Raw genomic sequence first — 69,882 nt, forward strand, 5'->3', positions numbered from 1 at the left:
CGCTCATATACTATTAAAGAAAGACAAAACTATATATATATATATATATATATATATATATATATATATATATATAGTAGCAGGCGTCGTATCATGACTTTCACAGTAACACCCTAGATTCGGTCATTGTGCCATACTATGTAATCCAACCATTTTTTGATGTTTTTCCTTAGGTAATTGAGGTATTAACCCTTCACTACACAACTAAGCTGACCCCGGCATCAAGCATATTCCAAGATTTTCACGAAACAGGGTACGAGGTTTTCATCAATCATTTGAATAGCGAGGAGGAGAGATGAAGAGAAAATACGGCAACTCGTTCAAAATTAAAATATCCATCACAGTTTCACATTTGTAGTAAAAATCATAAGCAATTGTAAAATGAGAAATAAACGATGACAAAAACACTCAGAAGCTACAATGTTTCAATATTAAGGATTACACTAAAAAACCTAGAACGCAAGGGTCGTCCATCCAACTTAAAATCCGAGCTTGGTGCGGCGCCAGTGCCTGCGCTTTGCATTATACCTTAAAACACAAACAAAAATAAAAAGACAAGAATGGCAGGGTGTGAATACACGAAATCAAGAAACATAATCCTGAAAATCCTAGGAAGTTTTTGGAAACTGACCTGATAGTGTTGTCAGTCCTCATGCGGATCCAGTAAGGGATGGGCCTGTTCTGCCTCATCTTCTTGGCAAGCTTCTTCTTGATCCTGAACGTCTTGTGGGAAGGCTACACATCAAATCAATAGCTTCACGTCACAATCGAAAAACTTCAAACAATTCACAAAACAAACGACCATGGATTCCACTCTTACCATTTTCGCTGCGGACGATCCAACGCAAAAACAAGCCGCTGCACTTCTCTAGAAACTAAAGAAAACCCTAGCCAGTTCCAGTCTTTTACAGAGTCACCACACGGTCCTGTGGATTGGGCCGGTTCTGTCCTTTTAGTACTTATGGGCTCTGGCCCATCTGTCAAACTCTTACGCCCATCAACCTCGTTAATTTAGTTTATTTTCTCCTGTGCATGCATGAATTTTTTTTTCTCTCCAAAATATTTTTTAATTGCTCTAAAAATACTTTTTCAAATTCTTCTAGATAGTAAAAGTTATTTAAATTTTATTATAAATTATTATCTATGATATCTTTATTAATTTTTATAATGATTCTTATATAAATTATAGTGATTGACATTGTAACGACAAATAATACTCGTATTTTCATTTCTTTAAAATGAAAATAACCTTGTAAGTATTTTTTTATATATAGTAAAGTTCAACTATTTGTGGGAATGGCATGTTGGTTCATTTTGTATTTGGCTTGAAAAATTGAATACCTTCTTAACATGTGGTTTGTAAACTTATTGGACAATTTGCATAAGAAAAATCTTAATAGAAAAACTAAATATAAACATTGAAATAATAGTCTTTGTTTAATGTTTTACATTTTTTTACACTCAATAAGTTTACAATTAATCCTAAAAATGAAATAAGTTATATAAACATAAAATTAACAACTTCATGAAATAAATGTATAATTAATTAGAAAAATATTATTCTCTGGTCTACTGAAAAAATATTGTAATTAATCATCATGTTGTCTTGACTTTAAAAACATTATTGTTATTTTTCTATTATAATAACATTGGATTCAATATTATATAAATTTGAACAGTAAGAATTAATGAAATAAAAATAAAAATAGTACAATAAAAATATGATAACTTAAAAGTGTTTTATTATTCTAGAAAAATTATACTTCCAAATAAAAGTCTAAAGTACATATGAGTGTTTGCACATTTCCAAACAAAAGAAAAATTATTATACTTGTCATTTATGTGTGAATTAATATTAAACGTAACAAAATTAACTAAAAAATATAAGTATGAAGTATGAAGTGAAATACTAACAAAAGTAAAATAAAAATAATAATGAAAGAGGACAATTAACTTATTTTACGCACAATATAGTCGGTTCTTTGTTTTTATTCTCAATAAGTGAGAATTAATCTTACACAATATCAAATAAATATAAATATTTTTTTTTCTAAACGGTAACTTAGAACAGAAAGTTCATATGAATCAGTTAAAAGGTTCCCCATAGAAAAATAAAATTTGGTGTGCAAATTGAATAAATTAATATATGGATGGAAACAAACTTTTTGTATCCAAAATTTAATAATACATAACTTCATATAGTTTTGTAAAGAACATGATTGACCGATGTATATACATAAAAGCAAGTTATCTTTAATTTTTTTTATGTTGAGTGCATTATTCTTTCTGTTAATAATTTTGGTAAGTTACATTATGTAAATAAGTTTCTTTCTAGTAACTTTGAAATGAAGTATATGAGTGAGATATCTTATATGGTAGGAATAAAAATATTTTGTGATAAATCACAAAGATTGTTAAGTTTATTTCAAAAAGGCCAAATTAATAAAGTGTTAAAGAGATTAATAATGAAAAAATGTTCTCCGGAGTAGTTTCAATTAAGAAATAAGACAAGTTTAATCAAATGCAATGTCCCAATAATAATTTGGAATGAAAGGTCATGGACCTCGTTCTTTATCCATTAGTGGTTGGGAGTTTTATGTATACTCAAACTTGTACTAAGCCAAACATTAGTTTTACTGTTGGAATGTTAGGCCGATATAAAAGCAATCTCTTAACGACACTAGAAATCTACAATGAAAGTTCTTAGGTATTTACAAGGAACCAAACACCACATGTTGACCTATAGACAGTTAAATCATCTTAAAATGATTGGCTACTTGAATTCAAACTATGTTGGATGTGTGAGTTCAAGAAAATCTACTTTGAGACCACTGTTCATGCACTATGGATAAGTCAATATTAACACGATGATGCTATATATCTACACATATATAACTATAACTATAACTATATATATATATATATATATATATATATAGTTATATGCTTGTATTGTTAGAATTGATTAAAGTTATTTTGAGTTTGTTTTATTATATGATATATGGAAGGAATCTTACCGGTCATAACTTTTGCTGGCCATGATCCAATCACTCTGTATATTGTTCCACCTGTTATCGGACTTTAAGAAGTGAACTTTAAACCTAATTGAATTCCACAAAACAAACTTGTAAGGTGAGGTTTATATTCACTTATATACTCTAAATTGATTTTATCTCTAATCCGAAACTTCCAACAATTCTATTATAATATAAATATATTAAAAGTTATAAGATTATTTTAGACTTATTACATTCAAAAAAAATCCTTCGATATTTTATTAAAGTTTATAAAATATTATAATATAAATATATCATAAAAAAAAAAACATTGATTAAAATAACTTTGCGGGTCCCCTTTTTTTCTTTCATAATTATATATAAAAATTTGTAAGAACTATTAAATTCAATATCTTCAGAAATTAAAATATGAAAATTGCTTACATGTTAATGTAATTATGTTATTTTCATTTCCATGTTCCTAACTCATCTACCAACTCATTCACCTCCCTTTAATTTCTTCCAACTCTGGTATCAATTTTTTATAACCAAAACAACAAATTGAAATTAAATAAACAAAGTCCAAAATAAAAGACCATTTTCCCTGTAAGATACTTGCCATACAAATTAAATTCAAGATACAAAGCATTTTTTATGATAATCACTACAAAAGTTATGACAAAGTGATTTCAATTAACTCACAATCTAATAATTAAGTTCATACAATTAATTCCCAAAGGGAAAAAAAAGATTGATGGAAGGAGCACTAATTCCAAAGCTATAAAACCTTGTTAAACCTTGAATCTGTGCTGGTTTCTCTTCGTCATCATCCTCCGTGAATAGGGTTTACTTTCTTGAATTTCTTTCGAATCGATTCCATTGTGTCTCTCAAAGATTTGACAGTGTTTGGTTGCACAATCTGTGAAGATGCCTCGTCCCAAAAGAAAAGCGGCCCCACCAATCACTTCTTCTGATGTTGATTCTTCTCTTCGTCCCGGTACTTCTATTTCTCGTTTCCGATTGGTTCTACCCCGCGAAAATCGAATCACAATATTCACTAAAAGAACAATGAATATTGAAAAATTTAATTATTTAAATTTTTTTTTTGTTTTCTTGTGGGGCAATGAGTTTTTCTGTGGCGAAGTATCAAAGTTGGCAAATTTAATCGATCTATGTGCTGATCGAGGTCAAATATCTGTAATTGGACCATGTCTTGCTTTTGTAATGTTCTGGATACGATATTCGATTTAAACGCTTCAAAGTTCAATGCATGAATACACAAGATTTTGGTGTTGTGGTTTTATAGTTCGGACACGATTTGATCAGATTCAGTGCGGCATATTTGATTATTTGCCTTCATTTTTTACGGGTTAATTTGGAGGGAGAGGGTGGTGGTGGTGCTAGGTGTCTATCTTGTTTTTGCGATGCTTCCCATCAATTACTCATTTAGCCTGGGTTTTTCGGCTGTTTATGAATCATTTACATGTAATGTTAATTGTGTAATACTGATGCAATTTGTTATTAGAATGCTCGTGCCCAATTATGATCTAAATTATTTTCAATGGGCAGTTTACCTTGTTTATTTTTAGTGTGCATCCGGTTACCTTCTGTTCTGCAAGCTCATAATTTGAACGGTGCTTGTCAGGCACATAACTTGAATGGCACCTGTATCTTACATGGTGGTATATATAAATTGGAAAAACACATCTGTGCTTATAAGACAATGTCTGTTTCGTATTAAATAGTTAATGATGTCATAGTGTTTTAAAATCCAGAGTACATATCTTCTGGGAGGCAGCTTTTCTGCTATCTGTTGCAGCTTACTAGAACAGTATGATGCCACTTATGAAGACAGCCTGCATGTTTATAGCCAATACAATCTGAGAGCAATTTTAGCTTAATACTTCTACAGTTCATGAGGGTTGATTGATCTATTTATGGGGGAAACATTTAAAATGCTACGAGGTAAAAGCACTACCATTGTGGTGAGACTGAAGATGTTATTAAGAAGGCAACTGCATTCCCGTAGACAAAATAATTAGTGTCCTTTTGGTTAGATTTGTGGAAAAAAATTGTAACTATTTGCATTCCAAATGAATCATTTGGTTTTTGCTGAGCTATTTTTTCGAATAGTATCAGCATGAAAGAGGTCTCTGGAAGTACGATGAAATATTTCACTATGTGTATTGTCCTGAACCGTAAGCCTTAATTATGCATGACTGCTTCTAGTTTTTCAAATTAATGTCGAAATATTTCGTTTTATCTTCACCTTTTCCATCTAATGCTGACTCGAATTTGCTGAGTTCTTGATAGTACTTATTTCATTTCGTGTTATTATTTCAGAACCAAAGAAAGCAACCACAAAGCAATTAGATCGAATAGATAACATATTCGAATCGTATGCAAATAAGTCACTGGGTTTGATTGAGTAAGTATGTGCATGTTGAAATTATTGTGGCATGCTTTAATTGTTGTTTGATCTTGTTTAGGATTAGAATATTTCATGCTTTAGTTAAATTGATTTGCTTGGAACTTAGCTTATGTTTAAGTAGCATACGGTGGTTTATTTATTTTTTCAATGCATTTTTTAAGTAAGGAATTAGACAGGGCTTAGGTCTGTTTATATATATATATATATATATATATATATATATATATATATATATATATATATATATATATATATAAATTTAGTTAACAAACACGTGTTCAGCAATATTATGCGTGTTGAGATTCAATGCTTCTCTTTTATGTTTTTAAGACTGTTTCCCTTCTTCGTTAAAGTTTATGTGACTCGTCTTGATGCATTCTCTATACTTTTTGTTTGGTTGGTCAGCCCAGACGGGATTGTGGCATTTTGTAAAGATGTGCATGTGGATCATACAGATGTTAGAATGCTGATACTTGCTTGGTAAGTAATGGACTGGATTAATCTTTCCTTTTCCTGTATATAACTGGTTTTTTGATATTGTGGCATATAAATATATGTTTTTATCTTGTCAGGAAAATGAAAGCTGAAAAACAAGGGTATTTTTCCAAGGTTGGTAGAGAGTATTGCTTTACAATCTTAGTTTAGTTACATACTGCTGAAATTAGTGAATGACATTTCAACACTCATTTATTGACCATGGTGCTCTTGATGTAACCCTTCATTTAATACTTATGTATTGATGTATTTTTACATTTCAATGTTTTGATGTATATACTTGCATTTATCCTTTCTCTCTCTATATAGATATGTGTGTGTGTGTGAGCTCACAATGATGAAGAAAGGTTCAACCTCTCATTGAGAAAAAAAGGAACTTCTCACTTAAAGAAAACTCTGATTTGTTTATTTAATTTGTGTGTAGCTAATAATGGAATCGATACTAGTGAAATAGATAGGATGGCACTGTAAATTTCAAGTATGCTCTGTTGCTGGTCTTTTCTTCGTCTATTCTCTGCCCTTTAATCCGGAGTAGGCTTTTTACTTCAATAACAGATAAAGGGAGTTAATGGTATGGTATGGCTCTTTAGCTAAACTTTTTTGTATTGTGAGCTCATGATATAAGAAATATTATTGACAACAGTGGTGTGGAAATTTTGTTGGGGGGCAAGCAGAGGGCGGGATTGCAGCAGGATTGATGGATTTTGGTGTATGTGGTGGCAAGTAGCCTCTTGATGTCCCATGAAATATATATTACCTGATGAAATTCTGTCTCTAAGGAAATTGTTCAATTTGTGAGGATGTATATATGTGAACTACACAAATGGTCTTGTAGGCCCATGTTTGATTGGAAGTTAGATCATTTTGTTTGTGGAGGTTTCTTTTGGTCTTTCTTTTACCTTATCTGTACTTTATCTTCTTTTTTTTGGTACAATGGAGGTTTGAACACCTTGGTTGAGGAACGAAGCTGAGCTTTATGTTTGAGGTTGATGTTTCTTGTGGTGCATTTTCATTGGTCTGGTGAAGGACTGGACCTCTGACAACATCATTACATTCAAATCTTCTAGACTTGGGCCCATCCAGTTGGGCTTATCAGCTCGTAGACAAGGACTTCTCTGGTCTATCTGTTATATTCATGTGGATTACTGAAATACTAAATTCTCCCCAGTAAATGGAATTTTCTTTTATACAAAAGTTGGCTGAATCATGGTCTGAGATATGATTCTTTTTGAGCGTCATTCTGAATATAGTTAATAACTTTTCGTTTGTTAAATGTTGAAAACCCTGTCACATTTGGGTATATTGCATCTGTGTCAGAGAGAGAGAGAGAGCAAAACACTGTGTGATGGCATCTAAGGTCATCAAACCAAAATCTTCGTATATTGGTGCTATGCATTCTTGTCATCATTAGTAAAGGTGGCTTGAATTTCTTCACCACAATGTTAGTTTTTGGACATGTTATCATCATCAGTTTTTTCCTATCTTGATAGGATGAGTGGCGAAAAGGGCTCAAATGTTTAGGGGCCGACACACTCCCAAAGTTAAGAAAGGTCATTGGTGGACTGCAGAAAGAGGTATTTTATTTTTCTGTTTTAAGTTACTTAGTGAAGTTTTCTTGTGTTCTTATTAAGATTAACCACTAAGGTTGTCATTCAAAAAGAATTTTGGTGTAATTATTTCTTGTGTCTTGTTTAGGTGATGGTACAAGAGTGCTTTGAAGATTTTTATTCCTATGCATTTCACTACTGCCTGACGGGTAAAACCAGTATTACTGGGATTTCACTCTTATTTTAGACTACTTGTTCTACATCACTGCTTTCGAGTTCTTATATGTAACTAACGTAAATAATAATACTTTCAGAAGATAAGCAAAGGAGTGTAGATATTGAGACCATCTGTGAGCTGTTGAATGTCGTTCTGAGATCTGATTTCCCTACTCAAGTTAATTTATTAACTGAGTATCTAAAGGTAGTGTAGGTTTTATATAATAATAATATGCTTGTCTGCCCTTTGCTTAAACTTTTTCAGTTGCATGTAATGACTCTTAATGACAACTTTCAGTAATGTCCAGCAAATATGCTAGATTGTGAAGGATATTATACTTTTTTTTCTTGTACTTAATTATTGTTCCACATTAAAACTATAGCTATTTGATCATATAAATTTGTTTTCTTGTACTTTCATGATCTAAAAGTAGTGTAAATTCTTGAAATATTTTCCCATGGAGTTAAAACGATGGTAATTTCCCTTGGTTATTCCTTGTATATGATACACACTAAAGTTGTGTTGTTTAGGTGGAAGATGTTGAAAAGACTTTTAATGTCCATACACATTAAATTGTTTTCTGATAGTTGAAATGCTTATTTGACAGGTTCAAAATGACTACAGGGCACTAAACATAGATCACTGGAGAAATTTTTATCGGTTTTTTAAGGAGGTAATGCTGTTTTTATTCTTTTTCTTACTTTGCCTTTAGGATTTTATATCATACGCATTTTTCACTTCTGGTTGAGTTTACTATCTCTTTGTAAGGTTAATTTGATTATTTTATAAATATTACGAAGCCCTTAGTAAGTTGTAAAAAATAAAAATAGTCAGTTAACGCTCGAGAGGAAAATATCTCTTGGAATATTAGTTTACATTTTCTTTCTATTTGATATTTACTTTTATGGTGATAGCTAGGATTTTATGGATCGGTTACTTTCTTCTATCAGTGAACATAACATACACCATTAGAAATCCAGTCGCAAAATTCACAAGTCTCTTGATTTTTGAATTGGGTTTACTTCATGCTACTCATCCTTTTCCCCTTTTAATTGTTAAACAAACACAAGTTCGTCTTGTTTATACTCATTACTGGTGTAAACGAGTCAGAGTTAAACCAAATTCGTAGTTGACTTGATTTAAACAATTCACAGTTAAAGCTTCTTAATTTAAACAGTTCACAGTTAAAGATTAGGGTTGACTAGTTCAAAATATGTCGTTTGCTTACCTATTTTATACCTTGATTATCTTCTTATCCATTGATCAATTCAAAGATCTTATTTTAATTTGGAAAATGATTCTTTGACACACCTAAATATTTTACATTCATTTGACACTATCCTTATTTACTGTTTACTCTCTTTTTTTTTTTAAAAAAATATAAAACTTTACACCTTTATGATCATTTTATCAAATGAATGTAAAAGTGTCTCATAGTACATTACTCTTTTGATTTTTAATTTGGTATATAATAGGCATTTCCACTTTCAGAATAAGGAAGAGAAAGAGTGCAAAAAAAATTTGAACATAGAAATCAGGTATTATAACTGGTCTTGCTAACCAGTGAACTAAGGAAGGCAGGGCATTGATTAAAAAACTTTTATAAATCAAATAGAAGGATAACAAACTTTTATTAGAAATGACATTGGTTCAAACGAGGTGTGCCAATTGCTTTAACGAGTTTAATTCAAATCATTCAAGAAAAACTCAACCCATCCGTTTGCATGTGGTCAACGGCTGTAGGGATAACGTCTAATTATCCATGTGTATGAATTGTACGCTAGTACATTTGATGGGTAAAATTTGGTGTACTTCATATTTAAAACTCGCAAGCAGAAAAATATGTCTGACGTTTTGTTGGTGGCAGGTAAGTCTCAGTGATCTTCTAAGTTATGATTCCAGTCAAGCATGGCCCGTGATCCTCGACAATTTTGTTGAATGGTTAAAAGAAAAACAAGAGAAAATATAGTTCTCACCTTTCTCAAGTTTATGTTCATTTTTAATCTGCCGACTCCGAACGAGAATACTGTTTTGAAGCGGATATACAATTGTATATGGCTGATCTGAGTAATCAGTTCGCAGTTTTTCTGCATGTAACAACAACTTCATACATTGTCAACTGTCAAAGTTATATTCACTTTTCTTCATCTGGATATACTGTTTTAAGCAAATTTTGTTTCAGTTGCCAAAGTTCCTGAATCTTTTATCCATTTAACGTTTATATGTGGCTCAACTGAGTAGGATAAAACCAATTTTGGAAAACAATCTGAAGATTTAAAAGGGTTAATTCAAAGCTTTCCACAAGAGGAAATGATTCTTTTACATAGGAATTTAAATTTTAATGTTAACAGTGTAGTAAAACAATTTACAAAAGCTCATGAATCTTACAGTGGTTTGGATTATGAAAAACCAAACGAGGAAGGATAATTCATTCTTGATTTTAAGATTCTTAACATTTGCTTTAGGTGGGATAAATATGTAATCTTTTCTAAATGAGAAAGGCTAATCTAGTATTGGTTTTAGGATGGTGAGCAATTGTTTTAAGAGTGGAAACCCAAGTTTTGAATTTTGAGTTTTTATAGCAAGAAGCCTTGATGAAAGAGTTTGTGACAATTGAAATATTATAACTGGACAATTTTACTATATAAAACGGGGTTATTGATTTCATTGTTTGTTTTAGGAGTCCAAAACAATTGCTCACCATCCTAAAACCAAAACTAGATTAGCCTTTCTCATTTAGAAAAGATTACATATGTATCCCACCTTTTAGGAGTCCAAAACACTAAGTTAAGTTATACATTCGAAGATCAAGTAGGAAGGCAAACGTTTTATTTTTTGTAGCACTATTTTATATATAATATAGTAAAATTAACATATTTTTCAAAGTGGTTTATGCTGTCTTTTTGAGTAAAAGAAGAAATTAATATTATACAGCAAAATCAAAATGTTGAATAAAGATAATCGAAAGGTGCATTTAAGGAGTGAAGAGAGAGATTCAAAAGTTTCCTTGGCGCACCTAGACTCCATTATTCAAGTAAGACAAATCCTACCAACTAAGTTACACGAGCATACTCTTTTATAAGATGAAGTGACTCACAGATTTTCAAAGTCTTTTAACGGCTGGATTTTGAAAATGTCTACATGAACTAATGGACATACTTCTCAAATTGTCAATTCACAGACAAGGCAAAACCATTTTCAGTCTTATGCTATCTGTACTTAAAACTTGAGATTTATAAGTTGTATTAGACTAATTAAGGATGAGATTTAACTTTTGTTTTTTAAAGGAATTATTATTGGTGTATTTTTTGGGAGAATTAAAACATGAAGAGACTATTACCTAAATAGTATTAAAGATAGATCACTTAAAAATCTGTGTATCACTCTAAGTTTTGTTTTGTTAAAAAAAAAAACTCTTTTGGACTGAAATAAGAAATCTTGATGTTCAAGACAATGCAAGAAAAAGAATAGAGTTCTAAAATTGTGAATGAGGTATGAACTAAAGTTCTTAAAAGATATATATATATATATATATATATATATATATATATATATATATATATATATATATATATATATATATATATATATAATTATATAAAAGCTTAAAAAATATAGAGATAAAACTAGATATATAAATGGAATGAAATGTGTCTAGAATAAAGGGAGAGTTTTGGTGTCAAATGAAGATGTTAAACGAGAGTTGAAAAAAAAAAAAACTTTTATGAGTTTTTTCGTGATGGATAATGTCTGGCTTTTAATATGAGATTAGGAGTGAAAAGAATGAAAAAAAAATTGATTTACTATTGAACTCAAATATTATCGCTAATCGTACATTTGTTACGAATTAAATAATTTTTATCACTGAATTCAAATGATTATTCTTATATGTTTAATTAAGATTTGGGTGGACATTCTTGAGATATACGTGTTTATGTGTAACTAACACTCCAAGTGTCTAAATTAATCATTTGATATATTTGAATACAGTGGAAGAAAAAAATTAATAAAGATTTTACAAATTGGATATAAGTTAGGTGGTTAAAAACAAATGACCATTCTCCTCCCAAATACTTAAAAGTACTTAATAGGATTTGTATGTACTAATAAATGTCCATTTATATATTTTATGGAAGTCAATAATGAAATTCAAATGGTTAATCAAAGAAAAATTGAAGTCAATGACATAATCCATATAGATAATATAAACTAATTAGGTAAAATTCTGTAATCCTATTATAAGTTTCAAGAAGTCTTTTACTTTTCTTCTTTTTTATGCCTCTTTTTGCTTAATTCGGCATATATGCTAATTTTTACAAATTTCTAAAGTTATTTCTCATTTTGAGGTTTTTGCATGGAGCATAGATCAACAAAACTTTAATTTAGCCAAATTTTATGACTGTGAAGATATAAGATAAAGATATACAACTACTGTATTATATAGTGTAAACAATTGGCACCATTAATTACTTAGAAATCAACTGAGACATCTCTTACTGTTTTACACAATCCATAAATAGCAAATGTTTTAAATAAAATAGGGAAAATTTTCCCTTTCATGTTATGTTGTAAATGGGATTTAGGTGAAAAATAATTCATTTGCTGAATGAAGGCAATTCAATTACTTGATGTTGAAAGATAAGATACAAAATGATAGCAGAAACACGAAGCGACGGGCTCAAGTTTCAGTTCACTCTTCCCCTCTCATTTATGCAAAGCATCCATGAATTTAGAGCTGCATTAATGGCAATAGTTAGATAGCTAATATTGAAATTTATCCCATAACATATGATCATTTATAAATCAATCATAATATAAATGAGGTTATTGCTTCCTGTACACTACATTTATTGACTGCATTCTTATAATAATCCAGAAATCACTTTTATAGAGGATAAAATATGATTTTGAAAATTTGGGGTTGCGAGAAGAAATTGAAGAGGTGCATAAAGTAAAATCCTATGAAAGAATGTAATCTTGAAGCAATTTCCTTTACCTTGTGTTGAGATTTTCCAATCGTTGGTATCGAGGCCTGCAGCCCAAAAGAAATATCCACCAAGATAAAGAGATTGAGCAAACTCAACCTTAGCCGCCACCGTTACCGGGTCATCGTACCCGACCCAGTTACTACCACTGTAAGAATAAACCGACGCCGTTTCCTCGTCATACACCACATTTGCACCCGTTTCGTTATTAAACTCCAACACCTGAAACAGCGCCATCGCACCATCCATCCCGATACCCGCCCCTACAGCCGGAGCTCCGATTCCATGAACACTCGGGTCAAGTAACTGCCATGTCCTCCCATAAAGCGGCAAACCCATAACCACCTTCTTCGGAATAACCCCACCCCGGATCCAGGACCGTAACCCGTAGGCCACACTAGCATTACTTTTCGGGTCAAAGAGCCCAGCAGGAGGCCCAGTGCGGTTACTCCAAGGCCCATTAAGATCGTAACTCATGACATTGATCCAATCTAAATTCTCGTTAATGGAACGCACGGGGTATAGCAAAGACGTCGTTGTGGAAAGAAAGTAATCGACGGAGAAGTACACGGCGGCGGTGAGGAGGAGCGGTTTCTGGGAAGTGGCGGAGGCCTCGGAGACGATGGCGGCGCGCAATTCTTTGAAGAGCTGGCCGAGGTCCTTCATTTCGTTCGCGCTGCGAGGGAACTCCCAATCAATGTCAACGCCGTGGAAGCCGAAGGCCCGCGCGACAGCGATGGTGGAGTTGATGAAGGAGGCGCGCACGGCGGCGTTGGAGGCGATGGCGGCAAAGAGGTCGGCTTTGAAGTTGGCGCCGCCGATGGAAACGAGAGTGGTGACGGAGGGACGGAGGGTGGCGGTGAACGTGGCGAGGGTAGCGGCGGTGGAGTCTGGAATGTCGAGTTGGTAGGTAGCGTTGTTGGGTGCAAGGAAAGCATAGTAAACGTGAGTGAAGAGTGATGTGTTTATGGCTGAAGGAGGGAAAAGCGGTTGTTGAAGCCAGTATATAGCTTTGATGTCGGAAGTGGAACTCTTAACGGTTATGACAAAGAACATTGGTAAAAACAGAAAACGTAGCATGTTGGTGCATGCCGTGAAGAAACTTTGGTTATTGAAATTTTTGAAGAATAGAAAGTATGCAATTTGATTATTGTTTCTTTAGGTTTAATGCATATTTATAATTGGAATTCGGTAATGGAAAAGTTTGAGAAAATGTGAGGATCTTGGAGAAAAGATTGTGAGCACATGGCCGTCCATGGTTGGAAAGAATGTTAATGGATTCTCTTGCCGTCGAAACAAGTACAACAACGTGTTTCTGCACTCCATGCTTCAATGTCAACTTCAGCAATGGCATAAACCTTTGTCAACACTTACTCCAATTAATTTATGCCAAAAAGTTCTAATAGAGAATGTAACAACGTTCATTCACGTAAAAATAAAAATTGTTTCAGTTGCCCAGCGTCCTTTGTAATGTCGGAGAAGGTGAATATAAATATTTTATATTTGTTATATTTGACTTTATAAAATTAATCATACAATACATAATATGGTACATACATGTAACCTAGAATATAAAATGAAAAAAAAAAACTGAAATATTTCTCCTTAGCTGGCTTACATGTGAATTCTGGTAAACCAATTGGGTAGAGAGCAAACATAAACTTTAAAAAATTGACGATTGAGTCCAACGTATGAAGGCAGACATTCGTGACGACACAATGTGATATATATATATATAAACGTTCATCATCATTATAAATAGTTTGAATTCACAATCAAAACTGCATTTAAAATCTTCTATAAATATAAGTTAGGAAAATATAACAATATTAAGCCATTATTACCTGATTTAGAAATAGATATAATCAATTCATATGAAATCTAAAAACGAATCAAATTCATTTTAAGACATTTTACTTTATTTTTATTATTATTATTATTATTGAAAAAAAAAACTTTCTAAGTTAAATTCATAAAAGGAGAAACACAAAATATGAAAAATGAAATAAACGAGTTTTATGTATAAAGGAGAATAGAAACTTAAATATTAAGTTTTTTACTTTCCAACTTCTAAAAAAATTATACGATTGCACTGATTAACATTAGAAAAATGATTTATGGACACTGAAACGTACATATAGAAAGAGAATAAAAATGATTAGTTTATAAAAAGAGAGATAGAAAGAAAAAAACAAGTATACAAAAATTAAGGTGTATTTGTATCATTACTCTTAAAATTATACCTATGTTGGAATATAATGTTAGAGTGAAATAAAAATGACTTGTTTGGTAAGTACTAGAATGTCCTGCTTCATCATCTTGGTGCCAGTTGAGAAATTGTAACATCATTGATTGAATAAAAATTGACTCCGGTATGAGATGTTTCTTTCTCATCTTCACGTTTCTGAACTGAAAAGGCAGGAACTTTGGGAGTACCAATAACTGCACTTTCATTCTTCAGCAGTGAATCAACTTCCAACATGGAAGGTCTATCCACAGAGTTTTCCTGAACACACAGTAGAGCTACCTGCATGCATCTCATGATTTTACAAGGAGATGCTCTATCATCCAATGAAGGCTCAACAAACTCCACACCTCTTCCTTCCCTCCACAGTTCATATGCCTGAATTAATACTTATTTCAACCTCAACCAAACCAAGAAGAAATCATAAATAGAATAGTCATAGGAGAAAAAAATGAGATAACTTACATATTCCAAAAGGGTCATATCTTCATCCATGCCATAATAACATGAAGTCCTCTTTCCACTTATGATTTGCAAGAGAAGAACTCCAAAACTGTAAACATCGTACTTCGTTGAGTATATGCCTTTTCTCACGTACTCAGGAGGTACATACCCACTGAAAAGACAACAGGAAGTGATTAGAGAGAGAAAAGAAATAACCATATATAACTCATGACTGTTGAAAATTCACTTACTATGTTCCAACTATCCTTTCTGTGTTTGCTTCAAGGTCATATTTTCTGAAAATTCTAGCCATGCCAAAATCGGATATCTTTGGATTCATATTGTCATCTAGTAAAACATTACTGGCTTTAAGATCTCGGTGGATTATAGTAAAATTTGAGTACTCTTGGAGATAAAGAAGGCCTTGAGTAACGCCTTCAATGATATTGACACGCTTGTTCCAGTCTAAAAGAATTGATTTCGTTGGATCTGCATCAAGTTCAACCCTGGATTATTAGTCACAGGACATTCTGGAATGATTGCTAATTTGAAGTTTAAGTGAGCTTAGCAGTAGTAGGTTAAGAAGCTTAGAAGAAATGTAACAACTTCAATGAGAGACAAGTGATGTAGCAACTGACCAAAGAGGAAATTATCTAAGCTTTTGTTTTGCAGGTATTCATAGATCAGAATTTTCTCGTCCCTTTTTGTGCAGTATCCCAGAAGTCTAACTAAATTCACATGCTGTAGTCTTGCTGTAAGTGTGATTTCATTCTTGAACTCTTCAGGGCCTTGATTTGAGGTTTCTGAGAGTCTTTTCACTGCTCTTTCCTGACCCTTCCGTAATTTTCCCTGACAGAATCTAGTCTTAATTACCAATTTTATATGGACGAAAAACACTGTTATCTATCCCTAAATTTATTGTATCAAATGTTAAAAAACTGTTGTCATTACAGCTAAAAGGAGTGTTGCCTAACCAGAGACTGAAATATATGAATAATTTAATACCTACAAAAGCTTGTAAGCAATACATTATCACTATCTTACCACAGAAATAATGGCGCTAGCTTTCAGTTCAGATATTCTAATTGCACGAAGCATGTTTCATTAACAGATGAGTTTCCAAATCTTACCTTGTACACTGTGCCAAATCCACCCTCTCCAAGCCTATTATCTTTTGAGAAGTTATTTGTTGCCGCTTTAATAGTGAGATAGCTGAATACTGTCAAATCAGAGCCGTTTGCATCCATATCCTTTTCTGCTTCTGGTAAATATCTCAGTTTATACAATAGTTTGGTAACAGTGGCTACGGCCCCTGCAAAAAAAGTGGGACATAAATTAAAGCAAAGATGTATATTCTTTATAGATAACTCAATTTTTTCATCTTTTTTACATCCTTACCTGGGTTGTAGTAGCAAAATACTATTCCCAACAGAAGGGCCAAAGTCAGAGTAGCAAGCAGAACAATTATCAGCAACCTCATCTTGTGATGATCTTCAAATTCTTCATCTACAGCTTGAGCTGAAGGATTATTTTGTAAAGTGACGCATATGATATATGTTATTTCAAAAACTAAGACGAATATTTGATGCATAACAATATATACTTACATAAATATAGTCCACATCAACCAATTGTTCTGTAACTCACCTGCCCCTATTGAAAGTTCCCAATTTTCGTCATTGCCTACTTGGAACACGTTGTAACCAAGTAGCCCATTTTCCCTTGCATAAGAAACTTTGGCCCTGATGACTTCCACATCATCAAAATTAACCCAAGTGGTGGACGCAACGGTGAACTGGTTCACCACAAAACTTGCATTGTAACGTGAAACAACTCCATTTCCAAAGCTTTTGATGTAACTCTTTATGAACTTGTAACCCATGGAACCATCCATTGTAATGGCAGGTCCTGAAGCTGGTGTTCCCACGCCACTGTTTGCAGCAGGAGTCACAAGTTTCCACGCATATCCATGATAAGGCAACCCAATCAACAGCTTCTTAGACGAAAACCCCCTCCTCCTCCACTCTCTGATTCCAGAATCAGTATTATCCCAATCAGATGAACCATACAAAGCCGCATGAAAAGCCGTGGAATTGGCCACCTTAGGGAGATAGTAATCATAAGCCACAAAATGCACCCAATCCAAATTCTCCTGCATTGAATCGAAGGGGTAACTCAAGGAGTCCGAAGCCTTAAGGTAGTAACCTGCCATCACTAACAACAACTCTGGCTTGGTAGAGTTTCTTGCCTCGGAAGTTATTGCAGCACGCCACTCCTTCAAAAGGGTTCCAAAATTGGCAACCTCGGAACTTGGCCCCGCCCCAGTAAGGTCTATGCCATGAAAGCCATAGAACCTCGCTGTTCTGATGGAAGAATCAATGAAAAGTTTCCTGTAAGAAGATCTATTTAGCATTGAGGTGAAGACCAAAGAGTCCTCCCTGCCAGCCCAGATGGATAAAAGCGTTGAAACAGATGGGTTTTGGAGCTTCACCGTGTTGGTGAAGGTGGAGAACTTGTGCTCCTCGGAAGAGTTGATGAAGATGTTGTAGGTGGTGGGGTTTATGAAGGCAAAAGCACATAAAAGGTGAGTGAAAAGCGTGGCTTTGATGTCTGAAGCAGAAATTTCATTGCCGGAATAGTAATACCCGGCTTTCACCCATGAAGGGTTATCTGCAAAGGACTGAGATTTGAAAGAGAATAAGGTGAGAAAGAAAGTGCAGAAAACGATGAGATTAGAAGGCATCTTGATAATGATGAGAATTGAAGAGTGTTGAAGAAAATATTGATTTGTTAGTGTTGCCATGTGTTGAGACTTGCATCGCTCTCTTTTCTTATTTTTTTGTTAATGTTGATCTCACCATCATCATCACCGTCATCTCACCATTTCCAACAACAGTACTGTTACTAACTAACTTTTTCACATGGGAGAAAACTACAGGACTCCATTGTTGCGTGAAAAGAACAAAAAACGATGGTTCTAGAGTGCACTATAATCAGTTACATACTTAGTTCCTAACCCTTTATATTCAAGGAAGACTATAAAACAATTTCATCTTCTCTTCTTTCTTTTCTCTGCTTCCACCACTGTTCACAAAATTCTCCAGTGAATCCATCTCCATGATATCAATTTGGGTATCTCATCACTGCTACCCTGTGTTTGCTAGTTTCTTCAATTAGTTAATGTTTTGAAAGCTCTTCTATTTAACATTAGAAAAAAAAAGAAACAATAACATATGTATCAGTAATAAAAAAGAAAATTCTTTGACGATAACCAAGAAAATTTATAAATATATTTTTATTTTTATTTTATCTAACTTTTTACTATATAACAATAAGATGATTAGATATATTATTTATAATATATTATATTAAAATTATGTTGTAACAAAAATAATAGTTTTATGGAATTTAGAAATATAAATAATTATAGATTTATTGAGTATAGAATACGAGGAGTTATTTTTTTAGAATTAGGTGGAAGCATTTTCACGTTACTTGTTATTTTTTTTTCCTCCACTATGTTTTAGTTCTTTTAATATTAATATCTTTTATTGTAAACATTATATTATAATTTTAAAACATAATCATAAATAAAATTAATTTTTATATCATAACTTTAAAAAATAATTACGAACAAATAGAAATAATTTGTATGAACTAAATGAAGATCGTATTATATATTGTTATAGATAATATATATCTTAAATATCTTACTTTTTTAAAAGAGATTTTGAACGTACGAAACAAACAAAACTATATTTAGTAGAAAGCTATTCAACTTATTGAAAGGTCTAAAATGTTTTTATATACTACTTTTCAGAAAAAAATAAAAAGAGTATTATATTATATCACGGTCTAACAGGTTTAGAAAATTTGAGTGGTACAAGTAATTAGTTGTTAAAGGAAAAATTGGCTATGTTCATAAATGCGTAAATTGTTGTCTTTCTTATAACTTTTAAGAGACTCTCTTCATCTCATCTGGTGCAATGGTGAAATTTTTTCAAGTCTTCTCCTATTATTGAGAGGGTACAATTAATAATTTTGGGGATGTAGATGTACGGAGGTTCAACGTACACATATACATATAGATCTTCATACTGATAAGATATTGTCAGCTTTAGGTACAACTCCAAAAGGGATGCTCTCTCCACCTTTCATGATTCATCTGGCTATCTGCCACTAGTCACTTGTCAGGGCTTCACCTGAACATGGATGGACGTACTCGACTGAGCCCAGTCACCAAACCTGAACCATGAGCTAATACCATTTGTAAGGAATAGTTCGACACACACACATAGATCTCCACATGGTAAGATATTGTCCGCTTTGGGCTGAATCCTCTCGGATTTGTTTTTGGTATCACTTGAAAAGACCTCTTACCAATGGAAGTATCTTATATGTATATAAACACATGCCCATATGTTATTTTATCTAATATGAAACTTTGTTTGTACCCAACCGTAGCAAGCATTAGTCTTCTTTATATATTAAGCTACTCACCCTTGCTGACAAATATTTTGTTTGGGTTCACTCGTCATTTGATTTTCTTAGTATTGTTTAATTGAAGATTATAATAACTAGTTTAGTATAGTAAAAAAAGTTATAATTTATAAATAAAAAATAATCTGCTTACTTTTTTTTGAACTCATATAAAAAAAATAAATTAATCAATATCAATAAAACTTTAATATAAGAATTTCTTACATTTTGGAATTTCACTCACATATTTATTTGGAATTTCACTCACATATTTATTTAAAACAAGATGAATTATTAACTCTGGTACTATTAATAATTTTTCGAAAGGAAATCATCAAACCAAACCCAAGATTATAGTTCTTTTTTTCTTATTATATTCAAAACAAAGTATATTAATACTTATATATACTAACCTAACAATTTACTCATTTTCAAATAATTATTTTATTGTTCGTAATGACTTCCAGTATCTTATAAATATTATAGAACAAGTATTATATGTATTATATGTAAATATGTAACTCGACTCTCTGTCTTAAAACTAAGAACTTAATTTGGGGATATAATTATATTTTTTTTTCTTTTTATAAATAATCAAGTAATGTTTTGAAAGATTAACTGTCAACGAAAATGATATGTAATATGCCCGGCCTGATGCAACATTGTAATAACACAGATTATGTAATAAAGGAGTCCATATTCTTTACCAGATTTTTAAATGTCTTTTTTTGTTGAACATTAACAATACATTGATATTGGTATTATAAAAATCTTTTTAACATATTTTAAAACATCAAAATTAATATCAATCAATTTATTTTAAATACACAATAAATCAAATCAGCAACACAGATTAAAGGGAATAGTGCCCTAGTAATTCATAATACGTCATGGTGTATTTTGAGCTGTTTTGATTATCTACCATTTGTTCTTATAATAGCTAAATACATCATAACTAAACATTGTAATTTATATATAAATAGATATAAAAAAATGTAGTATTCTTTTCATTTTATCGCTTTATTCCTATAATATTATATTATTATACTTTTATATCTCTCTGTCTATATAAATTATTTTCCATTTGTGATAATTTTTTTCCATAGTTATTTATAATTTTCTATAATCTATACCATCACTTGTTATATGTACCACTTTTTCTACTTTTTTGTTTATTTTTGTTTTTATAGGATAAATAATTTATTAATTAATTACTTACGTTCAGAATAAAGTTATAATTTAGGTGAATAAAATAGATTGGAAGAAAATCAAACTTCTGTAAATCTAAACAAACCTTTTTGTTAATATATATCTTTGTAAAAGTAGTCTGTTTTTTCTTTTTAAAAATAGATTAAACAATAGATACAATTTGTATACCATAAAAATAATAGCCATGAGGACATTACACCAATACTTTATAAATATTTATTCAACATCTTAAACGCTTCTATAATTATTATCAGTGATTTTTCAAAAGTATATTAGACAAAACTTCTAATTGTTAAGAAAAATATTTAGATTAAAACAAACAAAAAAAAAATGCACCATAAGTGTTTGTTTAATGGTATGATGGACTTGGCAAACAGATTAAAAGAGATAAATATTATTAGCAACCTTTGAATATGACATTATTATATTGAAGATATTACAAACATCACATAAAAATTATATAATAACCACCGAAGAACACAAATACATATATTTATTTATCTTTGTAATAAGAGGACATGGCACCTGAGATTTATTCATGAAGTCAAAGCATGACTTTTTACATTTGAACTCTTGGTATAATAGTACCTACATCTTCCACGTATTGTAAGCTGCAATGCAATACAACAAAACCTACCCATTAGAGCAGAGAAAACATTGGATTCAAAACAATATGCTTGCAGAAATCATGATACTGATATAATAATAGAAATGTGTTGAAAACAAAATAAGACCATTATTACTAAATATTAACAGATCTAACAAGCAAATTTTTGACAGTCACCTGTTCGAGAAAGATTCCAATTGTTGTCAGCACCGACCTGCCAAACAAAATGGCCAAACAAACCCTTACTCTTGCAATAATTAACCTTAGCAGTTACACTCTGAACATCATCGTAGCCAATCCATGTTGTCCCAGAAGAGCAATAATCTGTGACCACGGTTGAGTTGTACACACACCGAGCTCCATTCTGGCTCACAAATGCCCTAATCTGGTTGTACCCCATGGACCCATCTCCACCAAAGGCAGAACCATTAGCCGGAGCATACAATCTATTGTTACTAGCATTTCTCAAACGCCATGCATAGCCATAATAGGGTATACCCATTGATATTTTTCGTGGAGAAACACCGGCTGCAATCCAAGAACTGATTCCTTGATCTCCGCCGACTTGGTAGGCTCCAGAATTTGGCTGAAAATACAACGCAGCCGGTGGTGCCGTTCTATTGGGGAACCAATTTGGACCGTGGAAATCATAAGTCATTACATTTATAAAGTCAAAACTATCATTGATTGCTTTAGCAGGCAAATCCAATGAGTAGTAGTTTGAAGAGCGAAATAAGGCAGCACTAAGGAGCAAAGCTGACTTCCCTGAGTCTCTAGCTTCGCTAAGCAGATATGTTCTGAATTCTCTGGCGAGTTGGCCAAAGTTTTGCATGTCTGACGGAGTTGATGGAGACTCCCAATCCACGTCAATGCCGTGTAAGTTGTTTGATCGGGCTAGCTGTATTGCCGAGTCGATGAACGATTTTCGCGAACTGGGTTGACTTGCCATTGCTGAAAAGGTTGATGAATTGGAAGCTCCACCTCCTATGGATAATAGGGTTTTAACAGAAGGGTTCTTTTGCTGAACGGTTTGGGTGAAGGTTGAGAGCTGAACAGAGTTTGAAGAGGAAATTGTGACATTGTAAGTGATAGAGTTAATGTCGGCAAAGGCATAAAAGAGATGGGTGAACAATGTGGAGTTGATGTTTGATGCAGGAAAACCACTACCAGCGAACCAATACCCTCCTATGTTTTGTGCAGTGGATGCATGGAGATGCAGCATAAAGAGGAAAAAGGGAATCAGAAATTGAAACTTTTTAGAGAAAACCATTCTTGTAAGATTATATTTTTCTTCTCTGCTTGTGATTGTTCTTGTTAGCCATATTTATAATTTAATTTTACAACTTGTTGATCGATGCATTGTATGCACCACTTACGTACGTTGCATGCAATTGCATTTATAGAGAGGTCCCATCTCTAATTTTTTTTATATTTATTTTACCACAACACATTAGTTAAGCTAATTAATACAATATTTTGGGTAAATTTATATTTGAATTGAAATATCAATTAACATATTCAAACACACTATATAATTATTGAAAGAACTTTTAAAATTTCCATTAACATAGATAATTAATTATATACCGGATTAAATCTAATTGGTTTAACAGTTGAAATAATTTGTTAAATAATTTAATTTTGTTATTAATTATTAGGTATGATGTAAATTTAAAAGAGTGAGTGGACGTGACGGACATAAGTTATATATCCTAAATTTTTTCTTTCAATACCACAATACTTTGGTTACATCGGTGTTTTGGCTACATTCGTACAATTATTAGTTAAATTTATCTCTAAACCATTATATTAATTATAACACATATAAACAAGTTTAAGTAGTAATGTTAGGGTATATACAACTTTTGTCATATAGGACCACTGAAAGCAGAGCTATCATACCATAACATATATATTGAATTTGCAGCATTTTTCTTGACTAATATTGAAGTTAATTAAGAAGTATAATAGCCTGTTCCACTGGTAAGAGAATTTGGGTGGACGTGTCTATTTAGATGGTTTTTCTTCTCACCAGCTATTAAAAATATTTTCCAAATCTTATTATAATATTGAATAATTTTGATTTATAAATACTTTCACCATATTACACTTATAAAATTTAGAGTTAAATATGTTTGTTATTTTGTATTTATTTCTAACTTTGTTTTATTTGTCTTTTTTTTAAGATACATATTCTATCTTTTATAATCAAGTTAATTTTTTTTACGTGACAAACGATGTGTCACGTCTCCAACCTATTTAAGACACATGTAGTGTGTTTTAGGTCAACAAGATAACTCACTAACAATGTTGTATATGTTCTTAGTCTAATAAGATTGATAAGACACATATATTATTTTTTAAAGTCAACTAGATATTTAGATAACTCAGTAAGTCATTAGGATATATAGTCTGGTAAAATATGGAAAACTTAGATGGTCCGATGGGAAATCTAAAGATGACAATGAGTCGTATTGGACGGATAATGGTTATCTGTTATCTTATATGTAATAAAAAAAATCCATTTATTACCTATTAGATGTTCATTTAAAAAATACTTGCAAATATATGTAGATACCTACAAATATTTAAAAAAAAAATATTATACATTTTTAAAATAAAATCTAAATAAAATTATAAGAAATATAAAATATAATATAAATTTAAATTTAAATTTAATTAAATTTAACCTAATAAAATATAAATTAATTTTAATTTTAATTATATTTAACTCAACACAATATAAATGAATTTTAATTAGATTTAATTTAATAAAATATAAATTAAATTTTAATTTTAATTTTTTACAAATAATAAATAATATAATACTTATATCAACTCATTTATAAACAAATATTAAAATATTTATTATTTATTATTTACAAGTAATAAATAATTACGTGTATCAATTATTTCTTATAAATTTTAAAAGCTAAGCGGACACAAATATTTTTAACATATAAGATATATATTGAATTTGCAGCATTTTTCTTGGCTATTGAAGTTGCTAATTAAGAAGTGGCTGGTAAGAGAATTTTAGTGGACGTGTCTAAAACCCTTAGATGATTACTTTTCTCATCAGTTATTAAAAAATCATTGACCAAATCTTACAAATAAAGGAAATATTGAATAACCTTCATTTATAAGGTACTTTCACTAAAAGTAGTTACAGTTATTAAAGCAATCCAAATTTATAAAATTGACTAACTTTAAGTCGACTTTTTCTTTTCTAATTATTTTTTCTTTGTCTAAAAAAGTTATGTTAAAATCCTTAATATTATAATACTCGTTAAAATTTAAGTAAACTTTTTCAGAATTAATATAATGTTTTTCAATTAATTTAAAACAAATGTTTTCAATTTAGGATTCAAATGAAAAATTCAAAACATCATTTCATATTTTGAAGTTCATTAAATCTAGAGATGAAGTAAAATCACTTATTCAAAATAATCCATACAAATTAAATATGTGATCTTACCACTGACACTTGTCAAAATATAGAGATATTTATTTGCAAAATTTCAACTCTATAATAATTTTAGTAGCTTTATAAAAAGATTGTTTGTATAGTCTGAATTTAAAACAAATTTTGCCAAAAACCTTAAACTCACAGCCACATATAGGTAGCCGGTTAGGCAGGTGACTGGTAGACTTTTGCTTAAATGTCCAGTTTTAGCAATATCTTTATTCAATTCCCTCACAAATTTGAATTAGTTTAACTTAAAAAATTGAACCAATTTATTTATTTAGTTTTGAATTAGTTAACTTCTACTAATAGTTTACCTTGACAAGTCTAAATCTAAATATTATTTCATAAGTCGGTTTCACTTTACATACAAATGGAAGGACATCAGTTAAAAAATTGTAAAAAGAAAAGATTCGATATACTTAAAAAATTATCAAATAATCAACGAAGTAGTTGAGGGGACATTTACTTAGCTTTTTATTTAATGCTTTCGTTCTATATTTTAATTTTAATGCTTTCAATTTTTGTGAGAAAAAAGGGATAATAATAGATAGAAGCTATTCAATTTTAACATAATATTGCATACTTAAAAATATCACTTCTTTTTCACTTCCTTAAATAGGATAATGTTATTTTGGTAACATACATTAATTTAAAAAATTATTTTAAGGGAAATACAGTTAGTGGAAAACAGGTGGATGCAGAAGAGTGACCGTTCGTTTTGGATGACGACAGTATTTAAGGCCAAATTTCAAATAACGTGCCACTTCTCTGTATGCCTTTCTTCTTCTCCAAAACGCTGAAACTCTTTTCTCTTTCTTCTCTCTAAAATCTCCTTCCTCTCTCTAAGAAAACCTCACCATTTCTTCTTCCGATCACCTCTCAGGCATCGCTGGAACACTCCCGGCGTCAAGAGTTTCCATTTAAACCGATCGACTTGTGATTCTGAGCTGGTGAGTTCTTTCTCTTTAAGCACGTTTGTTTAAGACTCGCATGCAACCCTCTAGTTCTGGTCGCCTGAGTGGGTAATATTATTCTGTGTGTTTCTGGTTTTCTATGTGGTTCAATATTTCTAAAACGTGGCCGTCAGACTTTAAGTCTTTGGTAGTAGGGAGCTCTAATTCTTCATAATTGAGCGTTCGGTCACGCTTAGAGGTAAGAGAAACTTATATAATTTAATTTAGCTTGTTGTGTTGAATGTTTGTATGCTTGCATGATACGTGTGATTATTTGATGAGTATGAAATATGATTGTACTGCTGGTTTGGATGTGTGGATGGACGTATGATATACGCTGTGAACTGAGTTGGGATAGAGTTTAATCTTCGAACCGTAGTATTCTGAGCAAAGGTGTTTAGCATGGTCGAACATCATTAACGAGCGTTCGGTTCTTCTTGGGAGTGTATGGTCTTACTTGAATTATCATGAGTTAGGGATAGTGTTTAAGAGTCTTTCGGTAATATTATATAGGAATAAATAATCTGTGATCGAGAGTTTGTATTCATCATTCAGTTTTCGTTGAGCGTCCGTTCATGTTAAGTTCTTCTTTAGACTTCCTAAACAATTTAGTTAATGTGTTATATTCTACCTAAAGTCGTAGACATTATCGTTCTTTTCATTCAGAATAAGTGGTGGCTCAATTGTGTGTGTGTGTGTATATATATATATATATATATTCATTCTTTTTCTGAGAGTTTATTAGCGATCGGTCTTGGACCAATCTTTCAGTCTTAGTAGCGCTCGTTCCTGATAAGCAATTGGTCTTGGACCAGCGCTCGTCCAATAGTGTTCGGTTTCTACCGGGCTCGGTCTTAAACCAAGCGTTGGGTCTTGTTTTCTGTAATATAGTATTATTGTGCTTAGAATCAGAGTCTTTATTCAAACTAGCTAGCGTTCATTAATTCATAGTTTCTCATCAGTATTAGTATTTAGTGTAAATCAGTGTTGGTCTTTAAAAGGTGTTCGGCCTAGAGTCTTAGTACTCGGCCTAGGCTTTGTGGCGTCCGGTTGAACTCTTAGGAGTCTGTTTATTGTAGTAGATGAGTAGCGCTCAGTCTCGTTAATATCTAAGAAGCGTCATTCCAGTCGTACTTAGGTTATGATAAGGGCGTATGATCTTATTTCCTTTGAATGTATGGATGATTAAGTATGAGGAAAATTGAGATATGATGTGTATGAAATAGTTGATTATGAACGAGTATTCCAGGGAGGAATATCTCAGAAAGTGGTTATTGATTGGTAAAGTATGAATGTGGGCAAAACTTAGCGGGTGTTCATCTTGATATTCCATGATTACTCGTTCTCATGTAGAGATGAGTAAGTCACGTGTGGGAATGACAGGAGGTCCTAGTCCATAAGGATAACTTGGACGGAACGGATCAACCTCGGGTGGCAGCTGTTGAGGGTATCCCAGTTACTACATCACCCGGGTGCACGAATGTCATAGCTACACAGGATTCATACAGTCCGGACAGTCAGAGTCATGTGGTCGTTATTTGCATGCATGGATGTATAAATTATGATGTGGTTGTTGTTGGTGTTGTTATGAATGTTGTATGTTGTGATTGAATAAATTAAATTACATAAGCTTACCCTGTTTATCATTTTTGTCTGTGTTGTACGTTCGGGTCGTTGTCCTGTTGCAATGATCATCCGTGTGGATGTGAGCAGAAGGAGAAGAGTTGCTTGAAGAAGTATTGGAAGATGCAACAGAAGTGAAGGCCGAACCTTGAGAGCGTTCAGTCTGGTGTTAGCTTTACCTTTTGTAAGACCGTTCGATATAATTTATTTTGTACGTCGTTCGATCTAGTAGTAGCTAGAGTAGTGGTTTTAATTTTCCAGTTATTGTGTAAGGCCGTTCTGCCATAATCGTATCTCGTTCAGCGTAGAACTGATCTGTAGTATTGTTAACATGTGATTATTCTCTATATGGTTTTACACTGTATTTTTGGGATGTTACAAAATATAATTATTAAAATAAATATATTTATGTAGTTACGAAGAAAAGAAGAAGAAAAAAAATATAAAGTATAATTTTGTTTCGTTGTAAAAGTATCATTAATCCTCAAAATAAAAGTATGATTTCTCTTAAAAAAAAAAGGTAATCGATCATGTCACAACTAAAATCGCGATGAAAGACTAGTGAAATTCTACAAAATAAAAATGAGATTGAAAATTAGAGTTTGAATCGCCATCAATCATCAACCATAACTATGGAAAACTACGAAAAACGATTAAGTTTTAACCACTGTAATACCGCTTCCTGTGTTAGAAATCGAATCTCATGGTCAGATATTGTTTTTCCCTTTTTTTTCTTTGATCTATGTTTTCTGTTTTGTATGGTAAAGTTTACATTATGATTTGGTGTTGTCATTGAGAAGATATTATGGTTGTTATGGTGGAAAATAATAGAGAAAGAGATGAATAAGAAAAGATTTGCTGATGGTGGTGTTTCAGGTAGCGTATGAGTATTAAGAGGGTATGAAGATGATTGGAGGAAATTGTCGGTAGCTGTGATTGGAAGCTGAAGAAATTAGGTTGGTGGAGTTGATGAAGCATCAGCAATTTGCGAATGAGCAAATTCAGTTGGTGAAAAGATTACGAATACACAAGGATTGGCAATGATGCTGATGAAATATTACGAATTAAAGAACATCAGTAGTGGTGCTATGATGATGGCAGCGGAATAAAAAACCAAATAAACTGAAACACAATAACATAAAATAAGTTCAAAATAAAACCAAATCAAATCAAATCATTTTGAAACAAATAAAATCACATCAATGAAATCAAATAAAACTAAACCAAATTAAACAACATCACATAAAATAAGATTAAATAAAATCAAATATAATAACGAAATAAAAATCACATGAAATCAAATCAAATAAAGTAAAATCACAACAACAAAATAAAAATCAAATACACAACAAAAAGAAAGAAATATTTACATTTTTTTAAATTATATATATATATATATTATATTTCTATTTCATTTTATTTTTTACGAGTTACTGGATAAAATTGAGCGTTGAATTTATTAAATATATAAAAAGTTAGAGTAAATAAGAGTGTCAAGTAGAAAATAAATGCTTTTTCCAAAATGTAAATTTGCTTTTAATCAATTAAATATAAGTTTAACTTTTATTCTTTACATTTAAAATTTAATATTTCTAATTTATGCAATTAAAAAATAATTTATTTTTATCCCGTCCAAATTTCTCATACTTAAAATTTGTCATAGTAAATATTTTGAAACGGAAATGAATATTATTAGATATTTAATGATAAAAGTGCAAAAACACTGTGAAACAAACCTCGTATAATTTTAAAAAGTGAAAAAATAAATCTTTAATAATATTTTGGACAAATAAGCTTTATTTATTTTTTTAACTTAAAAAACTGAAAAATTAATTTGAAGTCTAAAAAATTCAAATAATTCACAAATTTGATATACTAAAAACATGTAAAATAAGAGTCCTCTTTAGAGAAGGTTGTTCATACCCATGTTGAGCGCGTGCATTCACGCGTCTACCGTATTTCCCTCCTTTATTAGTCACTGTGTGAGCCCGAAGAAGCTCGACCTCTCTTGCTCTTCAATGGCCGCGTCGTCCTCTATTCGAATCGTCGTCGTCGGTGATGTGGTAAAGTAACCTCTTCCCACTTTCCAAACCCAACTTTTGCTTCTCATGTTTGCTAGTTTTGGGACAATGCCTATGACCTAATTTGGGGTTTTCTGAAGCATGATTACTGGAACTTTGAACAAGATTCCAAAGCGCTTGAGTTCTTGCAGGTACTTTTCTCCATTATCCTGTTTCCATTTTCGTTCCCTGTTAATGAAAAAGCTTATGCATATTCTGCTGCCAACCCACGTGCCATTTGATTCAATCCTCGATGCTGTGGGGTTCTGTGCTCTATCTTCTCTTTCCTATTCTCATTTCCATGCTATTTAAGCTTACAAAAAATATGATAATTATGATAAAAGATTATAGACCAGAATAATAATTTTGGTTATCCCAGTAAAAGGGAAAAAAGCTGAGGTTGTTTGTTTTCATAGGGTGTTAAAAAATCTTACCTTGTTGTGAAATGCAACTTCCCTAGTACTAAAGGAAAATTATCGTCACTTATTTGCTATTATTATTTTGGTCTTGGTTACTAATAAACCTTATTTGGAAATTTTATTATGCCGAAGCTAACCCGGTGCAGAGACTCCTACTACCTCCGAGCCCCCTAAACACAAATACTTAAAAGAGGTTGCTACAAATGGATGGATGTCCCTGTAATCTGCTGGGGATTGCTAAATTGGCTGTGTAGATAGACATTGAGCGTGTTTGTATAGAAAACTAGTAGCGTTTTTGTGAACTTCTCTACTGAAAAACAAAACTATATTTCCATTAGAGAAGCTCTAAAAAGTCTTTCTTACTTCCATTCCCATATAGACCAAAATAATTAATAAACAAAACCCCTATTTCTGGAGTCCAAGAGTCACTTGTAATAGTAAAACATGTACCTGCTAAAATTAATTGGCTAGTTGCACTTTGATGTAGAAAGGTTGTGTAAGATCAAATCTTGGTTAGAGATTTGGGAACAAAATGATAAAGGAAAAATTATAAGGAACTAAAACTAGAGAAATCAAAATAAGAAGTAAGAACAATTTTTTTTTTTGTCCTTTTTGCACGCCATGAAGGGGAAAGAAAACAAAGAGAAAGTTGTGATATTGAATATTCATCTATCATTAATTTCTATTAAGTTGATGCAACTACTTAATGTACAATATTATTGACTTGTTTTCTTATATCTGATCTATCAATCTAATCTAGTCCTATGTTGAAGTGCAGCCAGATTTGGTGCTGTTTACAGGCAAGCTTCACTTTACTGCTGATCAACCTATCATACTACAGTGATTTTTCTTAAATGCATTTAAGTGTCTTTACTTCCTCTATGCCTATTTTAATTGTTATGAAAATAGCTGGTGTAGACCTATGAAAAATCGGTGTCCATCTTGAAAATTGAATGCTATGGCATTGATCTGTTTAACTTCTAAATAACCTAGGAGTATGGTTTGCATTAATAGCCAGAGACCTGTACAAATCAGCATGTGCCAAGTTTATGGCCTGTTAATTTATCTTTGTTGTATAACTTATGATTTGTTATGATTAATTTGTTATTTGATTTATCTGTGTATTACTGTTTTCATCCTTTTTCAACTGTCACATTCAATCTTGTTAGGTGATTTTGGTGATGAAAATGTTGAAGTCGTTCAGAGTGTTGCAAATGTTGAATTTTCTAAGGCAGTTATATTGGGAAACCACGATGCCTGGTTCACTAAACAGTTTTCTAAAAGGTGAAGTTTACAAGTTTGTTCCTGGAATCATTCTTTGTGCGTGTTTGTGTACTCTGTGAAAAAAGGTTCATGTTGTTTGATTATTCCATAGGGCTTAATGAAAATTTCATTTGAGAAATAGATAGAAAACTAGGAAAATAAACTTTGAAATTATGTCTACAGTACATCTTTTTTGTCCCACCACCCTGATAACAACATGCAAACACACACAAATAATCCCATCCGTCCAATCTTTTTGACAGTAGAAGCTTTGTACTATGTCAAAAGCTTAATTTGTTTGAGTTTGTTTTGTACGCAGTAGGTGGTAGTTGCAAATGCTGATTTCTATTCAAATTGTAAACTAACACTTTGATTCAAATATTAGCCAGGAGAAGGATAAAGTTCAGCTTCAGCTAGAATGGTAAGCTTATCTATAAGTATTTGATTTATTCTGAGAAAATTTTGCTCTGATTTATTAATTTGACTTATGCATTTCAAAATCTTATTAATTTACTTTTGACAAAAGCATATTTGTTATTTCTGTTTATGTGCTTATATAATGCTATAGGTGAATTAACTTGTTCACAGGTTTAACAAAAGAAAATGGGCTATTTCATTTTCCATTATTAAATGTTTAAAATGAGATTTTAAAATATCTATGATGAATTTTTTGTTGTTCCGGAAACGTGTCAATTCTAGAGAAGTTACCAATTACTGAAAGCACAGTTAACTACTTTAGAGTTCTTGTTGACACCTTTCCCAGATTAATTTTATCCCCATTCTCGATAATTGTAAATTCCATTGAGTTTACTTATTATGCTTTTATTATTTTATGGAGATCCTTAGAAAATTTACTGATAAATGAATCTATCAATATAAATTCAGCCTTGGTGAGGAGCATGTGGCTTATCGACGATCAGACTTCCCTCTAATAAAAGTAAGCGTTGTTGGTGGACGGCCATTTTCTTGTGGGGGTAAACCATTGTCGCAGAAAAAGCTTCTTTCTGCAAGGTGTGTATTGTAATGGAAGTAATCAGACAATTCGATCCTCAAAAGGCTCAAAATGTATTTAGTATTTTCAGCTTTCCACCTTAGTTTCTAATGCCTACAAAAAAGAGTTAAGTTCACCAATCACCATTTTTCTCCCATCACATTATCACCTTGAAAGAATGCCGTACGATCTTTCCAACAGTTACTCATATTATTAACTTTTGATGCTATGTATTTATCTTGCCCAATCTTGCCTCGCCTCGCCTCATTTAATTATCCATTATTGTGACAACAGATAATCCACAATAGAAGTAGAGTTAGGTGGTCTTTTATGATTTGTTTAGGAGATCATATATGTTGTGTTTTTTTACTATTACTATAATTCCATGGTAGCTCGAAATCAATTTATCAGTTGAGCTTTGTCATAGATATGGAATTAAAGACATGGATGAGAGTGCTAAGAGAATCCAGAAAGCTGCTCGTGGTACACCGGATGATCATTTTCTTATATTACTTGCACATAACGGGCCCTCAGGTGACACATGGCATTTCAATTTTGTTATCAGCTCTGTTGGTACTGCTTGTCTATCACACCTAATACACATCCTGATGTTTAAATTTTAAATTTGTATAGGCCTTGGTTCTGATTTGAATGATATATGTGGAAAGGACTGGGAATTTGGGGGTAATGGTGATTATGGTGATCCAGGTAATACGTATACTTCATGACTTAAATTTTTATTAAAATATTATCTTTTTGTGGTTTTGGCACTCAGCAATAATGACAACTGTCAAGGCCGTATTCCAGCCTCCACCTCCTCCCGCTTATTATTATTTGAATAACAATCTTTCATTTCATTTCAGATGTTTCTGTATGTTATTCTGAATAATCATTTCCATTTTAGTTGATTTGTACCTTAAGGTGCCACTGAAGAATGATGGAGATAATGCAAACATAACAAAACTGAGATAATACAGTTTTTACCTAGTTTATTATGTTTATATGACAGATCTAGCACACGCCATATCCTTGCTAAAAGAGAATGATCAAGTATCAATTCCCTTGGTTGTATTTGGTCACATGCACAAAGAGCTGGCATATGGCAATGGCTTTAGGAAAATGATTGTGGTTGGCCCTGATAACACCATATACTTAAATGGGGCAATTGTTCCTAGGGTCAAAAGGTTGAATGATGAAGACAAGAGAAGCTTAGACGAGGAAAGTGCTCTTTCCTCATCAGAGGCAAAAGGTACCAGAAGAGCCTTTACTTTAGTTGAGATTTCAGAAGGGAGAGTTGCTAAGATTGCAGAAAGTTGGGTCTCAGTCGTTGAAGATAGGACCACATTAGAAGAAGAGCACATACTATATGAGGTCAGCTAGGATCCTCATCCTCCACATTTAGGCTCCTGCCTCTGTCACACCCATTTTAATGCGTAGATGAATAAAGCCAAGGGTGAAATATACATCGAAGCTGATTCCTTATCCCGATGAATAGTATTTAATTTCATTGTTAATAACTACTGTATAGACTACACAAATGGCATATGCTCTTATACTCATTCCTTATCTAGCTGGTGTGATTTATTGCTTGTACCGCACCTCTATTTCATGTGGCAAGTCAAATGTGAAGGGCTCGTGTCAAATTATTTTCTTCCTAGCATAGAGGACTGCACCCCTGTTTGTTTTTGTTGTCCTTGCGCATTTGGATTCATGTTGAATGATATGGGTGGGTCTATTGGATTACACAGGCTGTTCCATTTGCCGTCATGGTGACTAATATTTTTAACCTGGCACTGTCTGCTTGTGGTGCCATTGTATTGTCCAAATTTTACTCCATTTTGCAAGCACTATACACGGATTCTGCAGCTGATAGGTTTGGAGTACATCATTTTCATGTTTGTCTTTTTTTTTTTTTTCTGGACCCAATGAAGATTGCAGTGCTTTGGCAGATGGCTGTGATCCCATTTGGTCATGAAATGACTCCCCTGACTTTTAGCTCTAAAGTAAAGGTTAAAGAGGCTGTGATACTGAAGGTTGACCAAACTTTTAATGATTTGATGCTGGCTTGTTTCCTCTTTTCATTAATTTTTTCTCTTTTGATGAGTTAAGAAAAAGTTTCATTCACATGAAAGAAATGACCCATTTCCTAGACTTACTCGATTAACCTTGCTATTGGTGAATGACATATTCCACGAATACCACTTACAATCATTTACAGGTTCCTTAATTTCTTATATCATTTGTCAGCACTAACCAAGCATCTTTCCCTTCTATATAATAATCTCTTTTTTAAGCTTTCCATTCTACAAAAGTATGCAGTAGTAGTATTATTTGGCACTGTCTTTTCTGTTTTGCTTTCTTAAGGTTTGGTGCACCGAATTCCAAGCAGTCTATGGACTGTTTTTGACTCGTCCGGTTCCTTTACAGCCATTGGATAACAGAAAGTAAAGTTAAAAGGAAAGCTTAAAGTAACTCCAAATACTTTTCTTGGTAAAACATTGAGTTGATTCTGACCCTGCTAAAAATTGCTATTAACTTTATTGTAAAATCTGGGGGCACCATTTTATAATTGTGTGGTGAACATGAAAGCAAATACCCCACCCTATTGGCTTTATTTTAGTGTCCATACATAATTTGATAGAGAACTCTGATATCTCAACATGTTTCTCTTCATCAATTTTGATATACCATTAACATCATTCCTTCATTTTTTAGGATTTCTACTTTTCTTCTCTAGAGGCCCCGCCCCTTAAAGATTAGTCAATTAAGTTTCTCTAGTTTTTCTACCGTAAAGCCAACATTTTGGTCCATTTAATATTTCCATTTCTTTGACAACTCATTTATGTTTTCCAACTTAGCCTAGGGTCTTTCTAGATAGGGTTAAAACTTGCAACTTCCTGGCACCATACTAAATGCGTACTTTACTTTGCTTCCTCATCCTCATAATTAGATTACTGTAATTAAGATTCTGAATTTGGTACATCATATTTTGTTTCATCAGTTTTAGAGTTGGCACGATAGCCTTTATAGGGACAATCACTGAAATTCTATCTCAAGCTTAAGAGAGAAAAATATAGGTCTGCGTATGTCTAACTGTTCCAAGCTTAAATGAATATTAATTGAGGCACAGCTGCATGATTTTCTAGCTATGCACAGTGCATTCGAATCCTTCAATTTTCAAAAAATACTTTAAATGGATGAACATGGTTGAGTAATTGTTGACAAACAAAACCATTCACTTTACCATTCAGCTTTTTGTACCTTTTTGAACATGAACTGCTCATAATAATAATAATGCCATAATTTATCAAGGAGTAAATATAGAACATGCTCATTATGTCAAAGCAGTTTCCTAACAGCATGTAGAAAGTTGCTATAAAAAGGATTAGCTTGGTCATTATGAAACAACATATCAAGAATCTGGTCAAATTTTCTTCCTTTTTCTTGGGGATTTTGAAAGTTATCCAATTTCAATAGATAACATTTTTTATAATAAATATTTAAAGTTTGTCCAATAATGCACAACTGAGAAATAATTAACAATCAACTAAAAAACAAATAAATTATTGTCAACTAATCAAAGTACATACATATAGTTGAAAAGTAAAATCCTCATATCTTAAAGATATGTTCAAAGTAAAACCACACTTTTCTGTCTCAAAGCATTAATACATTATTATAAGTTAGTCCATTTAATGAAAGCAACAGATTCAGAGTAAAAAATTTCTACTTTTTGTAATTTTTGACATTACTGTTACCTAATCTTTCATCTTCACAATTCAACATGACATTGCTGAATCTTTATAAAACAACATGAGAGATATTAAAAACCATGACCCAGAGGAATCTAAAGAGAGGAATTCATAATATAATTGAAAAAAAAAAAGTGTTTGTGAAGAGAACAAATTGTATATTTCTGAAAAGCAAAAGATAAACATAGAATGTCTACTCTGACATGTTTGACCCCTTCTTCTGTCACAGTTGGCCCTCTTTATTTGAAGATCCTCTGCTACCTTTGACCGAATCTAGACCCTCTATGACTCTGTACTCTTACGTCTTCATCTTTCCATCTTGATCCTCTTGTTAACCACAAATGGCACACTGTTTTCAGGGTTAAACAAGCAAACCTATATTTAAATAAATTAATGTAATTATTTAGTGTTACATGTATGTTATTCTTATCTGTTCATAAAAATAAAATAAAAATGTTATACAATTGGAGAATGTTCCAACTATAATTTTTTTTCTGATATACTAACCTAAGCTGTTTTAGAGACTCAAATTTAAGACTTTGTAATGTTCCCAGTTTGTCACAACAATCATGTTAGCTGTTGACACAACTTTGGAAAATAGCTAAAATATATTAACCAGGAGAATGATAGAAAAATGCTGTAATTAATGTATAACAAGGAGCAAAACTGATAAAAATAAAATTTAGTAATATATTACAAATTTAAGATAAGTTAAAAAAAATTATATTAGATAAAAGTAAAAAATATATATAAATATATATTAATCTATTAAGATTTTGAATTGAAGATAATAATTTTTCATATAGTCTTTTATAGTGGTTAATCTTTTATATTATTAAATTATTAAATAGAAAAAATATATTTTTTATTTAGTCTTATCTCATCTGTATTGTGGTAAATGACATGGACCCAAATTCTTTTTGAATCATAATCTTTGAAGGGTAAGTTTGTCTTTTCATTGCAGTCTCTGGATAAGAGGTTACCTACTTCAGTTAGAGGGCATCATTGTACAGTGCACCAATCACAAGTGTTTTTAACTTAACCACTCGGACATTATGATTGACATGAATAATAGAAGATATTTAAAAAAATGAAAAAATATTTACTAGATACTCAAGAAAAAATTAATTATATATTAAAGATTTAAAATTTGTTCAGTCTTAAATGAAAAGAAAAAACAAAAAGGGCCATTGTAGTTTTTTTTCATCTTCTCTCTTTCCATTTTCTTATCATCAAAAACTCCTCCTTAACTCATTTCATACATAAAAGTTATGGATTAAAAAGATTAAAATATAGAACCACTTGTACTTGTTGTTTATGGTCTAGAATGAATAATCATCACATGCTTTTTACAAACCATGAATTTTTGAAAAATAAATTATAGAAAGCAGATTAAAAAACAGTAAAAGATGTTTAAGCATTTAAGGAATTAATTGATTTGTTGTGTGATAATTGTATTTGAGATAGGTGAAAGGGTGAGAGAGAGAGAAGAAAGAAAAGATGAATGGTCCTGCCCAGCAGCACTTCCAGCTCACCCGCTTAGGTCGGATCTATTTTCTGCCACTCTTCACTTTCCTCACATCACAACTCACTCCCAACTTCAACAACACCTTTCCATAACACAACACAACATCCTCTTCATCTTCTTCATCTTCTTCTTCCTCAAAAAACAACCAATTTTTAAAGACTAAACTCAAACAAACACACCTTTTTGTTTAAAAATTAATTTTTTATTATTTTTTCTCATTCCCACACACAAAATAAGAGAAACAAGAAGTGCTCAGAAAGGCAAATCACCATTACTGTGTTGGGTTCGTTCATGCTCAAGTGGGTTTCCGTTTGCGCGCTCCTACGTTAAATGGGCAATGTGACGGGAACAGTGGCTGCCAAATTCGCGTTTTTCCCGCCAGAGCCACCGACGTACGACGTTTGCCGAGAGGGGGATGGGAGGGTGGTGCTGTCGGGTGTCACGGCCGACAAAAACGTCGACGTTCACATTCTCGACACTAAGGGTGGCAACAAGATCGTTGCCACCTTCTGGAAACACCCTTTTGCCCGTTTCACCTTCTTGTACTCTCACGGTAATGCCGCTGACTTGGGTCAGATGCACGACCTCTTCATCGAGCTCAGAGCTCACCTGCGTGTCAACATCATGAGGTCAACCAAAACCACCGCCTTCTTCTATGGCCTCTAATTTCTTATATTTTCGTTTTCAATGGAGACATCTTTTTTATATCAGTGTCTGTTTAGCTGTTTGGTAGCTGATAAAGATGATAATTATGCTGTGTCTTAATCTTGAGCAAAACTTCTTGGTCTTTTACTCTGTATGTAAGCTCATGCATAGTAATACATGAGCTTGCTTCACTTCCATAAAAGTAAATGTATATTTTAATATTTATTTTGCTTGATTTGACAACTTATGTAATGTTCTATTTCAGAAAACATTTTGGGGTGTGAACAGAAGCTCTTTCTGAATTTTGTTTCTACTTTGTTTTATGTTTGCAGTTATGACTATTCAGGATATGGAGCATCTACGGGTAAGGTATGTAATCGCTTGTTTCCTTTTTTTTTTTTTTGGTGGTTGTTCTTTATTTCCAAATAAAGTTTCTTGGGGCTTTGATTTATTTCCATATAAGACAGTGTATATGCTTGAAACAAGGTTATAAAAATTCCATTTGAAGTGTTTTTCTGCAAATGATTCTGCTGCTATTCTCAATGATGTTTTTGTTGCTTTTCAACTGTGGCAGCCATCTGAGTTCAACACGTATTACGACATAGAAGCTGTATATCATTGTTTGAAGCGTGAATATGGAATTAAACAAGAAGAATTGATTTTGTACGGTCAATCGGTTGGAAGTGGGCCCACACTGCACTTGGCTTCTAAGTTGCAGAAGTTGAGAGGTGTTGTTCTTCACAGTGCCATACTTTCAGGGATAAGGGTCTTGTACCCTGTCAAGATGACATTTTGGTTTGACATATTTAAAGTGAGTTTTGCCTCTGTGTTCATAATTCTGATGACTCTACTCTAATATTTTCGCTGAGCTTTGTAGTTACAAAATTCTCTTTTAACGTTTCAGAATATAGACAAAATTCGACATGTCAACTGTCCAGTGTTTGTTATACATGTAAGTATCTATTTCCATCCTTGTTTTTAATCACCTTCTGCTCTTCTATTTCTTTCGTCCTCAAAACTGATCAGCAACTTTTCTGAGCTTCTCTTCTCGAATGATTTTCTTTTTCCTTTTCCTGACACTGCCAATGAGTTTGTTCATATGTTTACACATGTTTGTTGTTGCGTTATTGAATCATTATTTCCATCTGGTCTAAGAAACTCTTTGATTATGCTACCCAGTTGGTAAATTCTTTTATCAATTTCTTCAGCTTCTGAAAAGAAATAAAGCAGATTAATTATTGATGCAAAGCGCAATAGATTTTGGAGCAAAATTTGGAACAGCACCAGACAACACTTGATATAACTCCCTATTTTATTTGTATTACTCTATTTTGCATGTTGACTTGAATTTACAAGAGCAATCAGCACTCCCAAGACAGACATAAAATGGGTGAATGATGTTCAATAAGATCTGCATGTTCAACAACTTCATATTCTGATTACATTTTATGATAAGGCTACTAAGAGATGTCAGCATGGATTGTGTTACTTACCAGATTTGTATCCATATATACACTAAATGAAATGTGATTTTTCCAAATTCTTCTTTCATGACGTTTATGATTAATGTTATTTTTTGAGAATGGATTTATGCTGTTTGTTCCCCACTAATATAGAACCTGGAAATACCCTGCACCTGTTGTCCTAACGAGGACCATTACAAAATTTAATAAATATTTGGTATTTCTGCTTTTCCACATATCCCCTTTCTGTTGTTTATATTGATAGAACAGGTAACTCATGATTGGTGTTGAAATAGAAATAAAGACAGTTGAAGAGTAAGAAAATTAGATATCGTTTAGAACTCATGATTGTTTTCTGCAACTTCTGTGTTACTTAGATCTGCCATAAGTTATTGTTCATGAATTCAGTTCTCCAAAAGTCCATAATCCATACAAAACAGCATAGTTGGCATGGATATTTTAACCTGTAATGGCATCGTTTTGATGAATTAACATAATTCATAGTTTTGTGTCTGCTAATGGGATTCTGTGCAGGGAACAAATGATGATATTGTTGATTGGTCTCACGGCAAGCGATTATGGGAACTGTCAAAGGAAAAATATGATCCCTTGTGGGTAAAGGGTGGTGGTCATTGCAACCTTGAAACATTCCCAGAGTACATCAAATACTTGCGCAAGTTCATAAATGCAATGGAGAAACTCGCACTCACAAAACAGTCAAGCAAACAGCTCTCTCAAAATCCTAGTATTACTGAATCCAGACATAACAAATGCTTAAGATTTGTTTGATAGTTTTGAGGCTTTGGATGTAAGGAATCAGAGTCATGGTTTGTTCAATAGTGCCTTAGTTGCCATGCATGCTACTTTGGTTCATGATTTGGCAACTGCTCAGCTAACTAGAATTTAAGGATGTCTAAGACCCTAACCCTACTGAAACATGATGTTTCTGATCCAAATCCTTGTTCTGGATTTCTGCCAAAGTTGTTGAGTTTGTGTACAGACCAAGACCATTCTCTGAAGAAAACGATGTTATTATTTCCACTACTATGTCATTATAATCATCAAATACCTTATCATGTGCTGTCGTAAGGTTTTGAAACCAGTAATATTTTTTATGTACCGTGGAATTTGAAGCCATAGAACATGTAATGCGTGTTCTGTTTTTCTTGGTACATTAGTAGTTTAAAAAACATGTTTAAATATAAGGTACATACATTTCCTACCTATTTTAAGTACTCTGTTTGTCGATTGTTTATCAAAGTACTTGACAGCTAGTGTTTGTCAGTCTCAAATGTAGCACGTTTATTATGAAATTCATAATACGACATAGTCAATCAGTTGTACTTTGGCTTATTAAAAAATGCATATTGCTGGAGAGAATTTGGTATTAAATCATTGACACTGAAGTCACCCATCCTTATACATTAAAGTGGAGTTTATCCTCTTTAAAGTGATTAAATGTTTTAATATTTTTTAACTTATTCTCAAAAGTTAAATCATAATTATTTCTAATTAATTATGCATATTCACAATACCTTTATTTTTACCTCAAATATTTTTAAATTATATATTAATTTTAAGTACTTTTTTAATATTTTGTCTGTTTCAAATATTGGTAAAGACTTTTTTTTTTTCTGTTAAGCTAGAACAAAACACAAAAGGAACTAATACTAGCTCTGAGAAGGCTAATTCTTCATCACCTTCATATATTTCTTCATGCACTCCTACATAAAAGAAATCTCATTTTGTTCATTTTAGACTGTTATTCGGAAAATAAAAATAACTTTTGAATTATCATCCAGAAGCTATTTTTCTCCTTAAAAGAAGACTTTCAAATTATATAATATTGAAAGCAAAAAATTACTTACAGGACAATCTGAAAATTAAATAATTTTCAGATTGTACAATTCAAAAATTATTATTTTTTCCTCTCTTTAATTTTTAGAAGTCGTTTTTTACTTTTAAATTATATAAATTTTGGATTTTAAATGTTAAATAACTTCTAAATTGTAAAATTAAAAAAAAAAGTTAAAATAGAAAGTTTTTTTATGAGACAGGAGGAAACTGCCCCCAAAGAAGTTTGTCTTGTCTCCTTATTATTCAGGGTTTTTGTTCAAAACCAATAAGACTAAAATATTCAGAGTTTGTCAGTTTTAGTTTTTCAATTATTGAATCTGATTTTCATTTGTTTTAAAAATAGTCTCTATGATAATTTATTATTGAAGTATGAATAATAAATAATGATACATGTAGATGAATATTATAACTATTAAGTATTATAAGATTATTTAGAAAATCAGTATTAACTATTATGACATGTTCCTCAGGTTATATTATAAAAGAAAGCCTTTTTCCTTATCAAAAGAGATTCTCCTTAAGAAAGTTTCATATGAAAGCAAATTTCTTGCAACTTTTGTTCAAATCATGATTTACCAGATGTTAACTAAATTCTAACATGCTTTTACTAAAGAAATAAAAAAATTTATTATCATTATGATTTACTACTAAAGTTAATTTTTGTTAATTTATTCTTACTAATAAATTATTGTTACTTTTTTTTCTACTTTTGAAAATACATTCTTACTAAATGTAAATATTATTGGTATATTCATGGAAGAAGTTAATTAAAAGGGTTTGACACAAGTTCATCCATAGTGTATAATGGAATCTTTTATCAATATTAGGAGTAAAATAGTCGTTTTCTCAATGTTATTTGACTTTTCTCAAGAAATTGGAATAGATGATAGCTATAAGTAACCTAGCAAAATCTCTTTTCTTTATTCACTCTTTTTTGAGACAAACCGGAGATGATCTTGTCATTCTTTCCCCATAAAACTTGAACCATACATATGTTATATAGTAGTTCTTTGTTTGTTTCCAATAAAAAGTTAAATAATTGTTATATGCTCAATTCTTTTCAACAACAACAGAAGTATGATTGTAAAAATAAAAAAAAGTACCAATTTTACTGATAAAATCTCAAACCTTAACTCTTCTAAATAATTTTACTTCCTTTAAGATGTTTAAATTAGAAAAAGGAATTACAGTATAAGGTGTGCATATATTATTCTTTTATAAGATTTTTTTAATAAATAAAATAATACAAAATAAGGTTTTTTTTAAACTAAAACTAAAAACATTGATATTAAAAAAGGTAAAAAGAATTAATTTTTAAAATAGAAAATGTGTACAAAAACGAGAAATTTTCTATTATATATTATTGAAATAAGTTAAAATTTAATGTAATTTTTTTTGTAATAATTTATTGTTTTTACAAACATTTTTTGTGTGTGCTCATAATTATGTATTTATAATATTTTAAATCCTTTTAAAAGTAAAATAAGAATAGAAAATGTTTTTAAAACAATTAATTATTACAATAAAAATTACATTAAATTTTAACTTATTTCAATAATATTATTGAAAATAAGTTACAACTTCATCCTTACCCTTTTAATTATGTTTGCAAATAAGAAAGTATGTGATAAGGATCTCACGTCAGAGGTTGTAGATATATACATTATCAACTATGTTTAAAGGACTCTCTTTATTTGCCCAAAACCACTAAAATGAATAGATGGTGGAATGAATCAGTCTTGATGGTACAAGATAAGGTTGACATTATTTGTCTTTAAGGGATTCTTAATCCCTTCCAACATAGTTGTTTTTTCTTTTTTGAAGAACTATCAATAATAATATACTTTTTTTTTTTACCAAGCTTGACCTTCATTTTTCCTTTAACCAAAATTTGGGATTCATTATAACTTTGCAATATAAATGTTTAGTATAAACAATACTTTAATGCAATTATCATTTCCATACTTACCTAAAAACCTATTCGTGGGAGCTTAAATAAAATAATACTATTAATCTTTTCAATATAGTTTAAATAATGAATATAAACTTAGCTACTATAATCTGAGTTTAATGTCAATTGTGACGGACCATATTAAAGTTCATGATCCACACCAAGTAATATATAGTAATGTTTAAAGCTTATTAAAAAACAGTTTTCATCCTAATAAAAATAAAAATAAGTTTGAACATAAAAAAAATTGATTCTCTATTTAACCACAAGGTATACTCAAATTATGAATTTATACTTACTCACCTCTAAAATATTTAAAATATAACTATGATATCTTGTACATTCTTTTTTATGAATGTATTAAATTGATAAGTGTTTCGGATGTAGGGTCGAACAACTCAACAAAACACACATTCACAATTTCACTCCTTAACCGTTCAGGTAGTTGTATTCATCTTTGGTTCAAACTCTCCTTCGTCAACCATTCGAAGTACCTGTTAAAGGTACTTCAATGCTTAAGTCAGTAAATAGTCTGGACGGGATCAAAGTAGAGTTTAAATTCACAATAAATATTCTCTTCTACCTTTTACTTTTGACCTCTATTTATAATTATAGTTTTTGAGATGAGTCTAAGATTAGTTGAGTTCTACTCACAATCAAATTTCAGCCGATTACATTGATTGATAATTACCCTCTATTCATATGTTGTTAGATGACCTTCGTCTTCATTGTATACAATTTTGGGGGTTGAAGTAAGCTAGGTCAATCGCTCCTCCTCGTGATGAATGGTGGTCATGTCATAGAGTACAATAACATACAAAAGATAAAGTCTAATCATTTTATTATCTTCTAATTTATCTTTAATATAAAAATCTCAATGTATTTAATTTAAAAAATAAGTGGTCCAAAAATTATATAATAATAATAATTTTAGAGTTGAATAACTTTAATAAGTAGTAATTATTTATTTGTATGATGTTAATATAGCATAATAGGAGAATTTAGAGGTGAATCTTTAGAGGTTGGAAGGATGGAGATCCGACATAGTTAATGGATGATGTTTTGTATGAGAAAAAGGTGGAAATAATGTTAGTGCTCCCCAGCATTTGGAATTTGGTGATGCAATGTCTAATTTATAGAGTGAGAGGCAACATGATGATAATGAGAAAGAAAGGAAGTGGGTTTTGGATTGTCTTCTTCCTAATCTCCTTCTCCACCAATCACACTCTGATACGTCATTCCCCACCTTCTTTTGTTCCATTCTTCTCCTTTCTTCTTTCTTCCTTCTTTCTTTTTTAATGCAAAATATTTCATCTCTTCCTTCTTATTTCTTTACCTCTAACAAACTTTCATGTACAAACAATATCTTATGCATGCACCACTCATCCGACCAATATGCTCTTTCATTTGCCCGACCTAAAGGATTACTACGCTTGTTTAGTACGATATCAACATGAAATACTGAAAATTTATTCAATCACATTATTAAGATCAATTATTATATATTTTAAATATTATTTATTTTGAAATATGAAATTTTATTACAATTTTAATTTTAAAAGGCACTTCAAATAAAAAAAAATAACATTTAAATTATTTTAAATTTCAATTCTTATACAATAAAATAATAAAAGATTGATAACTACGCTTATTTTGAGTATGGTATTATCTATTTTGAATCGTGAAATACAGTAAGTTTAAGCTAAGTGATTTTAATATCAATCATTATATATCTAAAATATTGTTGAATTAAAATATGAAATTTTGTTACAGTTTTATTTTTAAAAAACACTTCAAATTATTAAAAAAAATATTTAAACTATTTTAAATTGCAACTCTTAAAATTGATCGTAATTAAAAATATCTTTTCCCACTCAATCACGTTCTTTGCATAAGTTCATATTATTTGTTTTATATTTCTTTCTTTACTTCAAAATAAATTCATAACAGGTAACAGTGTGGCATTGCCACCTTTCATGGTCTAACAGGTTGAAAAAAAAATTGATGTACCACAATACGATAGTATGGTACAACTACGAGTCTAAGACTATGAAAATGCTTTAATTGACCAAGTCCTCAACTTTTTCTTTTGGAACTTTTAGATATGGATTTGATTTATATTAAAACTCAAGAATCAAATTAAATATGCTTAGAGATTATATTTATCTAAATATTATAACAAATTCATTACTATAACTTCTAACTATATAGTTATATAATTTTACAACAATCTTATAGCAACAAAAGCTAAAAAAAAAGTTAATTTAGTTTAATTTAAAGGTTATATTAAATTAAAAAATATTTGTATCATGGCTTTATATTTAATTTAGTGATTTTTAATAAAAATATACCCAAATTGGCAACTATAGCTAATAGATGATACCTTAGTCCTACAATGTCGGATACAATAAAGGAAATTATTTAATTAGAAATAAGAAATTTGTCTTGTATCAATTAGAAGATTTAGTCTTTCAATTGTTTTTGACAGGAAAAGATAGGTGGACCACAAGACCCACGTGGATGCTTCAACTACAATTCGAAACGTAGTGAGAGGTGTTAGGATAGACTCAGTATTCCGATTTTGAAAGAGAAAGATAAAATATATTGGAGTGACATCTTTCTTATCTTTATATAATTCAAATGAGATATTTTAATTTTGTATTCTTAATTTTTAATTTATTCAAATTAAATAAATTTTACCAAAATTTAAGATTCATATTTTAATAATAAATTATTAATTTTAAATAAAATACTATTATACTATTTATTATATTATACTATTTATTAGCATTTAAAATATAATTTGTATGAAAAAGAAATTAGTTAACCAATATAGATGCAAAATGAGGACGCAAAAGACAAAAGACGAGTTCATTAGTTCACCATGATCCAATGTAAACATTCATCAATATCCTCAATTTCAATTGATATAGAATTTATCCTCATTTTCAAAACAAGTATATATAAATTGTTGGGAATTCAAATGTGAGTCTAAGTCCTACATTTGATAGAAATTGAGAAAGTAGAGCACTATATACCCATTAACCCATTGTCTTAAGGTTTTGGGTAAAGAGTGGAGTCAATCTCTTATATGGTTAGGCTCAGTTGACATTGGTGTTTGTGTCTTCCTAGTTAAACTCTCTCCTTGATAGACCCAACAGTGGTATTAGAGCCGATGGTTTGTCTTGGTGACCGGCTCAGGCGAGTATAATGATTCCTATACCGAAAGTATTCCTAGCAAAGGCTATTCAGGTACGTGAGTCCTGTTAAGATGCAGTTGGAAAGAGCTACTCGTGGTTGTGGTTGGTTGGGAATGCTTCCGCTGGAGGGAGAGTGTACCTAGGTGGAAAGGACTCACACTTGAGGGAGAGATTGTTGGGAATTCAAGTGTGAGTCTAAGTATTACCTTGGATAAAAATGAGAAAGTAGAACACTATATAAAGAGGAAACACCCATTAACTTGTTGCCTTAAGGTTTTGGGTAAATAGTAGTGTTAATCCCTTATATGATTGAACTCAGTTGACATTGGTATTTGTGTCTCCCAGTTGAACCCCCTCCTTGATAGACCCAACAGGAACATGTGTCCTATTTATTTTCTTACTATTTTAATATTTATTAATTATTTTTTACAAATAACTAAAAGTCACAATAAATAAATTACGCACTTTTTGTTTTTTTTTTAAGTTAAATATTTGAAAAGAAATTATAATGATATAAATTTAAAATTAGAGTATTAAATAAAATATTAGACAACTACACATAAAATTTATTAATTTTAGAAGCATTAATGTAACAAAATTGATAAAGTTAAAAAATACTTTTAAAAAGTTATAACAAAATATCCCTTTAAAAATATTTCAAATGTTTATTTACTTCCTTTTTCTAAATTCTAATGAAAATATATTTTTGATATACTAATAAATTTTATAATACACCATTTGAACAAAATGATATGGAGAAAAATGATTAAACTAATAATAGATTGAATTTAAATATAAATATTTGATATTTTGATGATAATTAAGATTTATAACAATATACATATAATTATATAAAAAATCACAAAAAACAGTGTTATACAGGATAAAAATAGATAATAAATATAAATATTAAAAAGAAGTAAAAAAGATAAAATGTATGTATGCATTAAGAGTGATCTAATAACCATTGAATGAAATAAATAAAAAAATTGTATGATTAAGAGTATAATAAGATGGAAAGTATTAATCTTAAAAACAAAAAAAAATATCAATGGTATCAAAGTTCTAGAGAGTGGTCAGTTTAAACTCTTGTGACAACAACAATATAACCCAACAACAATTATTTAAGTAGAAATCATCATAAAGTTGAAGAGAAATATATTATGAAAGAGATTCACTCTTGTGTGATGATTGTTGAAAATACTCCAAATGAGTTTAAATTTCACATTTAGTAGAAATGACAAAATTAAGTATTATATATATATATATATATATATATATATATATATATATATAAAATAACCATAAACAATAACCATAAACTTAATGTCTCAAAGTTTTGGATTAAAACTTATATCAATACTCAAATCACATATAACATTCTTCCTCTAATTTAAAAATTAAAAAAAACACTTAGAAATATAAATAAATTTATAAATATTAAATTAGTCAAACGATTGAAATTTACTTAAAATTATGATTCAACATTTTCATATAAAAAAATCACAATAAATAAAAATATTAAAAGATAAAAATAATTAAATTTGAGACCTAAAATTGGTTTGATTCACTGAAATGAATAACATACCATTTGAATATAATTATAAAAGAGAAAAAATATTTAATCAAAATTGTGATAAAAGAAAATACTATAGATATTTATATTTGTGATGTGTGTCTTGTGGAATTCATTTTTTCAACGTTTCTGTAAGTGATGACTAAATCAGAATCTAATATGATATCAAGAACTAATCCATAATGCTAATCATATTCTCATCCATCTTCTAATCTATTCATTTTACATTCTTGATAAGAAAAACTGGATTTTAATAAATTACGGGTATTTTAGTAATTATCATTACACCTTAAAGGTTAACATTTATTATCATTATTTTTTGTTTTAATATATACGTGACAATTACTAAAATTAAACACAATCAGTAATTACTCAATTATCTTAACAGCGTAATAAATTTTAAATAAAATTAACATAATTAAATTTGCATACTGAAATTATAATTTAAAAATTAAATACATCAATATTTATTATAGAGAATCAATTATTTATGATAAAATGATTAATAATGAGCATTATGAACGAATGATAGGTGGGCGTGGTAGAGTATAGACTTTTGTTATATTAAAATGAGAAGTTTGGAAAATGAATCATCAATCTTGTAGAAGGTTTTGTTGAATATAGAAAGAACTCGAAAGAGGCCATGTTGGATTCAGCGCAGCTATTAACATATATAATTATGATTAAAGACAAAGACTAATTAGGTTTTCTTGGTCCAAAAAGCTAACGACATAAAGACAACAATTCCATTTTTAGACGACAAAGAGAATGATAATAAAATAACAAAATTAGTATTATTGACATGATCATGACAAACTATTATAATAATGATAAGCATTGTTTTTTCACAATTAATAATAATTTCAGTACATTATACATATATATTAAATTTATAACTGGAAAAGAAAATAAGAAATGTTGAGTATAGCATAAGGCGTCATTTTCGGCATGTATGAAGGTTAAAAGAAGAAACAGATGTAAATAAAATAGATAATAATACTAGTAATAAATGTAATGCAATAAGGGACATAGTTGTGATAATAAAAATAGTCGTATAAAACTGTAATAGGAAATAAATGAGAGAAAAAGAATGTGATTTAATTAATATAATTAACTACCAAAATTAGTTATTTTTTCTGAACATATTTTACACATGAAGATATCATATCAATCAATATGTTGGTGATTTTATGTATAATAATTAACAGAGAGGAATATATTATTTTGTTTATACAATTTCGTACTAAAATATTTATTTCTTGTAAGATATATTCTCACTCGTGTATGTTTTGTTTCATACTATAATAATGCAATTAATCCGGACACAGACAGAGACATATGTTTTCTCTCGTTGAATATAAAAAAGGTAACAAGGAGCCTAATTATGGTGTTTACATTCAACATTGACTGTGACAATTAACAAATAATAATGGTATTAATAATAATAATAATTAGAGAAAGAGACTAAGAGACTAATTTTGTTGTGTTGGAAGTAAAAGTTAACTGCAGGTGACAGAGGCATGCCATTGGCAGCAGACACATAGAAAGACACTTTCACTGAAATTCTAAAAGAATAAAGATTTGTGTTTCGTATATATATTTCTTTTAATGTTTGAATCGAATCCTTCATTGGTTCTTGGTAATCACTATCATTGCCTATTTCTATTGTTTTGTTTGCATTTCCCTCCCTTCAACCCTTTTCTTAATTCCCTCTTTCTTCTTTGTTATATTTTATTAGTCTGTTGCGTCAAAGAGGCCCTGAAAACAAGGTTTCTGTTGTCAAGATTGGAGCTTTTTGCTCTGTGACTCGTTTGTTATCCTAACAATGCTTTATCCTCATCTGGGTATTTAGTTTTTGATTAAGATGGTGGAAGAAGACCATTTTCCTGTGGGTTTGCGTGTACTTGCGGTTGATGACGACCGAACTTATCTCACAGTGTTGGAGAATCTGCTTCGCAAATGCCAGTATAATGGTTTGTTATCTTTCTGTTTTAATTCACGATTCTGCATTGGTTTTTGCGTCTCATCATCCTACTAGTAGTAAATTCTTGCATTTCTTTTACATATTATTCTCTTTCCATGTGAAGTTTTGGACTAATGAGACATGGATACCTTGTGGTTGACAATTGCAAGACCAGGATGTTCTTTCTCTTTTTCTCCAAAAACAGTTTCTTTTTTTTTTCAAGACTGGTTTTCTTGCGTTGCAGCATTAATTTTATATCTATGAATCCTGTCATAATAATAAGTCTGATTAAGCGCCTGACAATTGAGTCTGCTTTGATTTATCTCACATCAGATTTATGTTTGTTTGTTTGTTTGTTCCAGTTACTGCAACTACTCAATCAGTGAAGGCTCTAGAAATGCTGAGGAAAAACAGAAACGAGTTTGACCTTGTTATCAGTGATGTGAATATGCCAGAAATGGATGGGTTTAAGCTGCTTCAGCAAGTTGGACTTGAGACGGACCTACCCGTTATCAGTAAGCAAAAAAACTTTTTGTCTTTACATTCATTCAACTTCAGTATATTTTGTGTTTTCACAAAGCAAAGTTTGAGAGAAAATCAATATCAGAGTAGTGTTATGAACTTAAACTCTTGCGTTTTTGTGTGTTTGTTGTTATCTAGTGCTGTCAGGGTACGGTGATAAAGAACGGGTGATGAAAGGTGTCATATATGGTGCTTGTGACTTTTTAACCAAACCAGTTCGAATTCAAGAGTTACAGAACATATGGCAACATGTAGTGCGGAGGAAGATTGACAGCAAGGATAAGAATAAGACTGCAAGTGAGGAAAAAGACTGCAGTATGGCATGCAAGTTTGCAAATGAGGAAGAACCATGCACTGTTGCTGGGGAATGTAGTCAAGCCTTTGCACCAAAAACTAATGCTAACCAGAATATAAAAGTGGATCATAAAAGGAAAGAACGCTGTGAGGCTGAGGAAATAGAAGAAGATGACAAAGAGAACGATGAACCCTCCAATCAGAAGAAAACTCGTTTAGTTTGGGATACTGAGTTGCACAACAAATTTCTTGCTGCCATTAATCAGCTGGGAATTGACAGTGAGTGTGATAAAGACATGTTACTTTTCTAGTTTTTCTTGACTAAAGAATTTGGAACTTAGTGTGCTCCTTTGTCATATGGATTTCATAGCTCCTAATGTAAGGTTTCTACAACTGTTAATGCAGAGGCTTTTCCCAAGAAAATACTTGACTTGATGAATATTGATGGACTTTCAAGAGAAAACGTAGCAAGCCATCTCCAGGTATGAACTTTAAATTTCCACTTTATCACATGAACAATCAAAGTTTATGAACAGTGCACATAATGAACTAACAACTCTGCTCTATATCATGTGTTGTGGTAATTGTGCTTCTTTGTTTCACAGAAATTCAGACTCGGTCTCAAAAAGCCCAATCCTTACCACCGTATGGGTTCAGTTGATTGCTTTCGCACTTCATCTGAATCAGGAGCTATGTTGAGCACCACATCACCTTCATATGCATATGCACCTGGTGGAAGGTTTAGTGTGTTAAACTCTCCATCCTGCTTGAACACGAGAGGAATGAACTCATCTGCAACTGTTCAGGCTTCTCAGTCTCGAAACATTAACAGCAGCTCCATAAAAACACATGGAAACATGCACTCGTCTATGTTTTCTGCAAATCAAACCTCAAGCTTATTGCAAGGCATTCCAACATCAATGGAGGCTAACCTGTTTAAGCCGAACAACTCAGCAGCTGGTATTAGGAGGTTTAACCCACTTGATCACTCAGCTGCACTTAAAGATTTCTCTAGTTTCTCGGAAAATATAGCCACTGTTAGAAATGCAGCTAATATATCTCTTCCTGGTCTCTCCAATAATCATTTACTTTTTCAAGGAATTTCCCAACTTAAACATCATTCTGAAGCATTCAGAAATCATTCATCTTTTGGAGCTGCTGCTGTGAAAACACAATCTTTTGATCCAAACTCCTTTGGTTATTCTAAAATGGGGGGTGATTATAGTAATAAAAGGTGGCAGGAAGCAGCTCCGATATCTACCTGTCCTTCAAATACTTCTGCTGTCAGTAACGTTTTCAATAATGATCAACTACTTCAGCATAACTTTAAGTTGTCCTCATCCAATTTTTGCAGTAGGAACAGTCCAGTTGGTTTTTCTTCAAGTGTTCCTTTGGAGGATGATGTCCTAGGTGAGATGCTGCATCAAGAAGGCTTACTTGGGAATATCTTATTAGCTTCGTGTTACACCCAGCATAACCAGGGAGGTTGCAGTAAAGACACAAGTCAAACCTTCAATTCCATAAATCCTGTCATTTCTTCTAATGGAGGCACTAGTTCCTTGGGACACAGCTATGAACAAAATAGTACAGTTGACAATAACATAATTGATGCATCTTTGGTTGGCCAAATGAATGGGGTAAATCCATCAATCACAGTGTGTAGTGAAGGTGAGAATTTCTATTCAATGAAGTCAAATGATGCGTATGTATTGCAGAGCATGAAGTCCGGTGAAGGACTCCTGCAGAATAGTTTGGAGTCCTTGGATGACATATTGAATGAAATAGACGAACAGGTATTTGATCAAATCTTTCTTCTTGCAATATCAAGTTCTTTTAATCCTGTCCTGAATGGTTTTTTTATTGCAATGATATGGCTTAAACAGTTTCCATAATCTAGTTTGGTCTGATTTAAGGAATATAACTGTGTTAAACTGCATCATTTCATGAAATACTACTTTTGATTCAGGATCTAAATGCGATTATGTTGATGAATGAAGACCTATAGAGTTGGATGCTTACCAAGATGGATCATGCAAATAACTCCTTCTGATTCCTTCCTTGAGTCATTTCATCGTGTGTAATATCGCAATGATGTAATTTCCTATTTCTCTAATGAACAAAGTACGTGCTACTTGTACAGCAGTGATCTGTTTATATAAAATAAACTATTCAGTTATATAATTTGATTTGAGTACGTGGAAGAATAAGAATGGAACTTGGTTTACGTTTTTGTTTCATCATAAAAATGTGGCATTTTTATGGTATGCTATAATGTAGACAAAATCTCTGTATGAATGTTTTTTTAAGTTCCTGTACGAATATTCTTGTTTTTTCATTACTGTATGCATGAATGTTCAGTGACATGTAGCACGAATAAAATAACATAAGTATCAGGCTCTGCTATGCAACCATTATAAAATTTGCTGAATTAGACATAACTTTTAGCAGAAGATATCATTGTTTATTTCACTTATCACTAATAGAATTTGTTGTTTTCAAGGATTTGATTTTTCGTAAAAAATATAGTAAAAAATATAGTAATAGGGAACACTTTCGTTTTTATTATCTTAATATGGGAAGTGCATGTGCCTTGATAGAGAGGAGTTTCACTAACTTGTCTCTTTCACTTAAATGCAGAAATAAATCTTAGTGCAAATTAGAGAATGATATATAAATAAAACGTTTACAACAAAATAAGTTCTTATATTTTAAGTGTAACGTATGAAAAAGAATATTTCAAAGAATTATGTAAGAAGGCATTATACTCTGACGCACGCAATAAGAAAATTATAGTTATATTTACTAATTTGTAACTTATCATCAAAACCATACTTACAAGTTGATTATAAAATATAATAGACATATTATTTCTATAAGTAATAATATGGCAATTTTTTATTGAGTCACTAATTGATACTATTTATAACCAATTGATACTATTTCTATAAGTGTTGGTGGCATTGATCACCAATTGATACTATTGATAACCAATCAATGTATATTGATAATTTATAAAACTAAAACTTCAATTTCAATTCACACTAAAGTTAGATTATTAAAACTTTTAAAATGAGACATTTTAATAGAATTTCAGTATATAGTTATACTTCTAAAAATTAAGGAATTGGATTGAAAATTTTGTTCATAACTAGAAAAACCAAATATATAGAGAATTTTAATAATATATAATTTTATATTTATATTATTTATACATACATACATATACATATATATATATATATATATATATATATATATATATATATATAACTTTTTAAGAATTTATATTATTCTACAATCAAAATACATCATTCAATAACTTTTTTGTGTATCATCTTTTAATTGGATAATTCTATTATGTGATAAATAAAAAATAATTTATTTATTTATTTATTCAATAAAATAAGTAATTAAATAATTCTCTTAAAAAAATAAGCAGCACATAAGTTTTTTAATACTACTAGTTTTTATAATTTCGTTATTTTGATGAGTAATTAGTTGAAAAATATAAAAATAATACCATTTTTAGTGTATATATATATATAATTTTGCAAAAATAAGAAATTATTTAATCACTTATTTCATTAAATAAATTATTTTTTATTTATTAAAAGAAAAAAAAGTCTAAATAAATATGAGATTAAAGGAAGATAGTAAATGTTCAGGATGTACACATGTCAGGTGGAAGTGGTATTTGTATCCTCTGCTTTTCAGTTAAGACAATAAGGTGTTAATTCATATTTAATAATATTAATAATAATACTAATAATAATATAAAAAAAAAAAAACTCTTGTAAAGAGTGATATAAGTTACTTGACTCTGTGGGTAGTAGCAATATGACATCAATGAATTACATTCACTGTACAGGTGTACGATCACAATTCATCCACGGTCACAACTCTATCACACTTGCAAGATCAAAATCGAACGTTGAAGCAAAGCTAACCTTGAAACCTTGTACACCAAAACTGAAACAACCGTCTTTGGTGGTATTTTGTTCTGACTCTGTTGTTCTTGTGAAGCGTAACCCAATAGCATCATTGACATTGCTGTGGATGACGACGAAAGTGATGGAGGTGGTGAAAGGTCTGGACTTGAAGCGGTACATGGGACGGTGGTACGAGATTGCGTGTTTTCCGTCGAGGTTTCAGCCCAGTGACGGCGTCAACACAAGAGCCACCTACACTTTGGGCGATGACGGCACTGTGAGAGTTCTGAATGAAACTTGGAGCGGTGGGAAAAGAAGCTTCATCGAGGGCACTGCTCATAAGGCAGATCCCGATAGTGATGAGGCCAAATTGAAGGTCAGGTTTTGGGTTCCTCCTTTCTTACCCGTCATTCCTGTTACTGGGGATTACTGGGTTTTGTTCATCGATCCTGATTATCAGTATGCTCTCATTGGCCAACCTAGCAGGAATTATCTTTGGGTAAGAACCCTATTTCCCTTTTAATTCTGCTTGGATCATCACCATGTATGTTCCTTCATATCACTAGAAATTGCAGATAAATCTGAAACCTTGAAAATTGTAGCCAAAGAACAATTTTTTTAAATACGTATGGACACACTCTTAGTATAAAGGTCTCAAATATATGATTGGGAGCTTTGATTTTCAGAAATGTGCATATAACACTTATGGGAGCTTTGATTTTCAGAAATGTGCATATAGCACTTATGGGAGCTTCAATCTCTAGAGAGGTTGTGTAGATAGATATCTGTCAGATGGAAACAGACCTTTTGAAAAGGATATATTGATTTTAACTGTGAAGTCTGAAAGTGTAAAATTGATTGTTTTTTGTATTGTGAATGTGTTGTTTATTAATGATTTGGTCACTTGGTATAGTAATTTGAGGTGATTTTGGTTTCTAGATATTGTCGAGGAAGAATGAAATGGATGAGGAAATTTACAAGGAGCTTGTTAAGAGAGCCAAGGATGAGGGCTATGATGTGAGCAAACTCCACAAGACTCCACACACGAATCCTCCACCTGAGAGAGAAGGTCCTGAGGACACCAAAGGCGTTTGGTGGTTCAAGTCCCTTCTGGGGAAATAGTAATTATATCTGAAGGTGAAAGAGAGTGTTTCATATCAGTAATAAAAGTAAATGCAAAATATACCAAGATCATGATGATGATGATGATGATATGAACTTTGTAAAGTTTACCTTTGATGCTCTTATTGTGTTTGTTTTTAGTTGAATCCGTTGTCTGAACTTGAATACTTTACAGCTCTGATTGTTTGTTTTTAGTTGTTCTTGGTGAGAATCCAAACTTCAATACTTTACACCTATTTCCATTTTTCTTTTACTTGTTATTTGTTGAATTATCTGGCTAAGTTATTGGGATTTTTGCAATTAACCCTCTAACTAACATCCATTTTGGTGTGGGGAAGATTAGGATATGAGAATTCTTTAGTATCCATGAGAATGGTGAGATTCATGGTAAATTCAGATGGTTTTTATGGGAGTAGCTAGAAAGAAAAGTAGAGTTGTTTCTGCGGAATTTCAGCTTTTTAAAAAATATCTACCAAAAAAAATATTATGTCAGCAAGTCGAACTATTTTTGGAAGAAAAAATAAATTATCTTTTCTTTCTGGATTAGAGTTAGGTTAATTTATATGAATTATTTTAAAACTAAGGTTGTGTTTGGTGGATTAGAATATGGATTTGGGGAAGTGAATTTGAGGAGAAAATGAAGTGAATGTGAGGTTTTTTAGATTAAGAGAAAGATGGTGAGAAAATGAAGAGATTTAAAATGATAGTTTATGAAAGATAGTGAGTGATGTAATGGATTTGATAGGTTAAAAAAATATTTTAATTGATAAAAATATGAAATATTATTTTTTTGTTATAACAATAATTTAAATAAAAACATAAGTGTTAATTATATTAAAATAAAATGTGAATTATTATTGTTATTAAACATAATATAAATCTAATATATAAGTATATACATATCACTATCTGATCTACTATTTATATAAATAGATGAGAATCAATATAAATCGATCCTATTGCATTGGTGGAGGAGAATCAATTCTTTCAAACTAAAATTGATTCATTTTTTTGTTCGCTTTCACTTAAATTTTTTCATTCAACGCCGTCTCTCTCTTTTCTTATCGCACTAGCTTACAGGATAAATATATATTTTTGGATGAGTTGGTTTTTTAGGATAATCTCCTCACTCTAGGATAAATATATTATTGATTTCATGGCTTTTTAGGATAATCTCCTTACTAATAATTTTAAAATATCAATTAAAATTAAATAATATTTTATTTGGTTAAATTTAATTACAATTAAATTATAATTCATATTTAATTTAAATTATATTATATATTTTTTTTATAATTTTATTTAAACTTTATTTTAAAATTATAAAAAAAAAATTTAATATTTGTGAATATATATATATATATATATATATATATATATATATATATATATATATATATATATATATATATATATATGGTTATTAGTAAGTTTTAAAATATTTATCTGTATTCTTGTCATCCTATATAACAGATTAAAATAAGAATTAAACAATAAATGATAGTTGGATTGAAAAAATGACAATGTAAGGAATGTTGGTGTTTTAAACGTATTAAAGTTTTAAAACAAAATAATTCATTAAAGAAACGTAGTTTGATTTAACATATAGAAAAAGCAACCAGCGAAAATATGTAGAAAGAGATAGAAAAAATTCTCAGAAAAAGTCGCACGGAAGGCCTGTTCCATGCATGCATGTGCCATGTTCAATAACCTTTCTTTCTATTTTCATTTTTATTCATGTTTGAGGAGATGAAATAAAATTATGATAAACTTCTTTGTTTCCTATCTCTTTATGCTATTCTGATGGACGATGAGGTGAATAATATTTTTTAATTCAATTACAAATTTTGTAAGATAGATGGACGAGATTCATATGTTTTTGGTAATAAAATTAAAGTGTTACCTATTTTAATATATATTAATCACAATTAAAAATAAAAATAATAATTTATATAATTAATTAATTAAATATTAAAACCATTCAAATATTATTAAACATTAGTGTTAAAAAATTAAGTGTCAACTTACAACTTAAGTAGTTAATAAAAGTAATAAACAAGATATATTTAGTTTAGGATTGAGAGAGTTGTATTCAGTTTGATGGATATTTAAAAATAGTATATACTTTTTTAAACTCGAGTTAATTTGACTTATGAGTTGGAGCCAATTTTACGGTTTTATTTTAATAATTTTAGTAAATGTTAGACAAATTTATGTAATATCATAGAATGTATGTATTAATTTAAACATGTCTATGAATTTGACTCCTACTCTTCCATGCGCATTAAATATTTGGAGGGATGCAATTTTCATGAAGAAACGTATTTATAATGTTATGTATAATCTGTATAATAATACAACATTTCATAAAATTAATTATTTTCCCCAAAACAGTTTTACTATATGACTTAAATGTTTTGTTATGGATTTTCAGAGTTTATTTTTTATAACTCATTATTTTATTCAGGTACTTACTTATAAATAACTTTAATTCTGTTATTCATGCAAAAAAATGTTTCTTAACAGAAAAAATTCATTTAAAGCAATAATTGTCCTTTTAATCATTTAAAAATAATTTAAATATATATTTTCATCTTTTAAAACACCTTTTCGGTTATGGTTAATAAAGAAGGAAATATATTTGCCCTAACTAAATAAATAATAGTATAGACTACAATGGAATTATGTAAACCTCAATTCTTTACTGAATTCATATCATAAACCAGAGATCAAAATATCTCTTTTGAGGCGTCCAGATAATAAAACAAAATCATTGATTTAATCCAAATTACTATAATTTGTAAATTAATTTATTTTTTGAGTAGAGTTTTGTTGTTAAACGACCCTTTCTTGTGTAGTTGAAAGTAACGAAATGCCAAAAAGATGGTTTATGGTGGGTTTAAACCAGTTTCAGATTATTATTTTTTGGATTCCAAATTTAGATTTTTCAGTCTTTTAAAATCTATATAAGTAAAACATAAATCTGATCTGGAAAAATTATAAAATACAGATCAGAAATAAAAAAAACAGATTTAATGAAATGATTCTAAACAGAACAAAAGAGTGCAAAAGTGGACCAGATTGGGTAAAACAGATTTTTTGCCCACCCTAGATGTAACAGTTGGAAAAGCAACAAAAACAGCAAACATTCCAAAAATAACAATGTAAGGCTGGCCAACCATTTATGCGCGAAAATGTGTGGAAATAGATCAAAAAAATAATATTTGTGAGTCAATCTCACTCACCAATTCGTTTTCCTGTTTTCCATTACATTCCCTCGAGGATTCTTCTGAGAAAAACTCGCAGGGAATGCATGTTTCATCCATTCAATAGATCGAGGTTCGAACATCAGTTTTGGGTATGCATGCTTGTTTCTTTCTATTCTCCTTTTGTCATGTTTGAGGAGATGAAACTAAAATTATGATCAACTTATTTGTTTCTGAACCCTTTATGCTATTATGATTGACACAAGAAAAAAATGACGATGAGGTTGAATAATACGAGAATGAAGTGGGATTATTCCAGTAGGCATGTAACATCCAAAAAAATATTAAGAGAAATTTGAAACCATTACTATATGAGCACAAACGTAGGAATTTTAAGGCAAATGAACGTTTTAAGGATTGATTGATTGATTGATTGTTTCACTTGACATTGACTCGGTTTAGTTTGGACTGTAACAGGAAAAGAACAAAATGCTCAGAAGCTTGTTTCTGATTTTCTTCTTGATTCATGGAATAGTAGCACAAAAACCTGCAGTTGCACCAAAAGTTGCTTCCCCGAAATGGTCAACATTAAGTGGTTGGTATCCGTAGGACTTTTTGTTTCTCTGAAAAATGGCTTCCCTGGCTCATTGATGTGATTGTTTGTTGATGTTGCAGGCAATGAGCCTCTTGTAATAGCCCGTGGTGGTTATTCAGGACTCTTCCCTGAAGGCTCTCCAGACGCCATTACATTGGCACGAGACATCAGCATTTTATTTTGCAATCTTCAGTTGTCAAAAGATGGCGGGGCCTTTTGCATCACGGGATCTACACTTGACAATGGAACAACTATAGAGTTCTTCGATCCTAAGGAAAGTACCTATAATATTAATGGGAAGGACGTGAAAGGACACTTTTCAGTGGATTACAATTCCGAACAGATTGGCATGAATGTATCAGGTGAGTTAATAGATTATAGGCTGAAATAGGAGCAATAAAAAACTACTGTTAGGTTTGAGCTTTGAAATTGAAGGTTTGGTCTGTGATCTGCAGTGATTCAGGCCATATTTTCACGACCCAGTGCTTACGATGGTCTTGATCCAATTCTCAACCTTGATAGTCTGCTGAGCACGAAAAACCCCCCCAGGTTTTGGTTGAATGTTCAGGTTTTACTCCCTCTGAATTCGGGACCTTCTTTGAGAATTGAAACTCTACAAGCACCACGCCACATTCCTTAGTTCTTTCTGTTTACCAAATTATTATAATATTAATTGCGTGTTCTGTTGCAGAATGCAGCATTCTACCAAGAAAAGGGAGTAAAGGTGGAAGATATTGTTTTGGAATTATTGGATTCCTATCGAATAGAATTTGTTTCAGCTTCAGATATGGGCTTCTTGAAGAGTCTCAGTCAGAAATCTAACAATACCAAGGTCGTCTTTCAACTTCTTAACGCTAAGGATGTCGAACCTTCAACCAAGAAGCCATATGAAAGTATTATAAAGGATATTGCTACAATCAAGTCATTTGCATCAGGCATAATAGTCCCAAAAGATTACATATGGCCCATTAAAGCAGACAAATATCTGGGACTTCCCACCACAGTTGTGGCTGATGCCCATAAATCTGGACTAGAAGTCTATGCTTCTGGTTTTGCTAATGATTTTTTTGCTAGCTATTCTTATAACTATGATCCTACCGCTGAGTACCTTCAATTTTTCGACAAGGGAGATTCTGTTGATGGTGTTGTCACCGATTTCCCATCAACAGCATCAAATGCAATATGTGAGATGTCAAACCTTCCACTTAAATTCACAATCTATTTCTAACTTGAAGATCACCTCTTCAACTTTCTAACAGATATTTTGTTTTACAGTTTGCTTTTCACACAACAATACCTTGCCCAAAAAAGGTATATTATCAATCTTAAAATGTTCTCAATCATACCCCAGACGGACAAGACACGGAAAACAGGTGGATGACAAATTTACCTTATAAATTTGATTTTGTAGGACCAACTTTGGTCATAAGCAACAATGGTGCAAGCGGAATTTATCCAGGCAGCAGTGATCTTGCATATAAGCAAGCAATAGATGACGGTGCTGACATTATAGATTGTTCAGTTCAAATGACAAGAGATGGCATTGCCTTCTGCTCAAATAGCTCAGACCTAGGCCCAGATACCAACGCAATGACTAAATTTATGTCTCGATCTTCCAAAGTCCCAGATATTCAACCAAAATCTGGAATATTCTCCTTTGACCTTTCCTGGAGTGAGATTCAGAAATTAAAACGTAAATACTTCTAAAGAACTTCAAGGATTCAAGTTCAGATTCAACCTTTGAGATTTCAACAATGAAATTACAGTACAAATTTCTTGTTTCAGCTCATATTGTTAAAAACGGCGATTTCCAAAGAAACCCTGCAAACAAAAGCAGCGGTAAATTGATCACCCTCCAAGATTTTCTGGAGTTAGCCAAGACAAAGGCAGTTCCTGGCGTTTTGGTAAACATTCAGGTAAGCAATATCACTACTTTTGGATTTCTCACAAAAATTTAAACCAGTTATTAAGGTACATGTTAAGAAGGATGTGTTACTGCAATCGTTTTCCTTCTATTTGAAAATTTTCTATTATTGCAAACTCCAATTGCCTCACAGAATGCGGCGTACCTTGCATCAAAAAAGGGTCTTGACATTGTGGATGCTGTTAGCAGTGCCTTGAAAAACGCCACCTTCGACAAGCAACAAGTCCTGGTTCAATCAGATGACAGCTCGGTCCTATCTAAGTTTAAAGATAACCCGTCTTACAAAAGGGTACTGTTTTTGAGTGAAAAGATTGGTAGCGTGCCCAAAAAAACAGCGGAAGAGATAAAAAAGTATGCGGATGCAGTGAATGTTCCAAAAACCTCTGTTATCGAAGTATATGCCTCTTACTTGTATCGATTGACCAATGTTGTTAAGGAGTTGAAAGATGCAAACCTCACAGTATTCGTCCGTACACTTAAAAATGAATACACGTCACTGGCATTCGACTACTGGTCAGACCCTAATATCGAGATTGCTACTTACATCCAGACTGCTATGGTTGATGGAGTAGTCACCGACTTTCCTGGCACTTCGAGTAGATTCGTCTGTAAGTCATTCCACTCTCCATGCCTAAGCAAAACAATAATGCCAGTTACTACGAGTCTAGCTTAAGCATTTCTATTTTGTTATCCGTATATAAGCATATGCTTGAACTCCATCTACCCTTTTATAACTTGCAGGGAGTCCCTGTAGCGATATTAACAATCAATTTGCTATCTTACCGGCCAGACCTGGTGATCTACTGAAAACTATCCCAGCCCAGGACCAGCCACAAGCGCAGGCACCACTTCCTCCTCTTCAGGTTGCAAACGTTGTTGATCCACCTCTTCCTCCAGTCAGCGACGCTTCTAAACCGGCTGAAACTCGGCCTGCTGATGATGCTACACCTGCCGATGATGCTACACCTGCTGCCGACGGTCCTGCAGCTTCAGCCGCCACGGCAGAGCTTGCTAACTGTGGCCTCTCAGCTGTAGCCATTTTGGTGCTTGCTACGCTCTTGCACAGAAATTAATGTGATAAACACAGCAAAATCTAGAGAACACTAACTTAACCCTAACATTGGTTCTACAATTACATTCCATCTTGTATCATAGAAACAACACGAGATTGGTTCTACAATTCTTATTAATGGGTTATTCATCAGGCAACCCTTTTTCCAACGCTTGCATTTGGATTATTAGGAATTGTGTCAATAGTGCAATATAAACGCAAAATCCATGCCAAAATGCAAAATTTTATAAGCTTGCAACGAAATACACTGCGTCCAGTATTTAAAGGGCACAATGCTGAAGGACATTGTATAGAATTATAATTATAATTATTAAAACAATTGCACATACAGTAATTAATCTTCTTTCTTCAAATGCAATCGTAACAACTTTAAATGACTTCCCCAATCATACAATTACACAACAATTTAAGAATTGGATTCTACTACAATCTAACTATAAATATATTGTTACATGAATGGAACAAGCACGGTTCAAACTCCTATACAAACCGTTGATGAACATTACATAGAAAATCAGAAATATAAACATTGATATAGAATATTGTGACTAGTTATTCCGTGAAATGTACACCAAGCGTGTTTTCTTAGACAGCTCGAAGATAACCGAATAGCAGAACTTCACTTTAAGCCCATCCTGCAGGCATGTTGCATGAAACAAGTTTAAAAACATCAGGTTACAAAAGTTTAAGAACATCACAGCATCAAAAAATACCTGAAATTAAAATACAGCAAACGCATCGACCACATGTCACACACTATTCAAATAGCAAAAAATTAAAGTAAATTAGGGTTTCCAGGGAGGGTACAAAGTGAAACCAAAACCATGCAGAACCGATCAACGATACGTTCGTCGGACGATGTATGGAATGAGAGAGGAAAGAAATAACCGATGAGATCGGGAAAGGCGTTTTTCCCTTCTCTCACTCCATACACCTCTGACAAATACTACGTTGAGACATTGCCGACTATGGAAATATTCGAGCGCGAATCACGGAGGCTCAGATCTATCACAACGACAGATCGGAAGTCGAAAAACAACACCACCACGGATGGCTGCAACAAGATCACACAAGCGATAACGTTGCCTCGCCTCCGGCGACCGATGTTTGACGGCGACCGACGTATCGGGTCCACACTCCAAAACAATCTTCACAGCCTCTTTTGGTTCAGAGAAACAGAAGAGAACGAGGCATGGCCCTGAAGTATAAAAGAAAAAGAAAAAGAAAAAAAGGAACAAGTAATTTAGCAGTGTCAATTGAGACACTGAAAGAGGGAGAAAGAGAGAGAAAAAAGAAATGCGCCAATTATTATTGTTATTATTAAGAAAATATGGAGGTGCAGGATGAAACAAATGGAATAGCCACGAGATTAGGTTTTGTGGAAGCATCAAAGCAGAGACATCTCATTCAGGGAGGAGGGAGTGTGGCGGCAACAGAAACCCTAATCTGCTTGAACATCTGCAGTGGCTAATATTTATATTGGGAAATCTAGCAAAGGTTGTTCCGTGTTTTCCAATTCTACCCTGCTGGTGCCTTGTGGTGCAGGACTGGGGGTGAGGTATTTTAGTCATTCAATAGTCAAGATCTCCCCTGCAAAAATTACTAATTCTATTTTGTAAAAAAGTAGAAAATATACATGTTGTGTCTTTAACTTTTTTACCTCTAAAATTATTTTTATTAAAAAAAAAGTTATAAAAATGATAATAATATTTTTATAACAATAAAAATTATGGTAATAATTATAGAAAAAGTTATCAAAATGTTATGAATAAAGATAAAACTGTAAAAAAATTATGTATGGGAAAATAGTTAAATAGTAGTATATATTATATATTAATTAATACATATTAAATAAAATTAATATTTGATTATAGATTTTGTTTTTGAGTCATTTTTAATCTAGTTCTATAAAATTAAAAAGTTATTTCAATTCACAAATTTTAAGAGAAATTTTTTATTTAAAATTAAAAAATAATGTTGTCATTTTTAAATTTAATATTAAAATATGATCATATAATAAATTAATATTTTAAAGATCCAGAAAATAGAATAATAGAGTAGATAGAGGTATTGAAATAATTGAACTGAGCTTTTAAATATTGAAATACACCAACAGTATAAATAGAAATTTCTAAACACTCATATCATTATCTTAAAACTATTTATCTCTCTATAATCACTATTTCCTAATTTCTCTCCCCCTTCTCTCTAGATTTTCTCACTAGAGATTCATCTAGTCGGTGATCAGAAGCTTCCTAGACGATCTAGACGTCAAGAGATTCCTATTCAACCGATCAATTGTGTTTAAAACTGGTAAGTTTTGTTCTCTGATTTTAGTGAGTTCTGGTTTTTGCTACATGCAAGGAACCATCCTGTTTGCATGTGTTCCATATTCTTTGTCTTCCTTTTCTGATTTCATTGTGGTTCTACGGTTGGTCCTCTTTCACCAATCGGTGGTTCATAGGTGTTCTTAGGATTCTCTTACGGTTCAAACAAATTTGCTGGATGTGTAGAAGTTGTTCGGTTTTGTTAAAGGTAAGGGGAGTTAGTTAATTTAATTATGATTTTCTATGTATGAAATTACTATTTGGATGGTTGCATGTATATGAATTGAATGTTTGATTGAATTGTGTTGAATTGATGAATAATGGAACCTGTGAACTGGTTGAAATCTCTGCATAAGTGTTTGGTCTGTTCTGGTTTTAGGAAAGTGAGTATGTGAAAATGAGAGTTTGGGGTCGAGAATGAGGTTGGTCAGTGGGAAGAGTCTGAGCAAGTGTATTTAGACCTGTTAGAACCTTTAAGTCCTCCTATAATGTGTCAAAAGTAGGAAAATAAATTTTTGGTCATTTAGTTGTGATTATGCAGGAATTGGGATGAAATATGATAAGAGATTTTTTAGGATGATGTTAGAAAGATTTAGGTACTCTTGGATAGGTGTAAATGTGTATATGATTCGTGTTTGGAAGATTAGAAGTTTGGAAAATGTTTAGTTTTGGTAAAATTTGATGTGTTCATAATTCTGCAGAAGTTTCTGTAGAATTATGCAGAAAACTGAGGGTTCGCTGTTGACCGTTCGGCCATGCGCTGATTGGTCGTTCGGCCATATTCAGGTGTTCGATCATTAACTGGGTTCAGTCTCTTTGGAGTCTTACTAGTTCATGACCGTTCGGTATTAGGTGTGGGTGGTCTTCCTCTAGTGTTCGGTGTTAACTGAGTTTTGCTTCTGTGGAATTTTCAGTTAATGACCGGACGGTCTTGCACTAGTACTCGGTCTGGTATTGATGTTCGGTCTTAACTGTGTTTGGCCTCTAATGGGCCTTACCTGTTAAGTGACCGTTCGATCATGCTTTAAAGTTCAGTCCTAAGAGAGTATTCTATCTAAGTCCAGAGTGTTCGGTTTTAAGTGGGTACTTTGTCTTGGTAGTGCTCGGACTTGTATTAGTGTTTGGTCTTTCCTTGGTGATTTGGTCTTTAATAGTGTTCGGCCATTTCCTTAACCTTACCGAGTATGGACCATTCGGTCCTGTTTTGTGGATAGTGAAGACCACTCGGTCTTACACTAAGTGTTCGGTTTAAGTTCTTAGTATTCGGGCCAAGATCTAAGTGTTCGGGTGTTATAGTGTTTGACCCTCAAATTGTATTTGGCTCATGTTTGAGCCTTGTTCTTCAAATTGATCGTTCGTTCATAATTATGTGTGATAGTCGTTACCGATCGGTTCTATACTGGGATAGTGAGAAATTGTTCGGTCTCCAACATTCATTGGGTGTCCAACCTTGTTTATAGGTTGTGTTGATCTTTTTCGTTTGGTTTGATTTTAATTAAATGTGTTATGGATGAAGAAATATGATGGCATTAAAGTATGATGTGATTTGTATTACATGGATATGAAGGAGTATTCTAGGGAGGAATATCTTAGGATTTGTTATTGAATGGTAGAGTATGAATGTGGTTATGCTTAGCTGGCGTTTATCCTGATATTCTGTGATTACTCATTCTCAAGTAGAGAGAAGTAAATCATGTGTGAGAATGGCAGGAGATCCTAGTCCATAAGGTGAACTTGGGCGAGGTATAATGGACTAACCTCGGGTGGCAGCTGTTGAGGGCATCCCAGCTATTACATCACTCGGGTGCACAAACGTCGTAGCTACACAGAATTCATACAGTCTGGACAGTCAGCGTAAAGTGGCCGGTCATTGCATGTTTTACCATTCGGTTATTGTTGGAAATTGTCAATACCCAATTTCGTCCGGGTAAATATAATTCATCACAAAAATAAATAAATAAATAAAAACATAAAAAAAAAAACCAAAATGAAAAATACTATTTATTTTACTTTTTGCACCCCCAAATTTTCTTTTAAACACTTAATCCAATGGCCCAAAATAATCTCACTTTTTTTACTTCCTCACCACCCATCTTTTCTTATCACACCCCATTCTCCACATCACCATCCACCTCACCCTCCACATCATCTACCTTTTTCATTTACTTTTTCCACATCATTTCCATATTAATTTAATATATCAACCTTTCTAATTATTCCACTTACATTTTTTAATTATATCTTCTCCATCAACATTTTTTATTATCCATTTTTCTCCACCTTATTTTTCCACCCACTTTTTATATTATTTCTTTCACTTATTTTCCACATTAACTTTTACTATTCACTATATTTTATTTCACCCAATTTCTCCACCAACTTTTTATATTATTTCTTCCACTTAATTTCCACACCTAATTTCTCCACCAACTTTTTATATTATTTCTTTCACTTATTTTCCACATTAACTTTTACTATTCACTATATTTTATTTTACCTACTTTCTCCACCAACTTTTTATATTATTTCTTTCACTTAATTTCCATACCTAATTTCTCCACCACATTTTTATATTATTTCTTTCACTTAATTTCCACACCTAATTTCTCCACCAACTTTTTATATTATTTCTTTCACTTATTTTCCACATTAACTTTTACTATTCACTATATTTTATTTCACCTAATTTTTCCACAAACTTTTTATATTATTTCTTTCACTTATTTTCCACATTAACTTTTTCTATTCATCTTTTTTTTATTATATTTTATTTCATCTAAATTTTCCACCAACTTATTATATTATTTTTATTCATCAACTTTCTTCATCCTTAACTCTATAAATACCTACATTCTCTTCACTTCACACACACAAAAAAATTACATAATACTCATCTCTTCTCTCTCAAAACCTCTTCATTCCATCCCAAAACTCTACTTCATTTTCCTCTCACATTTTACTATTTCCTAATCCCTCTATACATAGTAAATCCCATACCACACTTCTACTACAAATTCATCTTTTTCACCATCAATCTACCTCTTCTCACAACTTATTACAAGCAAAGTCTTGCTTCATCTTTCAAATCTTTAACAAGGTACACATTTTCTTTTCATTCTATTTATATTCATTTTGATCATTTTTTAGTTTATAAATTTCTCCTATTTTCTACCACAATTTTATCCTATGCTTTTTAATATTTTTACGTCATAGATATTTTAACTCATCTCTCTTCTTAATAAAAAGAAAACTAAAATATAAAAATTAAAGATAAAAAGAAAAATACAAAATGAAAAAATTAAAAATTACAAAAATATGTTTTAAAGGTTTAGGCACATGTGTGATCGCACGCATCGTCCTTGTGCCAAAAACCTTTTCTCTTTCTTCAAAATCTCAAAAATATGTTTTAAAGGTTTAGGTACATGTGTGATCGCACGCATCGTCCTTGTGCCAAAAACCTATTCTCTTTCTTCAAAAAATGTCAAAAATACGTTTCAAAGGTTTAAGCACATGTGTGATCGCACACATCGTCCTTGTGCTAAAAACCTTTTCTCTCTTTTAAATAAAATTACAAAAATATGTTTTAAAGGTTTAGGCACATGTGTGATCGCACGCATCGTCCTTGTGCTAAAAACCTTTTCATTCTCCTAAATAAAAAATACCAAAAAAAAAATATAAAATCTTCAAAAACTAAAAAACATCTATTTTTCAAACTACAAACAATATCGCCTTGTCAGAACTACGTGATCATTGATTCTCCATCAAAAGCGGAGATACGTAGGAGCAAGGCCAGTTCTTGTCAGGTTCACTTTCCCAAAAATCCAAATTTATCCATAATCATTTTCCAAACAAATTTTCTAAACAATTTCTCAAACAATATTTTCAAGCAGTTTCTAAAAGAACTACGTAACCCTGATTTCTCATTTTAATGAGAATACGTAGGAGCAAGGTCAATCCTTGTCGGGCCCGAAAAACTAAAAATATATTTTGTGTTGTTAAAGTTTTATTTTAGGGGATAGTTAAACATTTTGAAAATCACATCATATTCGCGTATTTAGTTAAAGGTACTGTCTTTGGGCAGGCGTTGTAGGGTGCTAATACCTTCCCTACACGTAACCGACTCCCGAACCAAGAATCTCATTTTCGCAGACCATGCTTTATCATTTTATGATTTTTCTGTAGTTTTCCAGAATAAACTATGGTGGCGACTCCAAAATCTCTTTTTTTCAAAACCGTTTTTATTTATCTTTTTTCGGATCGTCGTCCCGTCGCGATTTCTCGGTTGCGACAGATGGCGACTCCGCTGGGGAAATGAAAGAGAGTGAGGCCATTTAATTAGATAAGTGAATTCAATGTGGTTTTTCTTTGTGTTTTTATTCCCTTTGTCTTTATTTATGTTTAATATTTGGAATAATTGCATGTGAGTTTCTTTTACTTTTTATTTATGTTTGAAATAATTGTTTCTACTTATCTGTGTTTATTTTTGCAATTGTTGTTTTTTATTATAATCTCCCTTCACACAA

The 69,882-nt window shown here is 31.6% G+C and overlaps 10 protein-coding genes across 11 annotated transcripts; 6 read left to right on the top strand and 4 right to left on the bottom strand.

The window, feature by feature from the left end:
* Positions 1 to 296: 296 nt before the first annotated feature.
* LOC108337701 (60S ribosomal protein L39) lies at positions 297 to 960 on the bottom strand. The gene is made up of 3 exons (XM_017574279.2): positions 821 to 960; positions 632 to 735; positions 297 to 528 (listed from the first exon to the last, which is right to left on the bottom strand). Exons 1-3 carry the CDS (start codon positions 821 to 823, stop codon positions 480 to 482), a joined length of 156 nt encoding a protein of 51 aa, XP_017429768.1. The 5' UTR covers positions 824 to 960; the 3' UTR covers positions 297 to 479.
* Positions 961 to 3,728: 2,768 nt separating this feature from the next.
* On the top strand, positions 3,729 to 9,839 carry LOC108344570 (uncharacterized). The gene is made up of 9 exons (XM_017583030.2): positions 3,729 to 3,993; positions 5,340 to 5,424; positions 5,833 to 5,907; positions 6,000 to 6,036; positions 7,413 to 7,496; positions 7,618 to 7,678; positions 7,784 to 7,890; positions 8,294 to 8,359; positions 9,554 to 9,839. Exons 1-9 carry the CDS (start codon positions 3,924 to 3,926, stop codon positions 9,653 to 9,655), a joined length of 687 nt encoding a protein of 228 aa, XP_017438519.1. The 5' UTR covers positions 3,729 to 3,923; the 3' UTR covers positions 9,656 to 9,839.
* Positions 9,840 to 12,165: 2,326 nt separating this feature from the next.
* On the bottom strand, positions 12,166 to 14,117 carry LOC108329498 (nod factor hydrolase protein 1). The gene is made up of 2 exons (XM_017563729.2): positions 12,683 to 14,117; positions 12,166 to 12,421 (listed from the first exon to the last, which is right to left on the bottom strand). The coding sequence occupies exons 1-2, from the start codon at positions 13,749 to 13,751 to the stop codon at positions 12,372 to 12,374; spliced, it is 1,119 nt and encodes a 372-aa protein (XP_017419218.2). The 5' UTR covers positions 13,752 to 14,117; the 3' UTR covers positions 12,166 to 12,371.
* Positions 14,118 to 14,851: 734 nt separating this feature from the next.
* Positions 14,852 to 18,519, bottom strand: LOC108324106 (probable L-type lectin-domain containing receptor kinase II.1). Its single transcript, XM_017556938.2, has 7 exons — positions 17,008 to 18,519; positions 16,759 to 16,878; positions 16,491 to 16,672; positions 15,999 to 16,209; positions 15,612 to 15,849; positions 15,382 to 15,532; positions 14,852 to 15,294 (listed from the first exon to the last, which is right to left on the bottom strand). Exons 1-7 carry the CDS (start codon positions 18,161 to 18,163, stop codon positions 14,986 to 14,988), a joined length of 2,367 nt encoding a protein of 788 aa, XP_017412427.1. The 5' UTR covers positions 18,164 to 18,519; the 3' UTR covers positions 14,852 to 14,985.
* Positions 18,520 to 21,426: 2,907 nt separating this feature from the next.
* Positions 21,427 to 22,946, bottom strand: LOC108339122 (class V chitinase). Its single transcript, XM_017576271.2, has 2 exons — positions 21,833 to 22,946; positions 21,427 to 21,659 (listed from the first exon to the last, which is right to left on the bottom strand). The coding sequence occupies exons 1-2, from the start codon at positions 22,923 to 22,925 to the stop codon at positions 21,637 to 21,639; spliced, it is 1,116 nt and encodes a 371-aa protein (XP_017431760.1). The 5' UTR covers positions 22,926 to 22,946; the 3' UTR covers positions 21,427 to 21,636.
* Positions 22,947 to 29,568: 6,622 nt separating this feature from the next.
* LOC108323805 (uncharacterized) lies at positions 29,569 to 34,176 on the top strand. Of its 2 annotated transcripts, none has more exons than XM_017556564.2 (9): positions 29,569 to 29,763; positions 29,862 to 29,912; positions 30,940 to 30,979; positions 31,349 to 31,463; positions 31,828 to 31,863; positions 32,328 to 32,453; positions 32,861 to 32,967; positions 33,067 to 33,141; positions 33,443 to 34,176. In XM_017556564.2, the coding sequence occupies exons 1-9, from the start codon at positions 29,626 to 29,628 to the stop codon at positions 33,811 to 33,813; spliced, it is 1,059 nt and encodes a 352-aa protein (XP_017412053.1). In that variant the 5' UTR covers positions 29,569 to 29,625; the 3' UTR covers positions 33,814 to 34,176. The 2 variants fall into 2 exon arrangements, with proteins under 2 accessions (XP_017412053.1, XP_017412054.1); XM_017556565.2 differs by having other exon boundaries at positions 30,958 to 30,979.
* Positions 34,177 to 37,621: 3,445 nt separating this feature from the next.
* On the top strand, positions 37,622 to 40,902 carry LOC108324279 (uncharacterized). The gene is made up of 5 exons (XM_017557191.2): positions 37,622 to 38,342; positions 38,691 to 38,727; positions 38,933 to 39,169; positions 39,263 to 39,310; positions 40,356 to 40,902. Exons 1-5 carry the CDS (start codon positions 38,044 to 38,046, stop codon positions 40,608 to 40,610), a joined length of 876 nt encoding a protein of 291 aa, XP_017412680.1. The 5' UTR covers positions 37,622 to 38,043; the 3' UTR covers positions 40,611 to 40,902.
* A 9,230-nt stretch (positions 40,903 to 50,132) lies between these two features.
* Positions 50,133 to 53,319, top strand: LOC108329489 (two-component response regulator ARR12). Its single transcript, XM_052868917.1, has 7 exons — positions 50,133 to 50,378; positions 50,731 to 50,883; positions 51,029 to 51,463; positions 51,590 to 51,666; positions 51,790 to 52,821; positions 52,900 to 52,977; positions 53,151 to 53,319. The coding sequence occupies exons 1-7, from the start codon at positions 50,270 to 50,272 to the stop codon at positions 53,187 to 53,189; spliced, it is 1,923 nt and encodes a 640-aa protein (XP_052724877.1). The 5' UTR covers positions 50,133 to 50,269; the 3' UTR covers positions 53,190 to 53,319.
* Positions 53,320 to 55,018: 1,699 nt separating this feature from the next.
* On the top strand, positions 55,019 to 56,471 carry LOC108333477 (temperature-induced lipocalin-1). The gene is made up of 2 exons (XM_017568938.2): positions 55,019 to 55,612; positions 56,053 to 56,471. Exons 1-2 carry the CDS (start codon positions 55,022 to 55,024, stop codon positions 56,233 to 56,235), a joined length of 774 nt encoding a protein of 257 aa, XP_017424427.1. The 5' UTR covers positions 55,019 to 55,021; the 3' UTR covers positions 56,236 to 56,471.
* Positions 56,472 to 59,719: 3,248 nt separating this feature from the next.
* LOC108329483 (glycerophosphodiester phosphodiesterase GDPDL7) lies at positions 59,720 to 64,472 on the top strand. Its single transcript, XM_052876341.1, has 10 exons — positions 59,720 to 59,759; positions 59,919 to 60,005; positions 60,117 to 60,398; positions 60,492 to 60,604; positions 60,728 to 61,220; positions 61,312 to 61,347; positions 61,448 to 61,729; positions 61,822 to 61,952; positions 62,094 to 62,568; positions 62,702 to 64,472. Exons 1-10 carry the CDS (start codon positions 59,720 to 59,722, stop codon positions 63,031 to 63,033), a joined length of 2,271 nt encoding a protein of 756 aa, XP_052732301.1. The 3' UTR covers positions 63,034 to 64,472.
* Positions 64,473 to 69,882: the final 5,410 nt, after the last annotated feature.

Source organism: Vigna angularis, chromosome 1, assembly GCF_016808095.1.
Source record: "Vigna angularis cultivar LongXiaoDou No.4 chromosome 1, ASM1680809v1, whole genome shotgun sequence".
NCBI classification, from domain to species: domain Eukaryota; kingdom Viridiplantae; phylum Streptophyta; class Magnoliopsida; order Fabales; family Fabaceae; genus Vigna; species Vigna angularis.

What these genes read in the sequence shown, in the direction of transcription:
- LOC108329489 (XM_052868917.1), top strand. Translation starts at nt 50,270, where the DNA reads ATGGTGGAAGAAGACCATTTTCCTGTGGGTTTGCGTGTACTTGCGGTT. An exon ending in GACGGACCTACCCGTTATCA is followed by an intron (nt 50,884 to 51,028) that starts GTAAGCAAAAAA and finishes GTTGTTATCTAG; the next exon opens with TGCTGTCAGGGTACGGTGAT. An exon ending in TAATCAGCTGGGAATTGACA is followed by an intron (nt 51,464 to 51,589) that starts GTGAGTGTGATA and finishes CTGTTAATGCAG; the next exon opens with AGGCTTTTCCCAAGAAAATA.
- LOC108344570 (XM_017583030.2), top strand. Translation starts at nt 3,924, where the DNA reads ATGCCTCGTCCCAAAAGAAAAGCGGCCCCACCAATCACTTCTTCTGAT. An exon ending in AGAATGCTGATACTTGCTTG is followed by an intron (nt 5,908 to 5,999) that starts GTAAGTAATGGA and finishes TTATCTTGTCAG; the next exon opens with GAAAATGAAAGCTGAAAAAC. An exon ending in ATTTCACTACTGCCTGACGG is followed by an intron (nt 7,679 to 7,783) that starts GTAAAACCAGTA and finishes TAATACTTTCAG; the next exon opens with AAGATAAGCAAAGGAGTGTA.
- LOC108333477 (XM_017568938.2), top strand. Translation starts at nt 55,022, where the DNA reads ATGACATCAATGAATTACATTCACTGTACAGGTGTACGATCACAATTC. An exon ending in CTAGCAGGAATTATCTTTGG is followed by an intron (nt 55,613 to 56,052) that starts GTAAGAACCCTA and finishes TTTGGTTTCTAG; the next exon opens with ATATTGTCGAGGAAGAATGA.
- LOC108329483 (XM_052876341.1), top strand. Translation starts at nt 59,720, where the DNA reads ATGAGGTTGAATAATACGAGAATGAAGTGGGATTATTCCA. An exon ending in AACCTGCAGTTGCACCAAAA is followed by an intron (nt 60,006 to 60,116) that starts GTTGCTTCCCCG and finishes TTGATGTTGCAG; the next exon opens with GCAATGAGCCTCTTGTAATA. An exon ending in GGTTTTGGTTGAATGTTCAG is followed by an intron (nt 60,605 to 60,727) that starts GTTTTACTCCCT and finishes GTTCTGTTGCAG; the next exon opens with AATGCAGCATTCTACCAAGA.
- LOC108323805 (XM_017556564.2), top strand. Translation starts at nt 29,626, where the DNA reads ATGTTGAGCGCGTGCATTCACGCGTCTACCGTATTTCCCTCCTTTATT. An exon ending in ACTAAACAGTTTTCTAAAAG is followed by an intron (nt 31,464 to 31,827) that starts GTGAAGTTTACA and finishes TTCAAATATTAG; the next exon opens with CCAGGAGAAGGATAAAGTTC. An exon ending in TGCACATAACGGGCCCTCAG is followed by an intron (nt 32,968 to 33,066) that starts GTGACACATGGC and finishes AAATTTGTATAG; the next exon opens with GCCTTGGTTCTGATTTGAAT.
- LOC108329498 (XM_017563729.2), bottom strand. Translation starts at nt 13,751, where the DNA reads ATGCTACGTTTTCTGTTTTTACCAATGTTCTTTGTCATAACCGTTAAG. An exon ending in TTGGAAAATCTCAACACAAG is followed by an intron (nt 12,422 to 12,682) that starts GTAAAGGAAATT and finishes CCATTAATGCAG; the next exon opens with CTCTAAATTCATGGATGCTT.
- LOC108324279 (XM_017557191.2), top strand. Translation starts at nt 38,044, where the DNA reads ATGGGCAATGTGACGGGAACAGTGGCTGCCAAATTCGCGTTTTTCCCG. An exon ending in CTGCGTGTCAACATCATGAG is followed by an intron (nt 38,343 to 38,690) that starts GTCAACCAAAAC and finishes TTATGTTTGCAG; the next exon opens with TTATGACTATTCAGGATATG. An exon ending in ATGGAGCATCTACGGGTAAG is followed by an intron (nt 38,728 to 38,932) that starts GTATGTAATCGC and finishes CAACTGTGGCAG; the next exon opens with CCATCTGAGTTCAACACGTA.
- LOC108337701 (XM_017574279.2), bottom strand. An exon ending in AGGACTGACAACACTATCAG is followed by an intron (nt 529 to 631) that starts GTCAGTTTCCAA and finishes TTGTGTTTTAAG; the next exon opens with GTATAATGCAAAGCGCAGGC.
- LOC108339122 (XM_017576271.2), bottom strand. Translation starts at nt 22,925, where the DNA reads ATGGTTTTCTCTAAAAAGTTTCAATTTCTGATTCCCTTTTTCCTCTTT. An exon ending in TTGGAATCTTTCTCGAACAG is followed by an intron (nt 21,660 to 21,832) that starts GTGACTGTCAAA and finishes ATTGCATTGCAG; the next exon opens with CTTACAATACGTGGAAGATG.
- LOC108324106 (XM_017556938.2), bottom strand. Translation starts at nt 18,163, where the DNA reads ATGGCAACACTAACAAATCAATATTTTCTTCAACACTCTTCAATTCTC. An exon ending in CTTAGATAATTTCCTCTTTG is followed by an intron (nt 15,850 to 15,998) that starts GTCAGTTGCTAC and finishes AACTTGATGCAG; the next exon opens with ATCCAACGAAATCAATTCTT. An exon ending in GAAAGGATAGTTGGAACATA is followed by an intron (nt 15,533 to 15,611) that starts GTAAGTGAATTT and finishes TTGTCTTTTCAG; the next exon opens with TGGGTATGTACCTCCTGAGT.